The sequence below is a fragment of the Rhinichthys klamathensis genome, unplaced genomic scaffold (genome assembly GCF_029890125.1).
Source record: "Rhinichthys klamathensis goyatoka isolate OS25496 unplaced genomic scaffold, OSU_Roscu_1.1 h1tg000010l_1, whole genome shotgun sequence".
Classification (NCBI taxonomy): domain Eukaryota; kingdom Metazoa; phylum Chordata; class Actinopteri; order Cypriniformes; family Leuciscidae; genus Rhinichthys; species Rhinichthys klamathensis.
In genome coordinates, this window is record NW_026606563.1 from 1,036,868 (window position 1) to 1,097,815 (window position 60,948).

The 60,948-nt window shown below is 43.2% G+C and overlaps 1 protein-coding gene across 1 annotated transcript; it reads left to right on the forward strand.

Moving 5' to 3' along the window:
* Positions 1-32,513: 32,513 nt before the first annotated feature.
* Positions 32,514-57,318, forward strand: samhd1 (SAM domain and HD domain 1). The gene is made up of 16 exons (XM_056261687.1): positions 32,514-32,532; positions 34,633-34,780; positions 34,967-35,039; positions 35,123-35,283; positions 35,370-35,485; positions 35,817-35,887; positions 37,440-37,595; positions 39,342-39,442; positions 39,528-39,636; positions 41,321-41,412; positions 41,502-41,617; positions 41,760-41,899; positions 52,393-52,482; positions 53,091-53,195; positions 53,930-54,067; positions 57,120-57,318. Exons 1-16 carry the CDS (start codon positions 32,514-32,516, stop codon positions 57,303-57,305), a joined length of 1,821 nt encoding a protein of 606 aa, XP_056117662.1. The 3' UTR covers positions 57,306-57,318.
* Positions 57,319-60,948: the final 3,630 nt, after the last annotated feature.

The following is a 60,948-nucleotide window of genomic DNA, read 5'->3' on the forward strand; positions in this document are numbered from 1 at the left end:
TATAGTAACCAAATGTGAACACTACCAACCACCTAGTAACACCATAGCAACCATCCAGAATACCATAGCAACCACCTAAAACACCCTAGCAACCACCCAAAACACCCTAGCAACCGCCTAGCAACACCATAGCAACCACCCAGAATACCCTAGCAACCGCCTAGCAACACCCTAGCAACCACCCAGAACACCCTAGCAACCGCCTAGCAACACCCTGGCAACCACCCAGAATACCTTAGCAACCACCTAGCAACACCCTAGCAACCACCCAGAATACCCTAGCAACCACCTAACAACACCCTAGCAACCACTCAGAACACCCTAGCAACCACCCAGAACACCCTAGCAACCGCCTAGCAACCACCCAAAACACCTTAGCAACCACCCAGAATACCCTAGCAACCGCATAGCAACAACATAGCAACCACCCAGAACCGCCTAGCAACCGCCTAGCAACACCCTAGCAACCACCCAGAACACCCTAGCAACCGCCTAGCAACACCCTAGCAACCAACCAGAACCCCCCTAGCAACCCCCTAGCAACACCCTAGCAACCACCCAGAACACCCTAGCAACCGCCTAGCAACCACCCAGAATACCCTAGCAACCGCATAGCAACACCATAGCAACCACCCAGAACACCCTAGCAACCGCCTAGTAACGCCCTAGCAACCACCCATAATACCCTAGCAACCACCTAGTAACACCTTAGCAACCATGCTAGCAACATGCTAGCAACATGCTAAACATGCTAGCATGATGCTAGCAATATGCTAATCATGCTAGCATCTAGCTAAAACATGTTTGCAACATGCTTATTTTTGCTAGCATCATGCTAGCAACATGCTAATCATGCTAGCATCATGCTAGCAACATGCTAATCATGCTAGCATGTTGGTAGCATGATGCTAACAACATGCTAATCATGCTAGCATGATGCTAGCATGATGCTAACAACATGCTAATCATGCTAGCATTATGCTAGCATCATGCTAATCATGCTAGCATCATGCTAGCATCATGCTAGCAACATGCTAATCATGCTAGCAAAATGCTAATAATGCTAGCATAATGCTAACAACATGCTAATCATGCTAGCATGATACTAGCAACATGCTAATCATGCTAGCATCTTGGTAAAAACTAGCTAATCGCACCCTAGCAACCGAGCGGCGAGTTTTGCCACTGCAAGCACCACTTCACATTTTCTTCTGGAAATGTACATTCTAGTTAGTGGTGCTTGCCTATGGCAAAGCAACACTAGTGTTATTGTGCAAACTTATTATTCTTATTATTCCACACAAAGTTTGGCGCGCTACTCCTCCCGCAGCTTTTGTCACAGACCCACGAATGAGGCGTCAAAACGTGCGGCCTGTTCGGGAATGGTGTGCTATGACTTTTATAAGGGATCGGGGGTACGATGTTCGCCCCAGGGGCGAAAAACCGGCCGAAAAATCCCATAGACTTAACATTGCGTCAAACTTTGACGAGTCGTAGCTCGGAACGAGGATGTCGCAGAAACGTGTAATTTACCACATTTGGAGAGGCTGACAGGCTCTGTAAGAACACACCACACAATGGGGTAAAAGTTGCACCCCTGGGGGGCAAGAGGGGCCCAAAGTTTCCCCATTGACTTACTATGGTGTAGGACGGCCCATGAAATGGGCCGTCCTACACCATAGAAACCGCTTTTGTATTGAACATAACTCTGGATCACAGTGTCATAGAGACAAGAGGGCGGGCTCATTTTACTCAGACAACCAATCAGTCTCTCAGGATCATTGTGAAGCTATCAAGCCACGCCCTAGCAACCATTTAGAGCACCTTAGCAACAACTCCCATAGACTTCCATTGAAAGAGATCGAAGGGATATCTCTGGACTGAATTGTCATAGAAACATGAGGGTGGTCTCGTTTGACTCGGGGCAGCAAACAGCCAATCCTGAATCACCTCAACACTTACTGGCCACGCCCTAGCAACCATTGTCGAGCACCTTAGCAACCAAAATCCAAACAGGGATATCTTCCATTCTGAATGTCACAGAGGCATGGGAGTTGGTTTATATCATTTATACTGACAAGCAGCCTTTGGAATTTCATGATTGGCAGCTGCCAAGCCACTCCCTAGCAACCAAACAGAGTACCCTAGCAACCATTTTGCAAGACCTACATCTCTATATCAGAACATCGTATAGAGATGGGGGTTGGTTTATATAATTCATACTGACAAGCAGCCTTTGGAGTTTCATTATTGGCAGCTGCCAAGCCACTCCCTAGCAACCAAACAGAGTACCCTAGCAACCATTTTGCAAGACCTACATCTCTGCATCAGAACATCGTATAGAGATGGGGTTTGGGTCTTTTGACTCATGCTAGCACACAGGACTTTCAACATGCTAAACATGCTAGCTGTGAATAGCTACATGCTAATATTGATTAGCTAAGTGCTAAATCATGCCATGAACATTATAAAAACTCTATAGTAACCAAATGTGAACACTACCAACCACCTAGTAACACCATAGCAACCATCCAGAATACCATAGCAACCACCTAAAACACCCTAGCAACCACCCAAAACACCCTAGCAACCGCCTAGCAACACCATAGCAACCACCCAGAATACCCTAGCAACCGCCTAGCAACACCCTAGCAACCACCCAGAACACCCTAGCAACCGCCTAGCAACACCCTGGCAACCACCCAGAATATCATATCTTTTCACAAGAAGGTCATAGAGACTTGGGGTTGGGCTCTTTTGACTCGGCCTATCAAGCAGCCACTAAGTAGTGACATAATAACTTCATATTCGCGCCCTAACAACCACTTAGGGCAGCCTAGCAACCATAAAACAACATATTCAAGCCATAACTCCGCTCTAGAAAATAGAAGAAACATGGAGTTTGCCTTTTTTGACTCAGACTGTCAACTTGTCTTTGAATATCAACTCATAAACTGTATAAGCACACCATAGCAACCATATAGGGTACCCTAGTAACCATACAAACACATGAATAAGCCATATCTCAGCTCCACAGTATCGTACAGACATGGTTGTTGGCTCGTATGCAATAATGTACCACACTCTAGCAACCGAGCGGCGAATTTGCCACTGCAAGCACCACTTCACATTTTCTTCTGGAAATGTACATTCTAGTGTTGTGATTACTATTCACCAAGACAAAACTTCGGCGCGCTACTCCTCCCGCACGTTTTGTCGTAGACCCATGAGTGAGGTGTCAAATCGACCGGTTCATTGAGGAGAGGTGTGCTATGTCTTTTCTAAGCGATCGGTTGTACGATGATCGTCCGGCGGGCGATAAATCGGCCGAAAAAAGTCCCATAGACTTAACATTGGCACAAAATTTGTGAGATCATATCTTTTGACCAGAAGGTCATAGAGACTTGAGGTTGGGCTCTTTTGACTCGGCCTATCAAGCAGCCAATAAGTAGTGACATATTACCTTCATATTCACGCCCTAGCAACCAATTAGGGCACCCTAGCAGCCATAAAACTACATTTCCAAGCCATATTTCAGCTCCAGAAAATAGTAGAAACATGGAGTTTGGCTTTTTTGACTCAGACTGTCAACTAGTCTTTAAATATCATCTCATAAACTGTATAAGCACACCATAGCAACCATATAGGGTACCCTAGTAACCATACAAACACATGAATAAGCCATGTCTCAGCACCAGAACATCGCACAGACATGGTTGTTGGCTCGTATGCAATCATGTACAACACTCTAGCAACCGAGCGGCGAGTTTTGCCACTGCAAGCACCACTTCACATTTTCTTCTGGAAATGTACATTCTAGTATTGTGATTACTATTCACCTAGACAAAACTTCGGCACGCTACTCCTCCCGCACGTTTTGTCGTAGACACATGAATGAGGTGTCAAATCGACCGGTTCATTGAGGAGAGGTGTGCTATGTCTTTTCTAAGCGATCGGTTGTACGATGTTTGTCCGGCGGGCGATAAATCGGCCGAAAAAAGTCCCATAGACTTAACATTGGCACAAAATTTGTGAGATCATATCTTTTGACCAGAAGGTCATAGAGACTTGAGGTTGGGCTCTTTTGACTCGGCCTATCAAGCAGCCAATAAGTAGTGACATATTACCTTCATATTCACGCCCTAGCAACCAATTAGGGCACCCTAGCAGCCATAAAACTACATTTCCAAGCCATATTTCAGCTCCAGAAAATAGTAGAATCATGGAGTTTGGCTTTTTTGACTCAGACTGTCAACTAGTCTTTAAATATCATCTCATAAACTGTATGAGCACACCATAGCAACCATATAGGGTACCCTAGTAACCACCTGAACACATGAATAAGCCATATCTCAGCACCAGAACATCGTACAGACGTGTTTGTTGTCTTGTATGCAATCATGTACCACACCGTAGCAACTGAGCGGCGAGTTTTGCCACTGCAAGCACCACTTCACATTTTCTTCTGGAAATGTACATTCTAGTTAGTGGTGCTTGCCTATGGCAAAGCAACACTAGTGTTATTGTGCAAACTTATTATTCTTATTATTCCACACAAAGTTTGGCGCGCTACTCCTCCCGCAGCTTTTGTCACAGACCCACGAATGAGGCGTCAAAACGTGCGGCCTGTTCGGGAATGGTGTGCTATGACTTTTATAAGGGATCGGGGGTACGATGTTCGCCCCAGGGGCGAAAAACCGGCCGAAAAATCCCATAGACTTAACATTGCGTCAAACTTTGACGAGTCGTAGCTCGGAACGAGGATGTCGCAGAAACGTGTAATTTACCACATTTGGAGAGGCTGACAGGCTCTGTAAGAACACACCACACAATGGGGTAAAAGTTGCACCCCTGGGGGGCAAGAGGGGCCCAAAGTTTCCCCATTGACTTACTATGGTGTAGGACGGCCCATGAAATGGGCCGTCCTACACCATAGAAACCGCTTTTGTATTGAACATAACTCTGGATCACAGTGTCATAGAGACAAGAGGGCGGGCTCATTTTACTCAGACAACCAATCAGTCTCTCAGGATCATTGTGAAGCTATCAAGCCACGCCCTAGCAACCATTTAGAGCACCTTAGCAACAACTCCCATAGACTTCCATTGAAAGAGATCGAAGGGATATCTCTGGACTGAATTGTCATAGAAACATGAGGGTGGTCTCGTTTGACTCGGGGCAGCAAACAGCCAATCCTGAATCACCTCAACACTTACTGGCCACGCCCTAGCAACCATTGTCGAGCACCTTAGCAACCAAAATCCAAACAGGGATATCTTCCATTCTGAATGTCACAGAGGCATGGGAGTTGGTTTATATCATTTATACTGACAAGCAGCCTTTGGAATTTCATGATTGGCAGCTGCCAAGCCACTCCCTAGCAACCAAACAGAGTACCCTAGCAACCATTTTGCAAGACCTACATCTCTATATCAGAACATCGTATAGAGATGGGGGTTGGTTTATATAATTCATACTGACAAGCAGCCTTTGGAGTTTCATTATTGGCAGCTTCCAAGCCACTCCCTAGCAACCAAACAGAGTACCCTAGCAACCATTTTGCAAGACCTACATCTCTGCATCAGAACATCGTATAGAGATGGGGTTTGGGTCTTTTGACTCATGCTAGCACACAGGACTTTCAACATGCTAAACATGCTAGCTGTGAATAGCTACATGCTAATATTGATTAGCTAAGTGCTAAATCATGCCATGAACATTATAAAAACTCTATAGTAACCAAATGTGAACACTACCAACCACCTAGTAACACCATAGCAACCATCCAGAATACCATAGCAACCACCTAAAACACCCTAGCAACCACCCAAAACACCCTAGCAACCGCCTAGCAACACCATAGCAACCACCCAGAATACCCTAGCAACCGCCTAGCAACACCCTAGCAACCACCCAGAACACCCTAGCAACCGCCTAGCAACACCCTGGCAACCACCCAGAATATCATATCTTTTCACAAGAAGGTCATAGAGACTTGGGGTTGGGCTCTTTTGACTCGGCCTATCAAGCAGCCACTAAGTAGTGACATAATAACTTCATATTCGCGCCCTAACAACCACTTAGGGCAGCCTAGCAACCATAAAACAACATATTCAAGCCATAACTCCGCTCTAGAAAATAGAAGAAACATGGAGTTTGCCTTTTTTGACTCAGACTGTCAACTTGTCTTTGAATATCAACTCATAAACTGTATAAGCACACCATAGCAACCATATAGGGAACCCTAGTAACCACCTTAACACATGAATAAGCCATATCTCAGCATCAGAACATCGTACAGATGTGGTTGTTGTCTCGTATGCAATAATGTACCACACCCTAGCAACCGAGCGGCGAGTTTTGCCACTGCAAGCACCACTTCACATTTTCTTCTGGAAATGTACATTCTAGTTAGTGGTGCTTGCCTATGGCAAAGCAACACTAGTGTTATTGTCCATACTTATTATTAGTGGTGCTTGCCTATGGCGAAGCAACACTATTGTTATCTCACATACTTATTATTCTTCTTCTTCTTCTTATTATTATTATTCTTCTGGCCACTTTTTGACGCGCTACTCCTCCCGCAGTTTTTGTCACAGACCCATGAATGAGGTGTCAAAACGTGCGGCCTGTTCGGGAATGGTGTGCTATGACTTTTCTAAGAGATCGGGGGTACGATGGTCGCCCCAGGGGCGAAAAACGGCCCAAAAAAATCCCATAGACTTAACATTGGGAAAAACTTTGACGAGTCGTAGCTCGGAACGAGGATGTCGCAGAGACGTGAAATTTGCCACATTTGAAGAGGCTGACAGGCTCTGTAAGAACATACCACACAATGGGGTAAAAGTTGCACCCCTGAGGGGCAGGAGGGGCCCAAAGTTGCCCCATTGACTTACTATGGTGTAGGACGGCCCATGAAATGGGCCGTCCTACACCATAGAAACCGCTTTTGTATTGAACATAACTCTGGATCACAGTGTCATAGAGACAAGAGGGTGGGCTCATTTTACTCAGACAACCAATCAGTCTCTCAGGATCATTTGTGAAGCTATTAAGCCACGCCCTAGCAACCATTTAGAGCACCTTAGCAACAACTCCCATAGACTTCCATTGAAAGAGATCGAAGGGATATCTCTGGACTCAATTGTCATAGAAACATGAGGGTGGTCTCGTTTGACTCGGGGCAGCAAACAGCCAATCATGAGTCACCTCAACACTTCCTAGCCACGCCCTAGCAACCATTGTCGAGCACCTTAGCAACCAAAATCCAAAGAGGAATATCGTCCATTCTGAATGTCACAGAGGCATGGGAGTTGGTTTATATCATTCATACTGACAAGCAGCCTTTGGAGTTTCATGATTGGCAGCTGCCAAGCCACTCCCTAGCAACCAAACAGAGTACCCTAGCAACCATTTTGCAAGACCTACATCTCTGCATCAGAACATCGTATAGAGATGGGGGTTGGTTTATACATTCACATTGACTTTGGAGCTTCATGATTGGCAGCTGCCAAGCCACTCCCTAGCAACCAAACAGTGTACCCTAGCAACCGTTTTGCAAGACCGATATCTCTGCATCAGAACATCGTATAGAGATGGGGGTTGGCTATTTTGACTCATGCTAGCAAACAGGACTTGCTACATGCTACACATGCTAGCAGTGAATAGCTACATGCTAATATTGATTAGCTAAGTGCTAAATCATGCCAATAAAATGCTACAAACTCAACAGTAACCATCTTTGACAACTACCAACCACCTAGTAACACCATAGCAACCACAAAGATTACCCTAGCAACCACCCAGAACACCCTAGCAACTGCCTAGCAACGCCCTAGCAACCACCCAGAACACCCTAGCAACCGCCTAGCAACCACCCAGGATACCCTAGCAACTGCCTAGCAACACCCTAGCAACCACCCAGAACACCCTAGCAACGCCCTAGCAACCACCCAAATTACCCTAGCAACCGCCTAGCAACCACCCAGGATACCCTAGCAACTGCCTAGCAACGCCCTAGCAACCACCCAGAACACCCTAGCAACCGCCTAGCAACCACCCAGAACACCCTAGCAACCAACCAGAATACCTTAGCAACAACCTAGCAACACCCTAGCAACCACCCTGAACACCCTAGGAATGCCCTAGCAACCACACAAATTACCCTAGCAACCGCTTAGCAACCACCCAGGATACCCTAGCAACTGCCTAGCAACGCCCTAGCAACCACCCAGAACACCCTAGCAACCGCCTAGCAACACCCTAGCAACCACCTAGTAATACCTTAGCAACCATGCTAGCAACATGCTAAACATGCTAGCATCATGCTAGCAACATGCTAATCATGCTAGCATAATGCTAGCAACATGCTAATCATGCTAGCATGATGCTAGAAACATGCTAATCATGCTAGCAACTAGCTACAAACATGCTAGCAACAGGCTAATCATGCTAGCATCATGCTAGCAACATGCTAATCATGCTAGTAACATGGTAGCAACATGCTAATCATGCTACAAATATGCTAGAAACATGCTAATCATGCTAGCATCATGCTAGCAACATGCTAATCATGCTAGCATCATGCTAGCAACATGCTAATCATGCTAGCATCATGCTAGCATCATGCTAGCATCATGCTAGCAACATGCTAGCAATATGCTAGCAACATGCTAGCAATATGCTAGCAACATGCTAATCATGCTAGCATCATGCTAGCAACATACTAATCATGCTAGCATCATGCTAGCAACATGCTAGCAACATGCTAAACATGCTAGCATCATGCTAGCAACATGCTAATCATGCTAGCATCATGCTAGCAACATGCTAGCAACATGCTAAACATGCTAGCATCATGCTAGCAAGATGCTAGCAACATGCTAGCAACATGCTAAACATGCTAGCATCATGCTAGCAACATGCTAAACATGCTAGCATGATGCTAGCAATATGCTAATCATGCTAGCATGATGCTAGCAATATGCTAATCATGCTAGCATGATGCTAGCAATATGCTAATCATGATAGCATGATGCAAATAATGCTAGCATCTAACTAAAACATGTTTGCAACATTCTTATTTTTGCTAGCATCATGCTAGCAACATGCTAGCATAATGGGAGAATCTAACTAAAACATGCTAGTAACATGCTTATAATGCTAGCATGATGCTAGCAACATGCTAATCATGCTAGCATGATGCTAGCAACATGCTAATCATGCTAATCATGCTAGCATCTTGGTAAAAACTAGCTAACCGCACGCTAGCAACCGAGCGGCGAGTTTTGCCACTGCAAGCACCACTTCACATTTTCTTCTGGAAATGTACATTCTAGTTAGTGGTGCTTGCCTATGGCGAAGCAACACTATTGTTATCTCACATACTTATTATTCTTATTATTATTATTCTTCTGGCCACTTTTTGACGCGCTACTCCTCCCGCAGTTTTTGTCACAGACCCATGAATGAGGTGTCAAAACGTGCGGCCTGTTCGGGAATGGTGTGCTATGACTTTTCTAAGAGATCGGGGGTACGATGGTCGCCCCAGGGGCGAAAAACGGCCCAAAAAAATCCCATAGACTTAACATTGCGAAAAACTTTGACGAGTCGTAGCTCGGAACGAGGATGTCGCAGAAACGTGAAATTTGCCACATTTGAAGAGGCTGACAGGCTCTGTAAGAACATACCACACAATGGGGTAAAAGTTGCACCCCTGAGGGGCAGGAGGGGCCCAAAGTTGCCCCATTGACTTACTATGGTGTAGGACGGCCCATGAAATGGGCCGTCCTACACCATAGAAACCGCTTTTGTATTGAACATAACTCTGGATCACAGTGTCATAGAGACAAGAGGGCGGGCTCATTTTACTCAGACAACCAATCAGTCTCTCAGGATCATTGTGAAGCTATCAAGCCACGCCCTAGCAACCATTTAGAGCTCCTTAGCAACAAGTTCCATTATAGACTTCCATTGAAAGAGATCAAAGGGATATCTCAGGATATAAGTGTCATAGAAACATGAGGGTGGGCTCGTTTGACTCGGGCCAGCAAACAGCCAATCCTGAATCACCTCAACACTTACTGGCCACGCCCTAGCAACCATTGTCGAGCACCTTAGCAACCAAAATCCAAAAAGGGATATCTTCCATTCTGAATGTCACAAAGGCGTGGGAGTTGGTTTATATCATTCATACTGACAAGCAGCCTTTGGAGTTTCATGATAGGCAGCTGCCAAGCCACTCCCTAGCAACCAAACAGAGTACCCTAGCAACCATTTTGCAAGACCTATATCTCTGCATCAAAACATCGTATAGAGATGGGGGTTGGTTTATACATTCACATTGACTTTGGAGCTTCATGATTGGCAGCTGCCAAGCCACTCCCTAGCAACCAATCAGAGTACCCTAGCAACCATTTTGCAAGACCAATATCTCTGCATCAGAACATCGTATAGAGATGGGGGTTGGGTCTTTTGACTCATGCTGGCACACAGGACTTTCAACATGCTAAACATGCTAGCTGTGAATAGCTACATGCTAATATTGATAAGCTAAGTGCTAAATCATGCCATGAACATTATAAAAACTCTATAGTAACCAAATGTGAACACTACCAACCACCTAGTAACTCCATAGCAACCATCCAGAATACCATAGCAACCACCTAAAACACCCTAGCAACCACCCAAAACACCCTAGCAACCGCCTAGCAACACCATAGCAACCACCCAGAATACCCTAGCAACCGCCTAGCAACACCCTAGCAACCACCCAGAACACCCTAGCAACCGCCTAGCAACACCCTGGCAACCACCCAGAATACCCTAGCAACCACCTAGCAACACCCTAGCAACCACCCAGAATACCCTAGCAACACCCTAGCAACCACTCAGAACACCCTAGCAACCACCCAGAACACCCTAGCAACCGCCTAGCAACCACCCAAAACACCTTAGCAACCACCCAGAATACCCTAGCAACCGCATAGCAACAACATAGCAACCACCCAGAACCGCCTAGCAACCGCCTAGCAACACCCTAGCAACCACCCAGAACACCCTAGCAACCGCCTAGCAACACCCTAGCAACCAACCATAACACCCTAGCAACCCCCTAGCAACACCCTAGCAACCACCCAGAACACCCTAGCAACCGCCTAGCAACCACCCAGAATACCCTAGCAACCGCATAGCAACACCATAGCAACCACCCAGAACACCCTAGCAACCGCCTAGCAACGCCCTAGCAACCACCCATAATACCCTAGCAACCACCTAGTAACACCTTAGCAACCATGCTAGCAACATGCTAGCAACATGCTAAACATGCTAGCATGATGCTAGCAATATGCTAATCATGCTAGCATCTAGCTAAAACATGTTTGCAACATGCTTATTTTTGCTAGCATCATGCTAGCAACATGCTAATCATGCTAGCATCATGCTAGCAACATGCTAATCATGCTAGCATGTTGGTAGCATGATGCTAACAACATGCTAATCATGCTAGCATGATGCTAGCATGATGCTAACAACATGCTAATCATGCTAGCATGATGCTAGCATGATGCTAACAACATGCTAATCATGCTAGCATAATGCTAGCAACATGCTAATCATGCTAGCATCATGCTAGCAACATGCTAGCAACATGCTAGCAACATGCTAGCATCATGCTAATCATGCTAGCATCATGCTAATCATGCTAGCATCATGCTAGCATCATGCTAGCAACATGCTAATCATGCTAGCAACATGCTAATAATGCTAGCATAATGCTAACAACATGCTAATCATGCTAGCATGATACTAGCAACATGCTAATCATGCTAGCATCTTGGTAAAAACTAGCTAACCGCACCCTAGCAACCGAGCGGCGAGTTTTGCCACTGCAAGCACCACTTCACATTTTCTTCTGGAAATGTACATTCTAGTATTGTGATTACTATTCACCTAGACAAAACTTCGGCACGCTACTCCTCCCGCACCTTTTGTCGTAGACCCAAGAATGAGGTGTCAAATCGACCGGTTTATTGAGGAGAGGTGTGCTATGTCTTTTCTAAGCGATCGGTTGTACGATGTTCGTCCGGCGGGCGAAACATTTGCCAAAAAAAGTCCCATAGACTTAACATTGGCACAAAATTTGTGAGATCATATCTTTTGAACAGAAGGTCATAGAGACTTGGGATTGGGCTCTTTTGACTCGGCCTATCCAGAAGCCAATAAGTAGTGACATAATAACTTCATGGCCACACCCTAGCAACCACTTAGGGCACCCTAGCAACCATAAAACTACATTTACAAGCCATATTTTAGCTCCAGAATATAGTAGAAACATGGAGTTTGGCTTTTTTGACTCAGACTGTCAACTAGTCTTTAAATATCATCTCATAAACTGTATAGGCACACCATAGCAACCATATAGAGTACCCTAGTAACCACCTGAACACATGAATAAGTCATATCTCAGCAACAGAGTATCGTACAGACATGGTTCTTTGCTCGTCTGCAATCAATTACAAACCACTAGCAACCGAGCGGCGAGTTTTGCCACTGCAAGCACCACTTCACATTTTCTTCTGGAAATGTACATTCTAGTTAGTGGTGCTTGCCTATGGCAAAGCAACACTAGTGTTATTGTGCAAACTTATTATTCTTATTATTCCACACAAAGTTTGGCGCGCTACTCCTCCCGCAGCTTTTGTCACAGACCCACGAATGAGGCGTCAAAACGTGCGGCCTGTTCGGGAATGGTGTGCTATGACTTTTATAAGGGATCGGGGGTACGATGTTCGCCCCAGGGGCGAAAAACCGGCCGAAAAATCCCATAGACTTAACATTGCGTCAAACTTTGACGAGTCGTAGCTCGGAACGAGGATGTCGCAGAAACGTGTAATTTACCACATTTGGAGAGGCTGACAGGCTCTGTAAGAACACACCACACAATGGGGTAAAAGTTGCACCCCTGGGGGGCAAGAGGGGCCCAAAGTTTCCCCATTGACTTACTATGGTGTAGGACGGCCCATGAAATGGGCCGTCCTACACCATAGAAACCGCTTTTGTATTGAACATAACTCTGGATCACAGTGTCATAGAGACAAGAGGGCGGGCTCATTTTACTCAGACAACCAATCAGTCTCTCAGGATCATTGTGAAGCTATCAAGCCACGCCCTAGCAACCATTTAGAGCACCTTAGCAACAACTCCCATAGACTTCCATTGAAAGAGATCGAAGGGATATCTCTGGACTGAATTGTCATAGAAACATGAGGGTGGTCTCGTTTGACTCGGGGCAGCAAACAGCCAATCCTGAATCACCTCAACACTTACTGGCCACGCCCTAGCAACCATTGTCGAGCACCTTAGCAACCAAAATCCAAACAGGGATATCTTCCATTCTGAATGTCACAGAGGCATGGGAGTTGGTTTATATCATTTATACTGACAAGCAGCCTTTGGAATTTCATGATTGGCAGCTGCCAAGCCACTCCCTAGCAACCAAACAGAGTACCCTAGCAACCATTTTGCAAGACCTACATCTCTATATCAGAACATCGTATAGAGATGGGGGTTGGTTTATATAATTCATACTGACAAGCAGCCTTTGGAGTTTCATTATTGGCAGCTTCCAAGCCACTCCCTAGCAACCAAACAGAGTACCCTAGCAACCATTTTGCAAGACCTACATCTCTGCATCAGAACATCGTATAGAGATGGGGTTTGGGTCTTTTGACTCATGCTAGCACACAGGACTTTCAACATGCTAAACATGCTAGCTGTGAATAGCTACATGCTAATATTGATTAGCTAAGTGCTAAATCATGCCATGAACATTATAAAAACTCTATAGTAACCAAATGTGAACACTACCAACCACCTAGTAACACCATAGCAACCATCCAGAATACCATAGCAACCACCTAAAACACCCTAGCAACCACCCAAAACACCCTAGCAACCGCCTAGCAACACCATAGCAACCACCCAGAATACCCTAGCAACCGCCTAGCAACACCCTAGCAACCACCCAGAACACCCTAGCAACCGCCTAGCAACACCCTGGCAACCACCCAGAATACCTTAGCAACCACCTAGCAACACCCTAGCAACCACCCAGAATACCCTAGCAACCACCTAACAACACCCTAGCAACCACTCAGAACACCCTAGCAACCACCCAGAACACCCTAGCAACCGCCTAGCAACCACCCAAAACACCTTAGCAACCACCCAGAATACCCTAGCAACCGCATAGCAACAACATAGCAACCACCCAGAACCGCCTAGCAACCGCCTAGCAACACCCTAGCAACCACCCAGAACACCCTAGCAACCGCCTAGCAACACCCTAGCAACCAACCAGAACCCCCTAGCAACCCCCTAGCAACACCCTAGCAACCACCCAGAACACCCTAGCAACCGCCTAGCAACCACCCAGAATACCCTAGCAACCGCATAGCAACACCATAGCAACCACCCAGAACACCCTAGCAACCGCCTAGTAACGCCCTAGCAACCACCCATAATACCCTAGCAACCACCTAGTAACACCTTAGCAACCATGCTAGCAACATGCTAGCAACATGCTAAACATGCTAGCATGATGCTAGCAATATGCTAATCATGCTAGCATCTAGCTAAAACATGTTTGCAACATGCTTATTTTTGCTAGCATCATGCTAGCAACATGCTAATCATGCTAGCATCATGCTAGCAACATGCTAATCATGCTAGCATGTTGGTAGCATGATGCTAACAACATGCTAATCATGCTAGCATGATGCTAGCATGATGCTAACAACATGCTAATCATGCTAGCATTATGCTAGCATCATGCTAATCATGCTAGCATCATGCTAGCATCATGCTAGCAACATGCTAATCATGCTAGCAAAATGCTAATAATGCTAGCATAATGCTAACAACATGCTAATCATGCTAGCATGATACTAGCAACATGCTAATCATGCTAGCATCTTGGTAAAAACTAGCTAATCGCACCCTAGCAACCGAGCGGCGAGTTTTGCCACTGCAAGCACCACTTCACATTTTCTTCTGGAAATGTACATTCTAGTTAGTGGTGCTTGCCTATGGCAAAGCAACACTAGTGTTATTGTGCATACTTATTATTCTTCTTATTCTTATTCTTCCGGCCACATTTTGACGCGCTACTCCTCCCGCAGTTTTTGTCACAGACCCATGAGTGAGGTGTCAAAACGTGCGGCCTGTTCGGGAATGGTGTGCTATGACTTTTATAAGGGATCGGGGGTACGATGTTCGCCCCAGGGGCGAAAAACCGGCCGAAAAATCCCATAGACTTAACATTGCGTCAAACTTTGACGAGTCGTAGGTCGGAACGAGGATGTCGCAGAAACGTGTAATTTACCACATTTGAAGAGGCTGACAGGCTCTGTAAGAATATACCACACAATGGGGTAAAAGTTGCACCCCTGGGGCGCAGGAGCTGCCCAAATTTTCCCCATTGACTTACTATGGTGTAGGACGGCCCATGAAATGGGCCGTCCTACACCATAGAAACCGCTTTTATATTGAACATAACTCTGGATCACAGTGTCATAGAGACAAGGGGGCGGGCTCATTTTACTCAGACAACCAATCAGTCTCTCAGGATCATTGTGAAGCTATCAAGCCACGCCCTAGCAACCATTTAGAGCTCCTTAGCAACAAGTTCCATAGACTTCCATTGAAACAGATCAAAGGGATATCTCAGGATATAAGAGTCATAGAAACATGAGGGTGGGCTCGTTTGACTCGGGGCAGCAAACAGCCAATCCTGAATCACCTCAACACATCCTAACCCCTCCCTAGCAACCATTGTCGAGCACCTTAGCAACCAAATTCCAAACAGGGATATCTTCCATTCTGAATGTCACAGAGGCATGGGAGTTGGTTTATATCATTTATACTGACAAGCAGCCTTTGGAGTTTCATGATTGGCAGCTGCCAAGCCACTCCCTAGCAACCAAACAGAGTACCCTAGCAACCATTTTGCAAGACCTATATCTCTGCATCAAAACATCGTATAGAGATGGGGGTTGGTTTATACATTCACATTGACTTTGGAGCTTCATGATTGGCAGCTGCCAAGCCACTCCCTAGCAACCAAACAGAGTACCCTAGCAACCGTTTTGCAAGACCTATATCTCTGTATCAGAACATCGTATAGAGATGGGGGTTGGCTCTTTTGACTCATGCTAGCAAACAAGACTTGCTACATCCTACACATGCTAGCAGTGAATAGCTACATGCTAATATTGATTAGCTAAGTGCTAAATCATGCCAATAAAATGCTACAAACTCAACAGTAACCATCTGTGACAACTACCAACCACCTAGTAACACCATAGCAACCACCCAGATTACCCTAGCAACACCTTAGCAACTGCCTAGCAACGCCCTAGCAACCACCCAGAACACCCTAGCAACCGCCTAGCAACCACCCAGGACACCCTAGCAACCGCCTAGCAACGCCCTAGTAACCACCCAGATTACCTTAGCAACCGCCTAGCAACGCCCTAGCAACCGCCTAGCAACCACCCAGAATACCATAGCAACCGACTAGCGACACCCTAGCAACCACCTAGAACACCCTAGCAACCGCCTAGCAACCACCCAAAACACCCTAGCAACCACCCAGAATACCCTAGCAACTGCCTAGCAACACCATACCAACCACCCAGAACACCCTAGCAACCGCCTAGCAACCACCCAAAACACCCTAGCAACCACCCAGAATACCCTAGCAACACCATAGCAACCACCCAGAACACCCTAGCAACCGCCTAGCAACGCCCTAGCAACCACCCATAATACCCTAGCAACCACCTAGTAACACCTTAGCAACCATGCTAGCATCATGCTAGCAACATGCTAAACATGCTAGCATGATGCTAGCAATATGCTAATCATGCTAGCATCTAGCTAAAACATGTTTGCAACATGCTTATTTTTGCTAGCATTATGCTAGCAACATGCTAATCATGCTAGCATGTTGGTAGCATGATGCTAACAACATGCTAATCATGCTAGCATGATGCTAACAACATGCTAATCATGCTAGCATGATGATAGCAAAATGCTAATCATGCTAGCATCATGCTAGCAACATGCTAGCAACATGCTAATCATGCTAATCATGCTAGCATCATGCTAGCATCATGCTAGCAACATGCTAATAATGCTAACAACATGCTAATCATGCTAGCATGATGCTAGCAACATGCTAATCATGCTAGCTTCTTGCTAAAAACTAGCTAACCGCACGCTAGCAACCGAGCGGCGAGTTTTGCCACTGCAAGCACCACTTCACATTTTCTTCTGGAAATGTACATTCTAGTTAGTGGTGCTTGCCTATGGCAAAGCAACACTAGTGTTATTGTGCAAACTTATTATTCTTATTATTCCACACAAAGTTTGGCGCGCTACTCCTCCCGCAGCTTTTGTCACAGACCCACGAATGAGGCGTCAAAACGTGCGGCCTGTTCGGGAATGGTGTGCTATGACTTTTATAAGGGATCGGGGGTACGATGTTCGCCCCAGGGGCGAAAAACCGGCCGAAAAATCCCATAGACTTAACATTGCGTCAAACTTTGACGAGTCGTAGCTCGGAACGAGGATGTCGCAGAAACGTGTAATTTACCACATTTGGAGAGGCTGACAGGCTCTGTAAGAACACACCACACAATGGGGTAAAAGTTGCACCCCTGGGGGGCAAGAGGGGCCCAAAGTTTCCCCATTGACTTACTATGGTGTAGGACGGCCCATGAAATGGGCCGTCCTACACCATAGAAACCGCTTTTGTATTGAACATAACTCTGGATCACAGTGTCATAGAGACAAGAGGGCGGGCTCATTTTACTCAGACAACCAATCAGTCTCTCAGGATCATTGTGAAGCTATCAAGCCACGCCCTAGCAACCATTTAGAGCACCTTAGCAACAACTCCCATAGACTTCCATTGAAAGAGATCGAAGGGATATCTCTGGACTGAATTGTCATAGAAACATGAGGGTGGTCTCGTTTGACTCGGGGCAGCAAACAGCCAATCCTGAATCACCTCAACACTTACTGGCCACGCCCTAGCAACCATTGTCGAGCACCTTAGCAACCAAAATCCAAACAGGGATATCTTCCATTCTGAATGTCACAGAGGCATGGGAGTTGGTTTATATCATTTATACTGACAAGCAGCCTTTGGAATTTCATGATTGGCAGCTGCCAAGCCACTCCCTAGCAACCAAACAGAGTACCCTAGCAACCATTTTGCAAGACCTACATCTCTATATCAGAACATCGTATAGAGATGGGGGTTGGTTTATATAATTCATACTGACAAGCAGCCTTTGGAGTTTCATTATTGGCAGCTTCCAAGCCACTCCCTAGCAACCAAACAGAGTACCCTAGCAACCATTTTGCAAGACCTACATCTCTGCATCAGAACATCGTATAGAGATGGGGTTTGGGTCTTTTGACTCATGCTAGCACACAGGACTTTCAACATGCTAAACATGCTAGCTGTGAATAGCTACATGCTAATATTGATTAGCTAAGTGCTAAATCATGCCATGAACATTATAAAAACTCTATAGTAACCAAATGTGAACACTACCAACCACCTAGTAACACCATAGCAACCATCCAGAATACCATAGCAACCACCTAAAACACCCTAGCAACCACCCAAAACACCCTAGCAACCGCCTAGCAACACCATAGCAACCACCCAGAATACCCTAGCAACCGCCTAGCAACACCCTAGCAACCACCCAGAACACCCTAGCAACCGCCTAGCAACACCCTGGCAACCACCCAGAATATCATATCTTTTCACAAGAAGGTCATAGAGACTTGGGGTTGGGCTCTTTTGACTCGGCCTATCAAGCAGCCACTAAGTAGTGACATAATAACTTCATATTCGCGCCCTAACAACCACTTAGGGCAGCCTAGCAACCATAAAACAACATATTCAAGCCATAACTCCGCTCTAGAAAATAGAAGAAACATGGAGTTTGCCTTTTTTGACTCAGACTGTCAACTTGTCTTTGAATATCAACTCATAAACTGTATAAGCACACCATAGCAACCATATAGGGAACCCTAGTAACCACCTTAACACATGAATAAGCCATATCTCAGCATCAGAACATCGTACAGATGTGGTTGTTGTCTCGTATGCAATAATGTACCACACCCTAGCAACCGAGCGGCGAGTTTTGCCACTGCAAGCACCACTTCACATTTTCTTCTGGAAATGTACATTCTAGTTAGTGGTGCTTGCCTATGGCAAAGCAACACTAGTGTTATTGTCCATACTTATTATTAGTGGTGCTTGCCTATGGCGAAGCAACACTATTGTTATCTCACATACTTATTATTCTTCTTCTTCTTCTTATTATTATTATTCTTCTGGCCACTTTTTGACGCGCTACTCCTCCCGCAGTTTTTGTCACAGACCCATGAATGAGGTGTCAAAACGTGCGGCCTGTTCGGGAATGGTGTGCTATGACTTTTCTAAGAGATCGGGGGTACGATGGTCGCCCCAGGGGCGAAAAACGGCCCAAAAAAATCCCATAGACTTAACATTGGGAAAAACTTTGACGAGTCGTAGCTCGGAACGAGGATGTCGCAGAGACGTGAAATTTGCCACATTTGAAGAGGCTGACAGGCTCTGTAAGAACATACCACACAATGGGGTAAAAGTTGCACCCCTGAGGGGCAGGAGGGGCCCAAAGTTGCCCCATTGACTTACTATGGTGTAGGACGGCCCATGAAATGGGCCGTCCTACACCATAGAAACCGCTTTTGTATTGAACATAACTCTGGATCACAGTGTCATAGAGACAAGAGGGTGGGCTCATTTTACTCAGACAACCAATCAGTCTCTCAGGATCATTTGTGAAGCTATTAAGCCACGCCCTAGCAACCATTTAGAGCACCTTAGCAACAACTCCCATAGACTTCCATTGAAAGAGATCGAAGGGATATCTCTGGACTCAATTGTCATAGAAACATGAGGGTGGTCTCGTTTGACTCGGGGCAGCAAACAGCCAATCATGAGTCACCTCAACACTTCCTAGCCACGCCCTAGCAACCATTGTCGAGCACCTTAGCAACCAAAATCCAAAGAGGAATATCGTCCATTCTGAATGTCACAGAGGCATGGGAGTTGGTTTATATCATTCATACTGACAAGCAGCCTTTGGAGTTTCATGATTGGCAGCTGCCAAGCCACTCCCTAGCAACCAAACAGAGTACCCTAGCAACCATTTTGCAAGACCTACATCTCTGCATCAGAACATCGTATAGAGATGGGGGTTGGTTTATACATTCACATTGACTTTGGAGCTTCATGATTGGCAGCTGCCAAGCCACTCCCTAGCAACCAAACAGTGTACCCTAGCAACCGTTTTGCAAGACCGATATCTCTGCATCAGAACATCGTATAGAGATGGGGGTTGGCTATTTTGACTCATGCTAGCAAACAGGACTTGCTACATGCTACACATGCTAGCAGTGAATAGCTACATGCTAATATTGATTAGCTAAGTGCTAAATCATGCCAATAAAATGCTACAAACTCAACAGTAACCATCTTTGACAACTACCAACCACCTAGTAACACCATAGCAACCACAAAGATTACCCTAGCAACCACCCAGAACACCCTAGCAACTGCCTAGCAACGCCCTAGCAACCACCCAGAACACCCTAGCAACCGCCTAGCAACCACCCAGGATACCCTAGCAACTGCCTAGCAACACCCTAGCAACCACCCAGAACACCCTAGCAACGCCCTAGCAACCACCCAAATTACCCTAGCAACCGCCTAGCAACCACCCAGGATACCCTAGCAACTGCCTAGCAACGCCCTAGCAACCACCCAGAACACCCTAGCAACCGCCTAGCAACCACCCAGAACACCCTAGCAACCAACCAGAATACCTTAGCAACAACCTAGCAACACCCTAGCAACCACCCTGAACACCCTAGGAATGCCCTAGCAACCACACAAATTACCCTAGCAACCGCTTAGCAACCACCCAGGATACCCTAGCAACTGCCTAGCAACGCCCTAGCAACCACCCAGAACACCCTAGCAACCGCCTAGCAACACCCTAGCAACCACCTAGTAATACCTTAGCAACCATGCTAGCAACATGCTAAACATGCTAGCATCATGCTAGCAACATGCTAATCATGCTAGCATAATGCTAGCAACATGCTAATCATGCTAGCATGATGCTAGAAACATGCTAATCATGCTAGCAACTAGCTACAAACATGCTAGCAACAGGCTAATCATGCTAGCATCATGCTAGCAACATGCTAATCATGCTAGTAACATGGTAGCAACATGCTAATCATGCTACAAATATGCTAGAAACATGCTAATCATGCTAGCATCATGCTAGCAACATGCTAATCATGCTAGCATCATGCTAGCAACATGCTAATCATGCTAGCATCATGCTAGCATCATGCTAGCATCATGCTAGCAACATGCTAGCAATATGCTAGCAACATGCTAGCAATATGCTAGCAACATGCTAATCATGCTAGCATCATGCTAGCAACATACTAATCATGCTAGCATCATGCTAGCAACATGCTAGCAACATGCTAAACATGCTAGCATCATGCTAGCAACATGCTAATCATGCTAGCATCATGCTAGCAACATGCTAGCAACATGCTAAACATGCTAGCATCATGCTAGCAAGATGCTAGCAACATGCTAGCAACATGCTAAACATGCTAGCATCATGCTAGCAACATGCTAAACATGCTAGCATGATGCTAGCAATATGCTAATCATGCTAGCATGATGCTAGCAATATGCTAATCATGCTAGCATGATGCTAGCAATATGCTAATCATGATAGCATGATGCAAATAATGCTAGCATCTAACTAAAACATGTTTGCAACATTCTTATTTTTGCTAGCATCATGCTAGCAACATGCTAGCATAATGGGAGAATCTAACTAAAACATGCTAGTAACATGCTTATAATGCTAGCATGATGCTAGCAACATGCTAATCATGCTAGCATGATGCTAGCAACATGCTAATCATGCTAATCATGCTAGCATCTTGGTAAAAACTAGCTAACCGCACGCTAGCAACCGAGCGGCGAGTTTTGCCACTGCAAGCACCACTTCACATTTTCTTCTGGAAATGTACATTCTAGTATTGTGATTACTATTCACCTAGACAAAACTTCGGCACGCTACTCCTCCCGCACGTTTTCTCGTAGACCCATGAATGAGGTGTCAAATCGACCGGTTCATTGAGGAGAGGTGTGCTATGTCTTTTCTAAGTGATCGGTTGTACGATGTTCCTTTGGCGGACGAAAAATTAGCAGAAAAAAGTCCCATTGACTTAACATTGGCACAAAATTTGTGAGATCATATCTTTTGACCAGAAGGTCATAGAGACTTGGGGTTGGGCTCTTTTGACTCGGCCTATCAAGAAGCCAATAAGTAGTGATATAATAACTTCATAGCCGTGCCCTAGCAACCACTTAGGGCACCCTAGCAACCATCAAACTACATTTCCAAGCCATATTTCAGCTCCAGAAAATAGTAGACACATGGAGTTTGGCTCTTTTGACTTGCACTGTCAACTAGTCTTTCAATATCATCTCATAAACTGTATAAGCACACCATAGCAACCATATAGAGTACCCTAGTAACCACCTGAACACATGAATAAGCCATATCTCAGCACCAGAACATCGTACAGACATGGTTGTTGGCTCGTATGCATTAATGTACCACACACTAGCAACAGAGCGTCGAGTTTTGCCACTGCAAGCACCACTTCACATTTTCTTCTGGAAATGTACATTCTAGTATTGTGATTACTATTCACCAAGACAAAACTTCGGCACGCTACTCCTCCCGCATTTTTTGTCGTAGACCCATGAATGAGGTGTCAAATCGACCGGCTCATTGAGGAGAGGTGTGCTATGACTTTTCTAAGTGATCGGTTGTACGATGTTCGTTCAGCAGCCGATAAATCGGACGAAAAAATTCCCATAGACTTAACATTGGCACAACATTTGTGAGATCATATCTTTTGACTAGAAGGTCACAGAGACTTGGGGTTGGGCTCTTTTGACTCGGCCTATCAAGCAGCCAATAAGTAGGGGCATAACAACTTCATGGCCCAGCCCTAGCAACCACTTATGCCACCCTAGCAACCATAAAACAACATTTACAAGCTATATTTCAGCTCCAGAAAATCGTACAGACGTGGAATTCGGCTTTTTTGACTCAGACTGTCAACTAGTCTTCTAATATCATCTAATAAACTGTATAAGCACACCATAGCAACCATATAAGGTACCCTAGTAACCATACAAACACATAAATAAGCCATATCTCAGCACCAGAACATCGTACAGACGTGTTTTTTGTCTCGTATGCAATCGTGTGCCACACTCTAGCAACCGAGCTGCGAATTTTGCCACTGCAAGCACCACTTCACATTTTCTTCTGGAAATGTACATTCTAGTATTGTGATTACTATTCACCAAGACAAAACTTCGGCATGCTACTCCTCCCGCATTTTTTGTCGTAGACCCATGAATGAGGTGTCAAACCGACCGGCTCATTGAGGAGAGGTGTGCTATGACTTTTCTAAGTGATCGGTTGTACGATGTTCGTTCAGCAGCCGATAAATCGGACGAAAAAATTCCCATAGACTTAACATTGGCACAACATTTGTGAGATCATATCTTTTGACTAGAAGGTCACAGAGACTTGGGGTTGGGCTCTTTTGACTCGGCCTATCAAGCAGCCAATAAGTAGGGGCATAACAACTTCATGGCCACGCCCTAGCAACCACTTATGCCACCCTAGCAACCATAAAACAACATTTACAAGCTATATTTCAGCTCCAGAAAATCGTAGAGACGTGGAGTTCGGCTTTTTTGACTCAGACTGTCAACTAGTCTTCTAATATCATCTAATAAACTGTATGAGCACACCATAGCAACCATATAAGGTACCCTAGTAACCATACAAACACATAAATAAGCCATATCTCAGCACCAGAACATCGTACAGACGTGTTTTTTGTCTCGTATGCAATCGTGTGCCACACTCTAGCAACCGAGCGGCGAGTTTTGCCACTGCAAGCACCACTTTACATTTTCTTCTGGAAATGTACATTCTAGTATTGTGATTACTATTCACCTAGACAAAACTTCGGCACGCTACTCCTCCCGCACGTTTTCTAGTAGACCCATAAATGAGGTGTCAAATCGACCGGCTCATTGAGGAGAGGTGTGCTATGACTTTTCTAAGTGATCGGTTGTACGATGTTCGTTCAGCGGGCGATAAATCGGACGAAAAAATTCCCATAGACTTAACATTGGCACAACATTTGTGAGATCATATTTTTTGACTAGAAGGTCATAGAGACTTGGGGTTGGGCTCTTTTGACTCGGCCTATCAAGCAGCCAATACGTAGGGGCATAACAACTTCATGGCCACGCCCTAGCAACCACTTATGCCACCCTAGCAACCATAAAACAACATTTACAAGCTATATTTCAGCTCCAGAAAATCGTAGAGACGTGGAGTTCGGCTTTTTTGACTCAGACTGTCAACTAGTCTTCTAATATCATCTAATAAACTGTATAAGCACACCATAGCAACCATATAGAGTACCCTAGTAACCACACAAACACATAAATAAGCCATATCTCAGCACCAGAACATCGTACAGATGTGTTTGTTGCCTCGTATGCAATCGTGTGCCACACTCTAGCAACCGAGCGGCGAGTTTTGCCACTGCAAGCACCACTTCACATTTTCTTCTGGAAATGTACATTCTAGTTAGTGGTGCTTGCTGAAAGCAAGGCAACACTATTACTATTGCTTTTTCAAAAAGTTTGACGCGCTACTCCTCCCGCAGCTTTTGTCACAGACCCACGAATGAGGCATGAAAACGTGCGGCCTATTGAGGAGAGGTGTGCTATGACTTTTAAAAGCGATCGGGGGTACGGTGTTCGCCCCAGGGGCGAACAAACTTCCAAAAAATCCCATAGACTTAACATTGCGACAAACTTTGACGACTCATAGCTCCGAACGAGGATTTCACAGAAACGTGTGATTTGCCACATTTGAAGAGGCTGACAAGCTCTGTAAGAAAATACCTCACAATGGGGTAAAAGTTGCACCCCTGGGGGGCAGGAGGGGCCCAAATTTTCCCCATTGACCCCCATTGGTGGTTTATTATTATTCTTCTTATTATTATTCTTCCGCCCACTTTTTGGCGCGCTACTCCTCCCGCAGTTTTTGTCACAGACCCATGAATGAGGTGTCAAAACGTGCGGCCTGTTCGGGAATGGTGTGCTATGACTTTTATAAGCGATCGGGGGTACGATGTTCGCCCCAGGGGCGAAAAACCGGCCGAAAAATCCCATAGACTTAACATTGCGTCAAACTTTGACGAGTCGTAGCTCGAAACGAGGATTTCGCAGAAACCTGTGATTTACCACATTTGAAGAGGCTGACAGGCTCTGTAAGAAAATACCACACAATGGGGTAAAAGTTGCACCCCTGGCGGGCAGGAGCTGCCCAAATTTTTCCCATTGAAAATTTTCTAGTAGAGCATTTACTATTTCGGGAAAAAATTTTGGCGCACTCCTCCGCCTGCAGCTTTTGTCACAGACCCATGAATGAGGCATCAAATCGTGCAGCCTATTAAGGAGAAGTGTCCTATATGTTTTCTAAGAGATCGGGGGTACGGTGTTCGCCCCAGGGGCGAACAAACTTCCAAAAAATCCCATAGACTTAACATTGCGACAAACTTTGACGACTCATAGCTCCGAACGAGGATTTCACAGAAACGTGTGATTTGCCACATTTGAAGAGGCTGACAGGCTCTGTAAGAGCATACCTCACAATGGGGTAAAAGTTGCTCCCCTGGGGGGCAGGAGCTGCCCAAAGTTTCCCCATTGACTTACTATGGTGTGGGACGGCCCATGAAATGCATGCGTTTTTCCTACTATGGTAAATTGCATAGGGATTTTGTATTGAACATAGCTCTGGATCACTGTGTGATAGAGACAAGGGGGCGGGCTCATTTTACTCAGACGACCAATCAGTCTCTCAGGATCATTGTGAATCTATTAAGCCACGCCCTAGCAACCATTTAGACCACCTTAGCAACAACTCCCATAGACTTCCATTGAAAGAGATCGAAGGGATATCTCTGGACTGAATTGTCATAGAAACATGAGGGTGGTCTCGTTTGACTCGGGGCACCAAACAGCCAATCATGAATCACCTCAACACTTCCTAGCCACGCCCTAGCAACCATTGTCGAGCACCTTAGCAACCAAAATCCAAAGAGGAATATAGTCCATTCTGAATGTCACAGAGGCATGGGAGTTGGTTTATATCATTCATACTGACAAGCAGCCTTTGGAGTTTCATGATTGGCAGCTGCCAAGCCACTCCCTAGCAACCAAACAGAGTACCCTAGCAACCATTTTGCAAGACCTACATCTCTATATCAGAACATCGTATAGAGATGGGGGTTGGTTTATATCATTCATACTGACAAGCAGCCTTTGGAGTTTCATCATTGGCAGCTGCCAAGCCACTCCCTAGCAACCAAACAGAGTACCCTAGCAACCATTTTGCAAGACCTACATCTCTGCATCAGAACATCGTATAGAGATGGGGGTTGGGTCTTTTGACTCATGCTAGCACACAGGACTTTCAACATGCTAAACATGCTAGCTGTGAATAGCTACATGCTAATATTGATTAGCTAAGTGCTAAATCATGCCATGAACATTATAAAAACTCTATAGTAACCAAATGTGAACACTACCAACCACCTAGTAACACCATAGCAACCATCCAGAATACCATAGCAACCACCCAAAACACCCTAGCAACCGCCTAGCAACACCATAGCAACCACCCAGAATACCCTAGCAACCGCCTAGCAACACCCTAGCAACCACCCAGAATACCCTAGCAACCACCTAGCAACACCCTAACAACCACTCAGAACACCCTAGCAACCGCCTAGCAACACCCTAGCAACCAACCAGAACACCCTAGCAACCCCCTAGCAACACCCTAGCAACCACCCAGAACACCCTAGTAACCGCCTAGCAACCACCCAAAACACCTTAGCAACCACCCAGAATACCCTAGAAACCGCATAGCAACACCATAGCAACCACCCAGAACACCCTAGCAACCGCCTAGCAATGCCCTAGCAACCACCCATAATACCCTAGCAACCACCTAGTAACACCTTAGCAACCATGCTAGCATCATGCTAGCAACATGCTAAACATGCTAGCATGATGCTAGCAATATGCTAATCATGCTAGCATCTACCTAAAACATGTTTGCAACATGCTTATTTTTGCTAGCATCATGCTAGCAACATGCTAATCATGCTAGCATGATGTTAGCAACATGCTAATCATGCTAGCATCTTGGTAAAAATTAGCTAACCGCACGCTAGCAACCGAGCGGCGAGTTTTGCCACTGCAAGCACCACTTCACATTTTCTTCTGGAAATGTACATTCTAGTGTTGTGATTACTATTCACCTAGACAAAACTTCGGCACGCTACTCCTCCCGCACCTTTTGTCGTAGACCCATGAATGAGGTGTCAAATCGACCGGTTCATTGAGGAGAGGTGTGCTATGTCTTTTCTAAGCGATCGGTTGTACGATGATCGTCCGGCGGGCGATAAATTGGACGAAAAAAGTCCCATAGACTTAACATTGGCACAAAATTTGTTATATCATATCTTTTGACCAGAAGGTCATAGAGACTTGGGGTTGGGCTCTTTTGACTCGGCCTATCAAGAAGCCAATAAGTAGTAATATAATAACTTCATAGCCGTGCCCTAGCAACCACTTAGGGCACCCTAGCAACCATAAAACTACATTTCCAAGCCATATTTCAGCTCCAGAAAATAGTAGAAACATGGAGTTTGGCTTTTTTGACTTAGACTGTCAACTAGTCTTTAAATATCATCTCATAAACTGTATAAGCACACCATAGCAACCATATAGGGTACCCTAGTAACCATACAAACACATGAATATGCCATATCTCAGCTCCACAATATCATACAGACATGGTTGTTGGCTCGTATGCAATCATTTACCACACTCTAGCAACCGAGCGGCGAGTTTTGCCACTGCAAGCACCACTTCACATTTTCTTCTGGAAATGTACATTCTAGTGTTGTGATTACTATTCACCTAGACAAAACTTTGGCACGCTACTCCTCCCGCACCTTTTGTTGTAGACCCATGAGTGAGGTGTCAAATCGACCGGTTCATTGAGGAGAGGTGTGCTATGTCTTTTCTAAGTGATCGGTTGTACGATGTTCGTCCGGCGGGCGATAAATCGGCCGAAAAAAGTCCCATAGACTTAACATTGGCACAAAATTTGTTATATCATATCTTTTCACCAGAAGGTCAAAGAGACTTGGGGTTGGGCTCTTTTGACTCGGCCTATCAAGCAGCCAATAAGTAGTGACATATTACCTTCATATTCACGCCCTAGCAACCACTTAGGGCACCCTAGCAACCATAAAACTACATTTCCAAGCCATATTTCAGCTCCAGAAAATAGTAGAATCATGGAGTTTGGCTTTTTTGACTCAGACTGTCAACTAGTCTTTAAATATCATCTCATAAACTGTATAAGCACACCATAGCAACCATATAGGGTACCCTAGTAACCACCTGAACACATGAATAAGCCATATCTCAGCACCAGAACATCGTACAGACGTGTTTGTTGGCTCATATGCAATAATGTACCACACTCTAGCAACCGAGCGGCGAGTTTTGCCACTGCAAGCACCACTTCACATTTTCTTCTGGAAATGTACATTCTAGTTATTATTATTCTTCTGGCCACTTTTTGACGCGCTACTCCTCCCGCAGTTTTTGTCACAGACCCATGAATGAGGTGTCAAAACGTGCGGCCTGTTCGGGAATGGTGTGCTATGACTTTTCTAAGAGATCGGGGGTACGATGGTCGCCCCAGGGGCGAAAAACGGCCCAAAAAAATCCCATAGACTTAACATTGCGAAAAACTTTGACGAGTCGTAGCTCGGAACGAGGATGTCGCAGAAACGTGAAATTTGCCACATTTGAAGAGGCTGACAGGCTCTGTAAGAACATACCACACAATGGGGTAAAAGTTGCACCCCTGAGGGGCAGGAGGGGCCCAAAGTTGCCCCATTGACTTACTATGGTGTAGGACGGCCCATGAAATGGGCCGTCCTACACCATAGAAACCGCTTTTGTATTGAACATAACTCTGGATCACAGTGTCATAGAGACAAGAGGGCGGGCTCATTTTACTCAGACAACCAATCAGTCTCTCAGGATCATTGTGAAGCTATCAAGCCACGCCCTAGCAACCATTTAGAGCTCCTTAGCAACAAGTTCCATAGACTTCCATTGAAAGAGATCAATGGGATATCTCAGGATATAAGTGTCATAGAAACATGAGGGTGGGCTCGTTTGACTCGGGCCAGCAAACAGCCAATCCTGAATCACCACAACACTTACTGGCCACGCCCTAGCAACCATTGTCGAGCACCTTAGCAACCAAAATCCAAAAAGGGATATCTTCCATTCTGAATGTCACAAAGGCGTGGGAGTTGGTTTATATCATTCATACTGACAAGCAGCCTTTGGAGTTTCATGATAGGCAGCTGCCAAGCCACTCCCTAGCAACCAAACAGAGTACCCTAGCAACCATTTTGCAAGACCTATATCTCTGCATCAAAACATCGTATAGAGATGGGGGTTGGTTTATACATTCACATTGACTTTGGAGCTTCATGATTGGCAGCTGCCAAGCCACTCCCTAGCAACCAAACAGAGTACCCTAGCAACCATTTTGCAAGACCAATATCTCTGCATCAGAACATCGTATAGAGATGGGGGTTGGGTCTTTTGACTCATGCTGGCACACAGGACTTTCAACATGCTAAACATGCTAGCTGTGAATAGCTACATGCTAATATTGATTAGCTAAGTGCTAAATCATGCCATGAACATTATAAAAACTCTATAGTAACCAAATGTGAACACTACCAACCACCTAGTAACTCCATAGCAACCATCCAGAATACCATAGCAACCACCTAAAACACCCTAGCAACCACCCAAAACACCCTAGCAACCGCCTAGCAACACCATAGCAACCACCCAGAATACCCTAGCAACCGCCTAGCAACACCCTAGCAACCACCCAGAACACCCTAGCAACCGCCTAGCAACACCCTGGCAACCACCCAGAATACCCTAGCAACCACCTAGCAACACCCTAGCAACCACCCAGAATACCCTAGCAACCACCTAGCAACACCCTAGCAACCACTCAGAACACCCTAGCAACCACCCAGAACACCCTAGCAACCGCCTAGCAACCACCCAAAACACCTTAGCAACCACCCAGAATACCCTAGCAACCGCATAGCAACAACATAGACACCACCCAGAACCGCCTAGCAACCGCCTAGCAACCACCCAGAACACCCTAGCAACCGCCTAGCAACACCCTAGCAACCACCCAGAACACCCTAGCAACCGCCTAGCAACCACCCAGAATACCCTAGCAACCGCATAGCAACACCATAGCAACCACCCAGAACACCCTAGCAACCGCCTAGCAACGCCCTAGCAACCACCCATAATACCCTAGCAACCACCTAGTAACACCTTAGCAACCATGCTAGCAACATGCTAGCAACATGCTAGCATGATGCTAGCAATATGCTAATCATGCTAGCATCTAGCTAAAACATGTTTGCAACATGCTTATTTTTGCTAGCATCATGCTAGCAACATGCTAATCATGCTAACAACATGCTAATAATGCTAACAACATGCTAATAATGCTAGCATCATGCTAGCAACATGCTAATCATGCTAGCATCATGCTAATCATGCTAGCAACATGCTAATCATGCTAGCAACATGCTAATAATGCTAGCATAATGCAACTGAGCGGTGAGTTTTGCCACTGCAAGCACCACTTCACATTTTCTTCTGGAAATGTACATTCTAGTTGTGCTTGCAATTTATGAGTGTATCGGCTGGGAGAGTTCATGGCTTCGGGAGGGGCGGATGTGCGCGTGTCATTCAGAACACAAGACAAAATAAAAGTGTTTTTGCAAAACAGAACATGGCAAAATAATCGTTTTTCCTCGATTGTACTATTTTGGTGATCGTTGGGAGCCGAAATCGAAATTTAATGAATTGCACAGCCCTAATGGCAGACGCTGAGCCCGTTCGAGAGCGGAGCGTCCGCGGATGCTAAAGAGAAAACCCATTTTCAGTCAAACAAATCGACGTAAACTACACATTCGAGTTAATCGATAAAACCGATTTATCGCCCAGCCTTGATATGAATCATGTACTAATGAAGAGCCATGATGGAGTGATTGATCTCTCCAGAAGACTTGGGTTGAGCCGCTTGATTCATGAGTTAAAGCATTGCAGGCCCCATGAAGCGCTGCGATCACACACTAATGCAAAGGAAAAGGGATATACTGCGATTTATTTATTTTGTCTTGAGCAAATTTATTTGCTCTATTACAGGCCAAACTAACCTTAAAGAAACCAATATCTGTATCCATTTGAAATGAGAGGGAACTGCATTTAATCACGATCCAAACAAAGATGCTACACATGTAACATGAGCAGTTCATCAATGAGATGCTAAGTTTCACACTCTGACAGGCTTACGAGTGTTTCGTCACAACAGTTTTCATCAGATATGCTGAACAAGGAGTCTGGAGTGTGTGTGTGACGCGCCTCACGGTCCTCACACCCGAGCTTGTGCTGTTCCTGCGGCGTGACCCCTGCGTGACCTCCGCTCGTGGCTGGTGTACACATGCTGGGAGTGCACAAGTGCGGTCACTCAGTGGTCAACACCAAACACAGATTTATGTCCATGATCAGAACCAGACATGACCAAGGATTTGTTCAGGAAAATCATACATATTCAACATCTGGATTTGATTAACAATTGAACAGATTATCATAAGGCCCTTCCACTTCCAGTTCATCCTTATCCATATTGGTCTTCCTCAACACCCCATACTATGCCCATGCTAGTCATTTATAATTGGTACGGTTTTATCTCTCAGGCTCGCTGGCCGACAGAAAGCAGGGTTCACTCGTAGGTCCTCAGCATTAGCAGGATAGCCTGAGAGATAAGAGGACATATATCTGACTGAGTCTCTGATGACTTCCACCATCTCTCATCCCTCCGCCTGACCCCTGACCCCTGCAGATCCTCCCCTTACACTGTGCAGGAGCGGCACTGGTCCTCCTCCGCCCACACGTGTTCCCGGCACAGGTCCGCCGGGTCTGCTGGTATACTGCGGGCTTGTGTGAGGGGCTTGTTTTGCTGTTTTTGTGGGAACTGGCACGAGTGCTCTCGAACCGTGTGAATGTGAACGCCGACATGCGCACTTGTTCGGGAAGTAAACCTGCGTATGCGTTTCAGCTGATCATGATGCGTTTAGTTTAATGTAAGGGGTGATGGTGTTTAGGGCTGTGCGATATAGCTAAAAAAATTATTTTGATATAATGTTTCATATCGTTCGGTATCGATAATTATTGACATTTTGATAATCTTTTTAAGACAAGTAGAAAATGTATCCACATTATTAAGGCAAACAACTCTTGAACTTAAAGGTACAATATGTAGGAATTTTGTGTGACAGTGTGATATATTTCCTGCAGTTGTGTACTTCAAAGTCTCCAAAGATTTTTTATTTCAGAGAAATTCCGTTTTTAAATAAGTGGCTGTCCCGGGAAAAAATGTCGCCTGTCAACGACGCAATATCCGCGCTTTCCTCGGTTTCTGTTCATACTGCCATAGCCATGACGTAACCATGGCGACAGACCGTAACGTTTAGCGGCACGCAGTTCTTGTTTCTTTCAAACGTAGATCATGGCAAGCAGACTTTGGGACAAACAAGGAGAACTAAAATGAGGATCAACATCAGCGTGGTGTTTTTGAGATGCCGAGAGCTAGCGTCCGCGACTAACTTGGACTCGACAGAGCTTCACGAGTCACGACTTGACAGCTTTATTAGACAGGTGAGCAAATGTACATAAAACAAAAGGATGTGTGTTTCCTTGCAACACATGCAACTGTCAATAATATCACTTATAAACAATGCGAGATACATAGGCCTATATGACGTGACAGATCAATCATTATGCATATGTTGATTCACCTCAAAAACTATCAAGTGATCGTTATGCTGATGAAAGTTCACAGTTATATTGCTCTTTGTACTTTGGTAATGCTTTTTATCTCTTGTGTTTTGACCGAGATTATGGCAGTGCAATTAAATACAATCGGATATGTGTTGTTAAACAATATTTAGCCATTACTTGCAAATGTTCGTTCAAATTTACTTTGAGTACCATTGGTTTGAACCAAGCGTGCCGCACAAGCCCTCAAAAGTGAAGCCAAAGCGTCTCGATCGCCCCCCGGTGACCGGTCCTAGTATAGCTCATAAGCCCCGCCTCCCCGTGTTATTCAACGGCACGTGAGACCAACTAAACAATTAAATTACACTTCACATATCCTTTTTCCAAAGATAGTTTGTCATTTACTGTAGTTTCTATCACATTGATGTAATTTCAAGTGTTTGTTTTTAAAATAAGTTTGTTTTTAGTTAGTTATTTGATGCTATAAAAACGGTGCTGTGACATCATGATTGACAGCTGTGATTGACAGGTTCTCTGTGTGAAGTAGTCACTGAAGCACCCACGGACTTTTTTTCATAATGTTGACTATGTGGTTAGTAGTTGTATTTACCTTATTTTAACGAGGTACTGCAATCAGCAGACATCATTGGAGAGGAACGGAGCAGACTTAAGAAAAGTGCAGGAGTGTGTGTTTGCGATGTGCTACGCAAGTGCGCAGACTCAAGTCCCAAGATGTCAGCGCCATATCGGGACACTGGCGGCTTCAGTTCTCTCCGATGGAAAAGAGCGAAGGGGCGTCGTCCATCTTTTTGTTCTATAATCATCTTCAGGTCTATAACTCAGATTAATTAATTAATTTGATCAAAAGTAATTCCATTTAGTAAGATCATTTTCAAGTAATTCCAAACTTTGCGAGGCAGACGACAACATTATGTGATCAAATACACACAGCTTGTTAACACACTCCACAGCGCCACCCAGTGCATTTAATTATAATTGTGAGTTTGTGCTTGGGATTTATCATGGATTCACTGCATTTATGGCCAGCAAAGCAACGTAGTAAAATTCGAATAGTATTTTATTTTTCGAATAATAATTACAGATCGAATATTCGAAAATTAGAATATTCGTGCACATCCCTAGAACGCACCAGGGTTCGATATAATCAAGCTGAGTGTGAAACCAGACCAACGCTGCGGGGGAACCGGGAACAGTCGCGCCCGCACTCGGACCACAGCAAACAAGCCCAGTGTGCAAACACCCGTAGTTACAGGAACTGGCCACCAGGGTAATGGGTCTATCACTGGTTCCCCAGGAGCGCAGGCGCACCGCCTGTAGGAGCTCTGCAGTGACGTAAGCCGCGCGTGCCTTTTACTTCGACGGCGCTGAGAGCGCCAGCCAGAGACACACAGCCCTCAGTGTTATTATCTGTCTTGCAGAGCATGGCATAACAGGGCCAGGACTGCCATACCTTACCGAGGGGCTTTTGGAGAAGATGGGTATTTCGTAAGTGTTGCTTGAATTATTTTGTAATGCTACGTTATTAACAAACCGAAATCTTTTAATCATAGCGTAATGCCACAATCTGACCCTGTCTGATAATGAGCTGTTGATTTCCAGTGCATGTTTTGCATAATTCAAATGGGGTGCAGATGAGCTGTAATGGCTATAATCGTGTCTTGCCCCGTTTAGGCCTCTGGGATCACGCCTGCAGATCCTCCACTGCCTTCAGAAGCTCTGGAAAATCTCTAACGAACCCGTGAAGGTATGCCCTACAGCTTTCAAACGCTTGCTGGTTACTCAAACGCTGGAGCCAGGCCTCTCCACAGGTGCTGTGTGTGTCCCCAGGTGTTCAACGACCCCATCCACGGCCACATCGAGCTGCACCCCCTGCTGGTCCAGTTCATAGACACGCCTCAGTTCCAGAGGCTTCGCCACATCAAACAGCTGGGAGGAACGTACCTGGTGTTCCCGGGGGCGTCCCACAACCGCTTCGAGCATTCGGTCGGGTAAGGTGTGCGCGCGCTTCATTGGATCATGGCGCGCCGGCCCGAACGGACGCTGCTTCAGAGTGTGTTGTGTTTGTGTGCTGCAGGGTGGGGTATTTGGCGGGGTGTCTCGTCAAGGCTCTGAACGAAAGACAGCCAGAGCTCTTCATAACGAAGCAGGACATGCTGTGTGTGCAGATCGCCGGCCTGTGCCATGACCTGGGTGAGTGACGCAAGCGTGAGAGAGCTCCCGTTCTCCTTCGTCCACACTTCCAGACACGCCCAGGAGTGCGAGTCGCAACAAGAGACTCGTGTTCGTTACAAGCAGATGATGAAATGATTGATTTAAAGGAGACATTTCAATAATCAGGCACAGACCGGTTTTCAGATCATCATCTCGCATCCTTTTTGTAATGTACAAAATTTGACCATAAACCAGGAACAATGCCAGTGACTGGAGATCAAATCCCCAAGTCATACGTGTTAATCTAAGAGCACACACTAATGTTTTAGCGTCGTCTTTCTTTAAAATCACCTTTTTGTCTGTTGTCCAGGTCATGGCCCATTTTCTCATTTGTTTGATGGCATGTTCATCCCTAAAGTTCGACCTGGTCGGAAGTGGAAGGTAAGTGTGGAAAGCTTCACCCGTGTAAGACCCCTCATGTGAACGGCCTGTTTCTAGGAGGTCGAGGAAGAGCCGTGCCTTCAGCTTCTCATGGGGGACCTCGGCGGGAAGTAGATTTGTGCCTAATGTTTTGAAACTAACTTTTCAGAAAATTAATAAAAATAAAAAATAAAAATCTCAGACAAAATGTAACCCTTAGACTCCAGTTTTAAAGAGTCTTTATTCGTTTCTCGATATTTGGCACAAATGTAATGTGACCCTTCAGCTGATTTAGGTAGAGAGCGAGGCAAGCGAAGGCTTCATTAGAGCTGTCACTTCTGGGAAAAAATCCTGTTCGATTTTTGAGACACAAGTGTTCATTGAATCGATTGTAAAATCGATTTTCCATGTCTAAAGACGTTTCCATTTTCAACACCAAATATAGGCAAATCCACGGACACCTAACAGGCATTAGGACGAGCGTAAAGAGGGCGCTTGAGACGCACAAGTCAGCAATATTCCTGATGATTTATTGGCGTGAAGTTTCAGCACAATGACAAACAGGAGCGCCACATTCAGGGATTGAGATTAAAGGAGCTGTATGTGAGATTGTGGCCAAACTGGTACTGCAATCACTTTCAAATGACAGTAGAGCGGTGTATCCCCTCCCCCTCCCCCCTGACTCGAGGTTGCCAGATCGGCTGCGTTCTTTAATCCGACACGTGTGTAGCCGTGGTAACTAGAGCAGAGCTGGCAACCCGGATGCCGCAACACTACTGACTTCGTGATTGGTCGATAGGTGGAGGGCGGAGCATCAGACCAAAACACAACATGACAATATCAACATCAGTTGAGGGCTGCAACTGCACTTTTTAAATGACAATATCCTGGCCGGACTACTGTTGTCAGTGATATAAGTATTTGAAATGAACATGATTTCTCAATGTCTAGTGACATATCAGGGCCATTTTATGATTAATTCAAATACATTTCTTACATACAGCTCCTTTAACTCCCTCGACCCGCCAAATGTGTGTAAAAATGAACTTTGGCGGGAAACGCCGTCAAATCACGAGCCAGTCTGGCGTGTTTCTATGTTTACTCACTTCGCTGGGGAAGTTCGTGTAAGCCAAATCTGCGCGGATTTAGCACAAATACGCAACTCGTGATCCTCGTGATATATTAAATACAGCGTATAGCGTAGAATCTGTGCATTTCTGGCTTACTTGAACACACGTCACTACGCAAGACATAACGGCGCGCTTGTTCATTGAAGTAATAGCGAATATTAAAAAGCATTTGGTGAACAGAAAAGACATTGTTATTTTCCAGCATCCCACATGTTCTGTGTGCTGTGTTGATCTGTCCACCTAAAACACACACACAAAAAAAGGGCGTCAAAATCGATTCCCTATTTTCGTTTTGTAAACTTGAGTTGGTTGGTCCGATCGATTGTGGAATGGTTTTTCGAGTGTAAAGTGACAGGCCTAGCTTCAGGTGTGGAGGGTTCGACCCACGGCCGCCACACCGCCTCCTTCAGCACTGCAGGCTGACGTGTGTGTTCTCCCCGCAGCACGAGACCGCCTCAGTGCAGATGTTCGACCACCTGGTGGAGGTCAACGAGCTCGAGGCGGTGATGGTGCATCATGGGCTGAGACTTCCAGAGGACCTGGTCTTCATCAAGGAGCAGATCGCCGGGCCGCTGGAGACCTCAGTGCTGGACCGCTCGGTACGAGAGCGCCGGAGATCGGCACAGCCCTGTTAAACAGCTGGCTTTGTGATGCGAGAAATGACAGATTAATCACGGCTCCAGCACTAGTGTAGGGTTTTTGTATGAACATTTATGCCAAATGTTTTTGAAACAAAAAAGCTTGTTGAATTTCACTAATTGAAAAATATGCACTGCAATAACCTTGCTTACATTTTAATCCATTGTATTTTTAGGGGCTGAAATTCAACATGGTTGTATATTATTTAAGCTGTGAATATTTTGATTCAAAACATTTCACACTCATTTTCATTATTAAAAATTCAATAATCCATATTCACCTTTCAGACTTCCACAATATTCTGTTTAAAAATACAACCTATGATATTCGACAGGCAATTTATATGAATAAATAACGGAATGAATTAATTTTGTTATAATGAAAATGTGTGAAATGTTTTGAATCAAAATATTCACAGCTTAAATAATATACAACCATGTTGAATTTCAGCCCCTAAAAATACAAGACGCAAAAAATACACTGTTAATCAAAAGACAGAAAACTACTCTCTGCTCTTGACTCTTAACTTCAGTTTGAAAGCATTAATCTGCATTTAATTTTTACAATGAAGACTATCCAGTGTTATTTTACATTTGATTGCTTTCATTTCTGTAGTATTTCTGACCTGAACCCTGCTGATAGACCCACCTGAAAAACTTCCCGGTTCTGCAAGGGCTGGTGTTTGGGTTTTTGGTTTGTTTTATTGTAATTGTTATATTATAGGAGCCTTGATGATGGGTGCTTTTGACTGTAGATCCGTGTGTGTGTGTTTCCTCTCCAGAAGCCATGCAGCATCACTTGTAGCCAAAACAGTGGTGAATGGGACGATATTTATATCGTTATCGCAATAAATACCAGAAAATATTGTGATATAGTTTTAAGTCCATCCCTAGATGTGAGCCAAGTTGATCCTAGAGACCGGTGGCTTCTGGGAAGAAAGTGTTTGTAGAAGCGTGGGCAAATATGCCAAGCAAACAGACTCGGACTGAGTGCTGCAATAAAGCTAAGGCTGCTTCAGCTGAGTATCGGTGTACACTGAGGAAGTTAGTTGTTCCAACTCCGGCTTCCGGTGGCAATGCATAGGGTGTTTTACATGAAATGTGCAAAAGTTCAGATATTAATTGATAAATTTTTTACATCCCAAACGCCAGAAAGGAAGCGCTTGCCTAGGATTGCTGTGGGGTAGCCGTGCTCTCGGCTCACTCTGAGCTGCTCCTGCCCAGTGTGTTCGTGAGTGCAGCGATACACAGCTCCACTGGGTTTGGACTTCATGTGATCTCATGCTGGGGATATTTATGATAACTCGAAAATGATTAAACACGACATGTTGATCTATTTGATCAAAAGTAATCCCATTTTGTACGGTCATTTAGTGTTGTAAAAATACAGCAGCCGCACACTCAAAACACTGTGCAAAATCAATTTAATACGGTCATTTAGTAACATCACTTTGATCAAAGTATTTTGAAACTGCCTAGAGGCGGACGACGACACGTGTCATCAAACACATCAGCTTGTTCACCAGCGCCTCCAGTTACAACTGCGAGTGTTAGTTTGTGTGCTTAGCGTTTCGGCCAGCAAAGCAACATGTAGCACAATTTGAACCGTTTTTTTTATTTTCCGAATAATAATTACAGTTTGAATATTGACATGTGTATGCACAGCCCTCATCTGATGTGCAGCGTCTGCTCCTTCTGACCCTGCAGTGGCCGTATAAGGGCCGGCCTCTGGAGAAGTCCTTCCTGTACGAGATCGTCGCAAACAAACGAAATGGCATCGACGTGGATAAGTGGGACTACTTTGCTAGGTAAGATGGATCGCTGCAGGCTAATGAAGATGGTCGGTCTCTAACCCTAGTTCAGCTGAATGGAAATGTGTGGTGTTATGGGCAGGGATTGTTACCACCTGGGGATCCAGAATAACTTCGACTATCAGCGCTTCCTCAAGTTTGCACGGGTGTGTGAAGTGAGAGGAAAGAAGCACATTTGCACAAGAGACAAGGTACGGTTTGGGGTCATACTGAAATGTGTGTATTCATTGATTTAGTGCATGTGATTTTAAATTGAACTTCTTTTTTTTTACCAAGATATATTTATGCTTGTCATTTGTTCCCACCATCATTAACCCTCTGGGGTCAGGGGTCAGGGGGGGCCATGGAGAAGGTTTGTCCTGCCCTGACATTTGTGCTTTTTACAGTTGCTGCTTATAAACATATCAATGGCAAAGTCTCATTACACTGTATTCAGCACAAACTGGGCTACAATATGTGAGCAACATGTACATGTTTGTATTTTGAAGAAAATAGCGTGTATGCGTAGGTCCTCTAATGAGCCATTCAGTCAGGTGTGTGAGAGGGAACTACAAGAAAGAATGTGAGAAAAAAATTAAATATGTATATATAGACAGTGTGTGTATATATAATAAATCACAAAATATATATTTATTTATTATATATAATACATTTTATTTAGTTTATTTAGTATATATTTAACAATATAATCCAAATATAACTGAAGGTCAAAGGCACATTTTGAGCACAGTCATACCTTTAAACAAATCCCGCTCATATATGAGTGAACATCTCATGACAAGGCATTTGGTGTTTCTGTGCTCGTCCAGTCAGTGAGCTCACTTCATGAGGAATATGTCCAAAGCTCACTGTGATTACGGCTGTAACGTATTTCATATTTATGTTATATTATAGAACATTTCAGTTAATTTGTAGTTTAATACGTTACTTATACAAAGACATTTTATTTCAACATATTTCAGTCGATTTCGCTCATCTCAGTATAGCAATATAGTCTGGGAAAACTCAGACTAGTAGATGTGTTCATAGCATGTTTACTAACGTAAGTGTGTTTAGATGTGCCATTCATTCACACAGAGACACATAACATGCAGGATTCATATTTAAACAGTCTTTTTGCGGTTTGCAGACACTTCTATATTGCGATTAGAGTAAAGCGCTTAAGATTAAAGAACTATTCACGATCCTCAGCGGGATCCGTTCCTGCTTCTTCCGAGTTAATGATTGCAGGATCCCAGACCGACACGGCAGAAAGCACACCCTTTTGGTTTCTTTGTTTTACAAAAGCGCAATGTTTTGAGTGCAAGTAGACAAACAAGAAGACCTTTTTCCATTTAAAATGATGTATTGCTTGTATCTGTATGACCATGAATGAAGTGGTTTTTGCTGCTTTGTGAAGTAAAGGTGTCTCAGCATGTCAACAGATGTCTGTGATTGGCTGCATTGCTCAACGCTGCAGAAACACGCTCTCCAGAGTGCAAACACAAATACACACTGGTGCGTTTGCAAAGTCTGTCCAAGATGCTGTTATTAGTTTAAACTGAGGGTGCACCCCATAGAGCCGGGCCTGATCGGGTCAGTCGCGCTGATGCTGCTAAATACTTCTTCAGTCGCAGAGGCCACAAGAGAAGCATCGACCCGTTAAATGAAGACGGTTGATATCCCCTTATCAGCATATGCTGAGGTGGACTCCTCTCTCGTTCTGTGAATGACTGTTAACACGAGCTCGGCCAGTTTTAGCTTTCACTGTGACTGGTTTGAGATGCGTCATGATCAATCTGGGGCAGGTTTGATGAAGTGTTCCCGTATCAGGCAGAGTTTCAGCTAAGCTAAACGACGTTCTGATAGAGTGTTTTGAATTCTCTGTACTCGCAGGAGGTTGGCAATCTCTACGACATGTTCCACACTCGTAACTGCCTCCATCGCCGGGCGTATCAGCACAAAGTGGGCAACATCATCGAGACCATGTGTGTATCAGCACCCTCTAACAACACATTTCATTTTCCTGGCTTCCAGGTGGGTTTCAATGTTCTGTCATTGGCTGTTTTTGTGTCAGGATAACCGAGGCCTTTGTAAAGGCGGACCCTCACATCCAGATCCAGGGCTCTTCTGGCAGGATGTTCACGATCTCGTCAGCTATAGAAGACATGGAGGCCTACAGCAAACTCACAGGTAGATGACGGCCCGTGTCCCGCACACTGCTCATGCTGACCGAACCCTGACCAGCTGTCAGTCACGCTCATGGAAACAATGCTGGAGGAGTGATGAAATTAGGGTTGTTTGGTAATTCATGAAAGAATGTGTTTGTTTTTAGATAATATCTTTGAACAGATCCTGTACTCGTCTGCGCCGGAGCTGTCCGAGGCCCGAGCCATCCTGCACAACATCGTCTGTAGACGGCTGTACAAGTGTGTGGGTCAGACCACGTCGGAGACGCATGTGGACGTGTCGCCGGTGAGTGCACAGCTTCCCCCAGAGCCTCATCACACACACATCATATTCAGGATAGTATACTATCATACGGTCATCAAACCCTCTAAACTTCCATTTCAAGGTTCACTTGATATTCAGAAGCCAACAAAGTAACTCAAATGGGCCGTTTTGGGGGCGTTAACCTTTACTTTACTTGTATAATTTTGACGTGGACACTGACCGACCCATGAGTCTACCAGTGTCATGAACAAGTGTTTCTGCCTAGCGGTTCATTGGCTGAAACTGAAAGTACGGCTGCACAATATTGGAAAAAACTTGCATTGCGATATTTAGTTTTTCTGTGATATATGTTGCGATATGAAAACAGCATTGCTCTATTTGGAAGGAAGGAATTCTCTATTTTTGGTGATTTTGTAGGTGAGTGAATCTGCATAGGAAATGAAGCCTACAAATTGAATGTCATATTTTTAATGAAGGGTTAATGTCGAAGGCTGCAAGATTCTGACAAAAAACATAATTGTCAATAATTTATTTTAAATTTTTCTTAATTCCCTGTAAGTGCAATTTTATTAATACATTTATTTATCAAAAAATTTTTTGAGGGGGTCTGAATGTCATATTCTTTATATGGATTGTACATTCAACTGTCCCATAGTGAGCGCTGTTTACATTATGCGTCTTTGTGGTCAAAATATATAAAGACCAAACAGGTTAAATGGTTTAATCCCGTCATAATCACTGAACATGTCAGACGCGTGGAAACTAGCGCTGTAATCAAGGAGCCGACACATGTACACTGTTGGTTAGCATCAGAAGATGTTCGAGCAGGTTCTCATACGCCATCTTTAACACAAACTTTCCGGTGTTCAGTTTTCTCTTGTTCCTCACTAGCAACAAACAGTGTAAAAAAATAAATTCTGTGTATCTAAGAACCTTTAAATCTGAGTTGTTATATCAAACATACTTCTCTTGTAGATCAGTCATGGGAAATGACAACCATGCAAGTTTTCCTTTTGTATCAAGCAGCTAAAAAGATGTAGCATGACGTGTTTGTTTCAGCATCCACATTATGAGTTAACTCAACAGCCCTAGCGGATGGCTACGCTATTGATTGCCTATTTGAAAACATACGCATTTGATTTATGATGTTGCTTTATATGTAAATACGACCATTCATGTCTTGATAATCTGTTATCGTTTGTAATGGTGACAAATACATGTTTCTCCTTCGCTCGACATCTCATCTTAGCATACAGCCATAGCTAGCTCATTAAATCACATGTTGGTCATTTGGATTGAGGATCAAGAGGAAATGTCTTCACATCACGATCGGTTTCTTTTCACTCTAAGCCTGCAGTCACACATTGACTGTGTTTGGCATCTTCATCTGAATGTAAACAGCCAAGCTAAAACACGTTAATGATGCCATACAACAACAAAAAATTCTCATTGTGACATGTTAGTTGCATTGTAGTCGTGTCTAGGCCATAGTAGACTGTAAAATAATATATGGACAGAGTGTCTGTGACGTCACCCGTAGTGTTTCTGAAGAGCGTTTTTGAAGCCCAAAGTGGGCGGAGCCGGCGTTGCCATCTTGGCAGCGTGTCACTCCCGGATAGCAGAAAATGGGCAAATAGGCAGGACACCACACACGCCTAGCCCGACGTGCTCGAGTTTGCTCAGGAGCTAATGCTATATGCTACTGGCAGTACTGTTAAAGGACTTGATGATGCTAAAGTGACAGCTGACTTGATGATGTAAAGCCACTAGTTCAAGTTCATGTTTTTGCCCTTTGAAATACTATAATAGTTAAAAGGCGTAGCTAAAAGTGAGAGTGTGTGTGTTGAGATGCTGTATTCTTCTAGTTAAAAGTGTATTATGCAGTAATATTGATCTGAGCGTGTGTGTGACAGTGATTCATGCGCATACATGTCAGTCAACACGGCATCGCTCATCAAGTTCGTAGAGAGCTTTATTCAGTCCGTTTTAAATTCTGATTTTGGCCGCCTCTCAGAGGGTAGTTATATCTGTTGCGAGAGAACCGCAGAACGAGTGTAGCCTCTTTCTCTATAGACGTTTTTATATATGAAAACTCCAAAAAGCAACAAAATTGTCAGACATGCATTAGCGCATGTACACAGAGGAAAACAGCGCTGGCTGGTACAGGAAGAATGTTGTGGCAGTTGCTCGGTGTGGTGTTAGTCCCGCCCCTCCTCCACTGCGATTGGACGGCTGGGTAAAAAGTGACAGTGATGAGCGCTGCGTTTTACCCAAAGTTGAACATTCTTCAACTCTCAGCGACCTGTAAAAACGCCAGGCGCTTCAGCGTGAAAAACACGTTCAGCGCCTCGTTACGCTCATGGCGTTCTAAAAACGCGGCGCTCCCATTGAAAACAATTGAAAGCATACGCCAGGCGCGTGGAAAAACGCTTTGGTGGACACACGGCCTAAAGCCTGTTTTATGCTTCTGCGTGGAATCGACGGCGTACCCCCGCAGACCCCTCTGCGTCGCCGCGAACCCCTCTCAGACCCCTCCGCCGTAGCTCGACGTGCACCTCCAAAAAATTGTAACTACGCGTCGAGGCGACGCAGACCACAAGGGCTGTGATTGGTCAGATACATCATTTCGGGAGTGAAGCTTTTCCAGTTTCCCCCTCCCGCTATACCGCCATTTTTAAAGTGACCACTGCACTGTTTGTTTAAACGATATCAAGTTGAGGAACGTTTGATTCTTCTGCGATTAAACATTTGCAATAAAATTATTTGTTGTTCAACGTCGATTAGCTCCAGCTGCAACAACATTCTCTCTCTTTCGCTCGCCATTAGGCTCGTTTCCATTACAGATTTGCGCAAAACTTTTGCGATTTTTTTTCTTTATGTCGATAAAAAACTATTGCGAAATGACGGCGTTTCCATAACCGATGTTATGCGACTTAAACGTCTTTTTTTCCTCTCGCCATAAGCCATTCCAAAAATCATGGTAACGGACGTTGGTAGGTTTAACGTTATAGCCTATATCAACTTTTATTCAAGACACAGAGGTCCAGAGACAACACAGTACAGATATAAATGTAAAAACAATACAAAACAATTAAGAATGATGCGGATGAGGCATCATTTATAGAACATATACAGGCTTCGGGTCCAATGTTTCCAAAAGCAAGATGCTATACCTTGTGTCACTATAGCCACCGCAGACATTATTATTAATGGAAGGAGACGTGGTGTGTTATCCAAGCATTGATGGCAGGGAAAGGAGTTCTCCCTCATTTCTGCTCCGAGGTCTTGATTGTGGCATTTCTTTGAGGTTTAGAGTCCAGTAGGCTATTCCTGTAATTGTTTCTTTTATGAATTTAATAAAGAACTCTGTCTCGTATTAATTCCAAACGGTCAGTGTAGCCTACTTTTGGGTCCATTCGTTTTCCCTTTTTTAACCCGTAATTGCAAAACGAAAAATGAACGGTTGTTGTATTTTTTTTAAACGCAAAGTTAAACACAAACTTTTTAATTTGAACTGTACACCAAATGCTGCGCAAAAAAAAAAAAAAAAATATCGACGAAATTTAAGATAGCCTATTTGTTTATGATTTTTTGCTCCTTTATTAAACATTTAAAATATTCACAAATTAATATGGAAAACATGTAGATTTTACTGGTTTTCTAAGGCCAAATTAGAACCTGGAAATTATATTTTTCCCGCAGTGCTGAATGAAAGACCATAACCACAACCTACAGAAAGGTGATTTATAGGTTATAATAAATGTGTCTGACAAAATAACGAGGCATTTTAATTGTTTATTAATAAACTATTGTTTTCTAAATCAATGTCGGCTAAAAACATCTCCATCTCCGGATGCACCTTTAGAGAGAAATGCACCTTTCATACGGATTACATAATCAGAAGCTTTCGATTCGAATTTGTTTGTTTTAAAGTGGACATTTCAAGCTTTAGCCTACATAGGCTATATTTTGTTTCAGTTCTCGCGCTTGAGTTCACGGAGACCATGAAAGCGCGCCTGATTGTTTTGTTTTATTTTACAAAACCACAACGTTTTCTTGTTATTGTGAGTTTACGCAAATACAATTAGTTGCGAATAATGTAGGCTATTATTATTTTCTGTATGACCAGAAATGATAGAGTATTTTAAGTTGTTTCCACTGTTGATAGGGAAATGCAAGTGTTCGCGCCCGCGCGCCTATCCCTGCCATCCAGTGCGCGCTCCGCTTAAACACTTGAATATGCGTCAAAATCTTGTGTTTATTTCTGATAATCTTAGCCCCGTATTATATTATTGTCCAACTCAACCTTTATTTTGAATGAGATGTGACGAATTGCTTTGTTCATTTTTTTGGATAAAAGCGTCTTCTACATAGGCTATGTAGCCTAATAAATGTTATAATAATGATGATAATTTTTATTATTATTTGCGGACACGGACCCCAAACACACCGCGTCTTCTAAGTCAGGTGACTGTAAATGCGCAAAACCTTCCATTGCAGTTTTGCTAAATATTCCTTTTTCGAATTGCCTGAAAAACCTCCTCATGCGAGCATAAAATCTTTTTTTGCGATAAACGGGAGTTTATGCGAAATGGACGTGGTTCCATTGTGCGTATTTTCAATTCGCAATTTCAATTTGCGCAATTTGAAGGGTAATGGAAACGAAAGCGGAACCGGCGCACGGAACCAAAACAAACTAGCAAAAAGATTCGCGAAGCACACACCCCCTAGCGTTCTGGCGGTGAAATACACCGCGATGCAACGCAACCTGACGCAGAACCATAAAACGGCCACGACGCCGTAGGAGTGACGGCGTAGCTACGCCGTGGAGTTGACGCAGAAGCATAATGAGGCCTTAAGACTCTGTTACCTTGGCAACCAGCAGTAACAATCAGTTACATTACAAACAGCCGAAAGAAAAGGGAAAATGGCCCTTTCCAAATGAAACATTTCTTCTTGCTACTACATTCTCCGCTAAATTTCCCAAGTACAATGTCCTTGTAACTGTTACACTCCTCCGACAAACACATATCTCCCGCTGGGGTAAACTGCACTGAGCGGCTGAATGCGCTTACTCGATCCACTATGATTTTTGTTTTGAAAAGTGTCTTATTTTACCCAGAATGCATTGCAGTGTAGTCCTACTTAAGATAGTCAGAGTCTTAAGTGCTTTGTGCATCGGTCTGATTTAGATGTCTATCTGAAGTCTGACTATCTACTATATCTCAGCCATAGTCAAAGTCTGTCTTTGCGAAACCGGCCGAGGGAGGTTGCCGCTCGGTCTATGCGCATGCCCTCCGTCTGATCTGGATACGGCTCGGATCCGGCGGACTTCAGTAAACCTCGGGATAAACAGAGAGACTAATATTAGCGTAGATGCCATTCTTCTTATGATGTAACGAGTACATCATGTGTTATAGGAAGTGTTCCCGGTTCCGGCTGACCTAATCTATGCAGCCTAATAATCATTTAACTGATTTCAATAACATACATTTATAATATTCTATGTGTATGCCAGGTCAAAGAGATGTGCTTTTGGTCTAGATTTAAACTAACAGTGTGTCTCCTTCCCGGACAATGCTAGGAAAACTATTCCAAAGTTTAGGTGCTAAATAGAAAAAAAAAAAAATTATTGTTGCATAACAGAACAATAACAACATACACAGAGGAACACAAGGCAGTCAGCTATTATCTACTACATCCATAATAGCATCAAAGGAAACAGAATAAAAATTTTAAAAATCAAATGTAGGCGCGTGGTAAGCGCGCTCATAATAGAAGCGACGCGGCGCTAGTTTTTCCGGGCGCGCCTCTGTTCATGGTTGCATAGCAACACCAGACGCCACGGGAGAGCAAGCGCTTGTGGAAAGGAGAAAGCGGTGCGAACTGCGCTCTCCATGAGGACGAGGAAGTATCAGCATAGATTGATTTCTAGCCCTTGCATTAGCTTTACCACTAGACATATTTATGGAGATGAGAAATAAAAAGCCGCCCTGTAGAGCTATGATCAGCTGTGCGGCCGAGCTTTCGGTGATGTTACGGAAAGGCCGAAGCTGATCGGTTGGTTTTTGTCGCATGACCTGTTGAGATGTTTCATCTCGCCCCGGCATAGCCTACATTTGAAATAATGAATTTGCACCCGCAAAAAACGCGATATGTGATTGGCCCCTAAAGTGGACTCGGGTGCAGTTGTATCGGGGTAGTTTCACGAGTACGAGTACATGAGCACAGTATCGGGCCGACACCCGAGCACTGGTATCGGTGCATCCCTGTTTATGTCTTTAATATCAGTCCGTCAGAAAAGCAGTTCTAGGCTTATTCTTGGCTGGATAACGCTTAGCAGGTTTAAAAAGCCCTTTTAAAATTAAATATGAACGCAATTTTTGATTAAATAAAAGTACAGTCAAGTCAAATAAAAGATGTTTTATCTCCTGTATAGTTTGGTAACACTACAATAAGATATCATTCATTAACATTACTTAATGCGTTATCTAACATCAAAACATTGAGTGAACAATATATTTTTACAACATTAATTAATGTTTGTGAATGTTATTAAATACAAACACTTGATTCGTCATGTTTGTTCACTTCATTTATTGTGGATTAAATAATGTTAACAGATTTGTATTAGTACATTTTTAAATGAACCCCAAGGAGAAGAATTGCTACAATATATAACTATTGTTTATTGTTAGGTCATTTTATCTAATGTTACATAACAAATGGAATCTTTTTGTAAAGTGTTTTTAAACTGCAGTTTCTATCTTGGTAACCGTGATATACACTTAAATATATGTAAATTTAATCTAAATTAAGCTTTGGTACCGAAATTGTTACCGAGAACCGTGGATTTTCACTGGTATTGGTACCGAATACTGAAATTTTGGTACCGTGATAAGACTAACGTGAAGGACTATAATCCGTTCAGAGCTCGCTCAAGTACTGCGGAGCTAAACCATTTAGTGCTTTGTAAGTAATCAAAAGTGTATACGTTTAATAGGCAGCCAATGCAGTGTTGACAGAACCGGGCTAATATGGTCATATTTCCTGGTTCTGGTAAGAACTCGAGCTGCTGCGTTTTGGACTAGCTGTAGTTTGTTTATTAAGCGTGCAGGGCAACCACCCAGTAGAGCATTACAGTAATCTAGCCTTGAGGTCATGAACGCATGAACTAACTGTTCCGCATTCGTCAATGAGAGCATATGGCGTAATTTAGATATATTTTTAAGATGGAAAAATGCGGTTTCACAGATACTAGACACGTGGCTTTCAAATGAAAGATTGGTATCAAAGAGCACACCCAGGTTCCTAACCGACGACGGAGACTTAACAGAGCAGCCATCAAGTGTTAGACAGTATTCTAGGTTACTACGTGAGGAAGTTTTTTGTCCAATAATCAGAAACTTTTTTCAGAATTATTTTTTTTATATTAGCTATGCATTCCGTTAATTTTGTGAAATGCTAACTTTCGTCAGCATAACAGTGAAAACTAATTCCATGTTTCCTAATGATATCTCCTAATGGAGTGAGTGAGTGAGTGAGTGAGTGAGTGAGTGAGTGAGTGAGTGAGTGAGTGAGTGAGTGAGTGAGTGAGTGAGTGAGTGAGTGAGTGAGTGAGTGAGTGAGTGAGTGAGTGAGTGAGTGAGTGAGTGAGTGAGTGAGTGAGTGAGTGAATGTAGCATGTACAGAGTGAACAGCAGCGGTCCTAGTACTGAGCCTTGTGGTACGCCATACTGAACTTGTGATCAATAAGACATCTCTTCATTTATTGCTACAAACTGATAACGGTCAGATAAGTATGATTTAAACCATGCTAGTGCAATTCCACTAATGCCAACATCATTTTCAAGTTTCAACATTTCATTTTTCATCATTATCTTTGACAGAAAAGGCAGATTCGAGATCGGCCTGTAATTGACTAATTCTCTAGGATCAAGTTGTTTTAATAAGAGGTTTAATAACAGCCAGCTTAAAAGTTTTCGGTACATATCCTAATGACAAAGATAAATTAATGATTTTAAAGGGTTAGTTCACCCAACAATGAAAAGTGTCATTAATTACTCACCCTCATGTCGTTCCAAACCCATAATCATCTTCGGAACACAAATGAAGTAGCCTGGTAATACCAGACTCTGCTACTTCACTTTGCTTCGTAGACAGAGTCTGGAATGGCATAATAGAGAAGTGTTTTCTCTCTCGCTAGGGGGCGCTTGTCTGAAGTTTAAAATCATTGGTTACCCGTAAGCCAATCAGATAAGTTTATATATGACGTATGTTATGCGCCGACACAGCCGCATCGAACCACAGACATCATGCATCGAACTCAGATCTATGATCGAACTTTAAACCTGCTGTAAACACTTGATGATGCGAGCGAAATACCGGAGTGAACATGACTGTAAACGACTTTTGCAGATTATGCGAAGTTAATCTACGCATCCACGGTACAATCAGGGCCTCTAAACTGATATTTGACAGTAGAGAGAAACAAAAAAAAATTTGCAGCCAACTGTCAAAGTTAGGATTAGTTCTGTTAAAGCTTTTTGTTCATCTCGAGTATGTCAGAAATGCTGCAACTTAATTGCAAGATTACAGCATGTCATGGCAATATTTAAGACCTGGAAAAGAAAGGAGACACTGACCTGTCAAAAAGCTCCCCAGTTTCTCGCTGACGATCGGTAATAGTTGATAAATCAAACTTTTCCCAAAGGGAGTAGGGCCACAACATCACCTCCATTCAAAATGTTTAAAACACACTCTTCGTGTTCGGGCTTCAGTTTGCTAATGCCGGGAATATTCTCCACAACTGAGCGAATTGCATCCGCGTCTCCATATCCGCGGTCGTTTTCGATTTCCCTGACCTAATCTTAAACTCAGCGCTTAGCGACTACGTCACGGCTTTCAGCCCGCCCTCTGTTCGTTGATTGGCCGGCTGTTTTCAGGCCGGAGGAAAACGGATAGATAGGCCGCTGTCTCAGACTGAGTACAGAAGCAAAATGAAATTGAGCGGAAGTGCGAAGTCTGACGTAGTCAGGCTACAAATGAAGATCATTTTGATGAAATCTGAGAGCTTTCTGTCCCTCCATTGACAGACGCGTCATTGCAACTTTCAAGGCTCTGAAAGGTAGTAAAAACATCGATGAAATAGTCCATGTGACTACAGTGGTTCAACCTTAATATTATGAAGCGACGAGAATACTTTTGGACGCAAATGATGAGAGAATATTAAAATATCCTCATTGGTGTTTCGATGAACTTATGGGTTTGGAATGACATGATGACAATTTCATTGTGTGGGTTAGTGTTGCTTTCGTCAACGAAAATTATGACTAAATATCGTCGTCAACGAACCTTTATCACGTGACGAAAACGAGATGAGACGCAACGTAAATGCTGGTCATGTGACGATGACTATAATTAAATGAATAATGCAATATTGTTGACGAATCAAAACGAGAATAAATGTGGTTTGCCAAATAAAAACTGCTAAAATGTCTCTTCATTTCGTTGACCAAAACGAGACGAAATGTTATTTAACGTTATTTCGTCTCGTTAACTTGCATTATTATAATGCAGCATTTCTGTTTCGTGTGTCACTTCAGGGGCGGCATCAGATCGCACTGCGCAGACGCAGGCGACTTCACATCCTCGAGCCCCACTCGCGGCATTATTTAGAGATGCAGCTGCGTGAGTTACGGCTGTTTCACACACACTCCGTGTGTAGTGCGTATGCGGTGCGTGTTGCGGTGTGTATGCAGGAGCAGCACGAGCTATTGTGCTTTCACATGTGCTCCGTTTGCAGTGCGCAACTGATCTACGGCTGTACCACAATCACACTCTATTTTTTTATTTCAAATCAATATTTTTAGCCTACATCCATTATGTCGTGTTGTTGAGGTACTGTGTAGATCTCTGCTCTGCTGTTATGCACGCACCGCTCCTGGAGCGCATTGCCGGACCGCATCCGCGTGCGTGTGAGCGCTCTAACCATAGGCTCTACATGGGTACGGGAAAAAATACGGAGTATGTGTGAAACAAGCATTAGCATAAACGACAACAAACAAAGTTAAGTCTGACACAGAGAAAGGGATTCGTCTTTGGGAGAAAAAGAAGAAATTACATTTGGAAAACCTTTCATTTCATCATGTGTGTAGGCTACTTCTAACATGTTTGGTTCGTAAAATAAATATGTTAAATTCAAATCAGAGCGTCTTTCGTGTCTGAAATGGATGTGTTCTTGAGTCTATAAGGTAACATAAATATAATAAGATAACTATAAGAAGATAAGATTGTTTGAAATGGGTTTGGCTAAAAGAAAATTTTAGTTTCGTCTATACTACTAGGTATTTATACTATATTGACTGGGTTAAATAGAATTGCATTACTAAAAAGAGACTAAAATACAATTTTCATTGACTAAAACTAGACTAAAATGTCATCAGATCCAGTTAATAAAAAAGAGCAAGGTGTGAACTGTATGTGCTGATGTGATAATCACTGATCTCTTGCAGGAAAAGCTGCTTGACTGGGCGAAGGAAGTGGCCCGATCCAAACCCAGCGGCACAGATGGCAACCTCATAGCGGAGGACTTTGTAGTTAGTGTACGTGGGAACATCTCATTTTGTTTGTGCATCTTTATCTAGTCCTGTGAGGTAATACCAATAGTTTTAAAATGGCAGTTACAGGGGAAGGGAACGTTCTGTTAAGACATATGTATTACCAGTTGAGAAGTGCGTGCTTGTTCATGTCTATTTCTTTTTGTTATTGTGACTGCTGATGTAAGTCGTGTCCTCTAGCGGTTGAGGTGTAAAACGTTGAGTTGCTCGCGGAGGAACATGTGGCAGGTGATGGTCTGAGGCGTACCAGTGTACCAGGCCATCATTTTATCCGTCTAATGACGTCAAAACAGCTCAAACTATAAGCTTAACATTGTAAATCTGGATAAGGATACAGTTAACCAACAGGTATTGTGTTCTGCAGGTATAAGCACAACTAAGTAACACGTGTCTTTGATTATTGAATTTGTTGTGGAATGGACAATGTTGTTTGTGCACTGTTTTTAATTGTTCAGATATTAGTCTCTCTGTTAATGAGCTTACAGAACCTGCATGTGTAATTAAACGAGAATCAGCTGGGTGTTGTGTTGTGTAGTACAGCATGTCAAACTGCACTAAAGGTGTTCTGTCAACTATCCTCATTTGTTCTTCAGGTCATTCACATGGATTATGGAATGAAGGAGAAAAACCCCATCAACAATGTCCATTTTTACTGCAAGAACGATCCCAGTAAAGCCATCAAGATCCGCAAGAAACAGGTACGCAGATTTTTTCTCTCCAGATGTTTAGGAAGATTCCCCTTCCTCTTTAGTCCAGCTGAAGGGTGTTACAGTTTATTTATAGCACGTTTCATACACTATGGCAATTCTAGGTGTTTTACACAGAAAGGAATTAAAATCATCACAAAATAAAAGCAAGGAAATTAAAACAGACGTCTTCGATGGACCTGATTTTTCCCTAAAATCGGACAGGAGATTAGGTACAACGTGATCAGGTATACTCACTAACATACAAGTAGCATTTTCAGTTATCAGTATTTGATTGTCCTGTGATCAGCAGCCCTACAGAGGACAAGCCGATTGGAGGATGGATGGATGGAGTTTTTGGTAGGAAGAAAGAAAATGAATGAAAGATTTAATAAATGCACAAAATCCAAAGCTCAAACGTGCGCAGGTGAAGTGAGCCGTGACTAACAACAGCGCTTAACACAATCAGTGGAGCAATGTCTGGGTGCAGACGGCCCTAGTAAGAAAACACACACAACCTAGGATTTATAGGTGCAAAATCCAAATAAAACATGCAGGAAGATTGTGGATTTTAGTTTAGATATGGGGAATGTGATGCAGTTTTTCGTTACAAACTGTTTTCTGTACAGTGTATTACCACAAAGACAAACATAAATGTCTACAAAGTTGATTCTGAATAAATGTCCATGTTAATTTGAATGAGAACACCTGAGAGAAGTGCTCCTGATGGCCGTGTCGCACGACAGGTGTCCAAACTCCTGCCGGAGCAGTTCGCTGAGCAGCTGATCAGGGTCTTCTGTAAGAAGACGGATGACAAGAGCCTCGAAGCTGCTAAGAAGTACTTCGTCCAGTGGTGCATGGACAGCAACTTCACTAAACCGCAGGTAAGACTGGGCGACCCGTCTGCATCTCCAGCTCTGCGGCAATTCATTGACATTTAAAAAAAAATTATTTGCACATTCAGTTCAGATTGTTATTTTGAAATTCAACAATCTATTGCTCAGTTTATGGACACATTTATGTTGTTTTTGTATACATTTTATTTGAAGGTTTAGTTAAACAATCGTTTGAGAATGAACACACACCGTGGACTAGGGCTGGGTAAAAAATATCGATTTCTCGATATTAATCGATTCTCATTTTTACGAACTGATATCGATTCTTAAATCTCAACAATCGATTAGTCATCCTGTTTTCAGTTGATGAATGAATGGAACATTGTAGCGCGCATCCCATCCAATAAATCCCAATAATCTTTGTGCTTTGCTACTATTGATACTAAATAAAGTCTCAAATTTCAAATTACTTCCATTTTCTTACGAAATTCAAAAACATAAATAGTGTTTTGGCGTGAGATCGCTCTGGCTCAGCTCAAGAGAAGCTCATGATCTCCTCTTCCGCCTTAATAACACCAGTTACAGCGCCAAATAAACATGAACGAGCATCTGAAAGTGTGTTAAAGATAGAGTACAACTTATCGAAATCCGTATCATGTCACATGGAATCGCTCAATCAGTGTTTCACCCGTGGAAAGACGTCAGTAAAACGCTTGTAAACAATGTCATGTAACGTCACATTTACCTCAGAAAACACATGTGTGACCATAAACTCGTTAGTCAGCTAGAAAAATTAACTCTAAAGAGGAGCATTTTGCTAAATATATGCACCATATTACATATTCATTAGGCATAAAAAAAATTTTTGTTTGGTTCCGGTTTCCGACCGACCCTGTCAATTTATGTGCGACCCAAATTTATTTTATGAGCTTGGGGAAGAAATAATAAAAAAATTTAATAAATACGCAAATAAAAAACTTTGAGGCGAACTATAATTTACGTTTTTGTACAGCACGCGATGCAAGATGCCATCTGTTGTCCTCCAGCAAAACAAACGAGGCAGCTACATGGTCGTTCACACATCGTTCGTCAAACTGAACTATAATACATATACAAGTCTTTTTCTTTTTTTTTTTGTCATTTAGGACACTTTTATTCATATACCCACACATACAAATGCATGCATTCATAGGCACGCACAAACACCACATGATGCGTTAAAGAGTAACCTCCATCCGCCTCCCAAGTTTCATTAAAAATCATCCCAAATCCCAATACCCTCTTCTGCTGTCTACCACTTCTTTCGCCATGTATTTGTTCGTTTTTTTTATTATTTTATGCAATCCAAAACACACTCTAACCTGCCGCGCTTCGTATCTCCAGAGCCCGTCTAACTTGTCCGCTTGTCCGCGACAAATGGATTTTTGAAGGACAAGTAAAAGAGAATTTTACTTGCCCGAACGGACAAGTAGCCTGATTAGAACATCAATAACAAACAAAAAAATAACTAGGGAATCACTAAACCGAGAGAATGATTCTGATTTTATTACATTTATTGTAAGTTGCGATCGATTGTGGATAATAAATGTATTAGCCTGCTGACGGTGAGGTTGCGCTGTTGACGCTCGCGCAGCCTCTCGAGGAGAAATCTACACACATGAGCGCAGCACACACACACACACACACAGGTTAACAACATACTGCCTATAAAAAATCTAAATGTGGAGTTTCTATATTTTAACATGTGTTAAGCAGCCTCAATTATTTTTCCTGAATACCATATCACGATTGAAAATGTGACATTGATTTCCTACAACAGTTCAATAAACAGTTAAAATTAAGTCACTTACATTTTAGATGAATATTGGCTGTTTTTGTTCTGTTGCTGCAGCGAAAATAGTTCCAAACAAAAATCACAGCAGAACCACGGCGCATCTCACAGGAACACTCAACCTGTTTTCATTATTGAATGATTCAGCATTTTGACCGAATCGGTTGAGTCAAAGATTCAATGACCCATTAATTAACATCTGTCTCATTCTTGAATGAATCAACCGTTTAAACGAATCGTTTGAATTAATGAATCAATGACTCACTCATTAATACGGCCGCCTGCCGCCACCTATTGGCAGTTTAGTGTTATGTTTATAAGTAGCCTAGTATACTTCTTTCCAATGTTTCTTATTTATACATTTAAATAAATTTCATAACATTATTTTATGCAATTGTAATTTTTCAGTGTAAAATATTTAATTTTATCAGCCCTACCTAGGGTAACAGTATGCTTCATCTTTCATTTTAAATTCCTAAATTTGATCAATAAATTCATTTATTTAGAATAAGACGACACTATAGGGCATTTAATAAGATTGGGCGAGGGGATTCCCTTCAAAGGTGCAGATATTACAATATCCCAATTTAAATATCAAAGCTGATTGAACACTGATGAGAATATTGCTTCAGAATAAATAAATAAAATTTAAAAAAATCCGGACAAGCAACTTTTTTGATGTGAATGACAGATTTACTTGTTCGGAGGGCAAGCACATGAAAAGGCTTAAGGTCGAGCCCTGAATAATTTCCTACCTATCCCTTGCTGCCACAAAAAAAAAAAAAAAAAAAAATCCCTACTGACCATGACCTCAACTGACAACAAACCGGAACCAAACTTTTTTTTTTTTTATGCCTTATAATTTTTAATGTTCTTCGATATTTAATGCATGTTTGAATAAATCTGGCAAGTTTTTATGACAGCCACCATTTAAATGTTTATACTTCATATAACTTTATTATTATAAAAATAAATAAAAGTGTAATTTAAGTGTTTGTAGAGCTACAAATCAGTTCATTTTTACCTTCAATATTATAGTAGGCTAATGAAGCCTATAGGCTACAACTGACTCCCATAGTTTACAGCATTAGTTAAGAGATTTGGTTTCCTTGAGACGATTTGCCATGTATTGTACCTGATATCCAAAATAATCAATATCGAATCGGAATCGGAATCGAATTGTGAAATCTGTGTCAATACCCAGCACACGGTGAATGGTGTTTGTGTGGACTGGATGGATGGCACTGGTGACCGTGTGTTGTGTTCCAGGACGGAGATGTCATCGCTCCAGAGCTCACGCCACTCAAGCGAGACTGGCACACGCTGGAGCAGGACGACAGTGACAGCGAGGTAGATGAAGGCACGCGCCCGGGAATTAGAGATCAGACGCCCAAGAAGACGGGACGCAGTGTAAAAGTCAACCTTTTTCAAGCTCAGGGAGAAAGCAAGCTCTGAAGAACTGGCCTTGGCTCTCAGCCAAGCTTTCGTATTGAGGATCACTGGAGATCAGCAGATGCTCATTCAATCATTCAAAGTGTTTTCAAACTTCAGTTAAACGGTATTTTCCTCTTCAGTTTTATTTTCAGCTTTCATGTCTTGTTCTTTATCAGGGTTTTAATTCAGGTCAGCCCTCTGACACCGAGACGCTTTATCATTCGCTCCGGAATGAACGATCATGTCTCTCTCCACTATCATGCTTTGACGCAGAGGGAAAGGTCAATGCCTTTTGGCATTCTTCTGTTATTTTTTATTTATTTACAAAGTTTTATTCGGGACTCTGCTACTTGTTTATGTTGTTGAACAGCTCACACATGAATCTGCTCATTTTCATTATACTGGGTCTTTTCTCAAATGTGATGACAACAGATATGTTATATATCTTTATTTGGGCAGAATGTTTTTTAATACTTGAAATACTTTATATAACAGTAGTTGGTGGTATGACCCTTTTGTCCTCAGCGATTTTCTTGGATCTTATTTCAAATGTTCTCATCTTATCAATACAGGGCTTTACTGTAAACCAAAACCTCCATGATCGTGTTGTGCTCGGTTAAACTCCTTTAAGTCTGTTGTACTGAAACAGGTTGAGTTAAGGAATGTAGTGACATAAAGCATGTTGTGCGTGGAGATTTGTTCTGATGTTGAATCAATGCAAACTCAATCAACAGCAAAAGGATTCAAACGGCAATGCAAGGAGAAACTATATCATTTTGTGAAACTAAATGAGAAACTATATTCATTTATGTTCATGATATGTGTATGCTTTACTTTTGCTTTGTGATGATTTATCTGTTGGATGTACAGTACAGAATTCACTGAGTAAAGGGCCGACTGAGATGAATGTGTCTGTACCAGATTTAGCAGTAAAAGCTCTACAATGACATTCACTTCTTTAATCCCCCACTAATGGCTGTTTAGGTTTTGTCAAATATCTGATAGTGTGAAAAGGGTCACGACATAAAAATTCTCTATAATGCAGGCCAGACAAGTAATTTGGCAATGTCAATTTGTAAAGAAAACTATGCGCATGCGCACATACATTTAAACGCGCATACCTATAGACTAAACACACAGTATGCATGTGCACGCCGTCTGCGTTTTCACAGATTCACGTTTTTGAAGTTTACATGGAGATGATAACGTTTTTAAAAAATGTGTGAAACTTGCACCTCGGAATCTATTTCAAAGCTTGCGTTCTCGAGCCACCAGACACCTGTCATGCAAATGAGCGGCCAGAACACATTAAAAGTTTTCAGTTAGAGCGGTGTCGTGTTAGCGGCCCCTAAGTTAATGACTAATGATCTTTGCATCGGAAGTGACTCAATCAAAACTGACTTTAGCTGGACAATAACTTTATTCTAGAGCTGCTGTAAAGCCTAAACAATCTCTGTTACTGTAATCTCCTGTTATCACTGTAAAGCTGCTTTGAAACAATCTATATTGTTAAAAGCGTGACATGTATTTCTAACAGTTGTTTGGCACCATTGACTTCCATAGTAGAAAAAAAAATACTAAGTCAATGGTGCCCCACAACTGTTTGGTTCCAATCGTTCTTCAAAATATCTTCCTTTGTGTTCAGCAGAAGAAAGAAACTCACACAGGTTTGCAACAACTTGAGGGTGAGTAAATGATGACAGAATTTTCATTTGTGGGCGGAGTATCCCTTTAATAGGTCAATAGAAGCCTTCTCATTAAATTGTTTATTATTGTTTTTTATTAGTGACACATCCGGGGAGAGGATATATTCCAAAACTTTCTGAAAATACAGTATGTGAATTAACTACACAATTACTAGAAGTGTTTACCTTGGATATTATACAATTTGCATGCATACAAAATAAGTCCTCACATTCTTTCTTGTGGTCTCTCAGTGACACACCTGACTGAAAGGCTCATTACTCAGGATCATTCACGCCCCCGCACATATTGCCTTTCCAAACAAAACGTGTGTCTTACAAAATCCATGTATTGTTTTATGTGAATGGTTAGGCAGGATGATTTTCAGATCATTTTGAAGCAAATACTCTAGGCGACAACATCCATTAGTCAAAAGTCTTGTGGACACATATTTAGTATGTGTTTTGTGGCCTTATTTCAGAAACTTTAAGTTTTAGTTTTTTCAATAACCATGCATAAACAATATTCTCTCAAAAATACAAACATGTACATACATGTTGCTCACATATTATGGTAGCCCTGTTTGTGCTAAATAGAGTGTAATTTCACCTGTGCCAGTAATATGTTTATAAGCAACTGAATAAAGCACAAATGTCAGTGCATGTCAAAACATCTCAAGGTAATTTTTACAAAAATATCATGGCCCCCACCCAGAATATTTTTTTATGAATATCTGAACAGACTCTGCTGAAAAACAAAATAAAAAAACATTGTATTCATGCTTCATGCATTTTTTTTTCATCAACACATGAATATGGGTCAGTTTCATTAAAAAAGCTGAGAAAATCACGTTTGTGTCAAAGACTTCATCCAGATCAGGTTCAGAAAGATGATCTAAACATGGAGTCCATTAACACCCCTAATGCTTGCATGGGATCGCTCGTTTTTGCATATTCTTCGCATGTGTTTTGATCAGGAAATTTAGTACTCTTTCAGAAGATGTGTTATAGCGCCCCCTATGGTATAAAAATGAAAACACAGAAAGCCGAAGACAGAAATTCCGTCAATAGCAGGGAATGAGTAAACGCATTATTTGAAGGAATGGCCACTGTGAGTAACTAAGTTTGAATGTACATGGCTGTGTGGGTGAGCCCTGTTGGCCATATATCTAGCATGTTTCCGCTACAGCAGCCGCTGTTTTCACAAGACTTTAAATGATCTCGGATTTACAAATAATTTGGTATACCTCCGCCATACACTTAAATAGCTCCAGAAACCCCTCTGGGTCATCCTGGGTTCTGATCTTGAGGAAGGGCACCTGAGGCAGAGGGTCAGTGGTCACAGGCTTATCCTGGTCTCCTGGCTTATACAGCTCTGCAGCAGCTAAAGGTCCTCCTGAGTGTTGAGGAGAGCACAGAATATTTTGTTCCTTCCGCAGCTCAAGGAGAACTTGATGTTGAGTATGGTAGAGGTTAGCTAGGGATTTCACCAGCTCAGTCAGCTGTGGGGGATTCATGGCAGCGAAAACCTCCATTTTCGGCACCACGGTGCAAGTTCTAATATTGAGAAGAGGGATGAAGGAAGTGGGGAAGGAAGTCAGACAGAAAATATAGAGAGTATATATGAGACTCTTCCAGTTTCCCATACATTTTTTTCCATGCACTGGCAAATAGGGCTGGGTATTGTTCAAAATCTTTCGATCCGGTGCCAATTTCGATACCTCAGTTTCGATACCGGTTCCTAACGATACTTTTTTCGATACCATATGTTTTAAAATCCATTTCAACATCAACAAAAATACATTAAACACAAAACTTTTATTATTAATAAATTGGTTGTGCTTTTTGGATAGGGGTGCGCCAGCAGACACTCAGGATTGGTATCAATCCTATCTTGGCCAAAGTTAACAAAAAAAAAGAAACCTTTTTGACACAACATGAACAAACTCAAGTTTTATGTCTATTGTGATGAAAGAGACCTG

What these genes read in the sequence shown, in the direction of transcription:
- samhd1 (XM_056261687.1), top strand. An exon ending in GACCTGGTCGGAAGTGGAAG is followed by an intron (nt 35,888 to 37,439) that starts GTAAGTGTGGAA and finishes TTCTCCCCGCAG; the next exon opens with CACGAGACCGCCTCAGTGCA. An exon ending in GGCAACATCATCGAGACCAT is followed by an intron (nt 41,413 to 41,501) that starts GTGTGTATCAGC and finishes TTTTTGTGTCAG; the next exon opens with GATAACCGAGGCCTTTGTAA.